The sequence below is a fragment of the Phoca vitulina genome, unplaced genomic scaffold (genome assembly GCF_004348235.1).
Source record: "Phoca vitulina isolate PV1807 unplaced genomic scaffold, GSC_HSeal_1.0 scaffold41, whole genome shotgun sequence".
Taxonomy (NCBI): Eukaryota; Metazoa; Chordata; class Mammalia; order Carnivora; family Phocidae; genus Phoca; species Phoca vitulina.
The window spans coordinates 4,214,066-4,284,995 of record NW_022589744.1 but is presented as its reverse complement, the minus strand read 5'-3'; the positions used below and the strand labels follow the sequence as shown (position 1 = coordinate 4,284,995).

General features: G+C 50.3%; 1 protein-coding gene across 3 annotated transcripts; it reads left to right on the top strand.

The window, feature by feature from the left end:
- Positions 1-24,737: 24,737 nt before the first annotated feature.
- CACNG5 (calcium voltage-gated channel auxiliary subunit gamma 5) lies at positions 24,738-65,655 on the top strand. Of its 3 annotated transcripts, XM_032429484.1 has the most exons (7): positions 24,738-24,887; positions 51,874-51,959; positions 55,772-56,011; positions 57,489-57,575; positions 59,319-59,459; positions 62,640-62,785; positions 63,022-65,655. In XM_032429484.1, the coding sequence occupies exons 3-7, from the start codon at positions 55,816-55,818 to the stop codon at positions 63,277-63,279; spliced, it is 828 nt and encodes a 275-aa protein (XP_032285375.1). In that variant the 5' UTR covers positions 24,738-24,887; positions 51,874-51,959; positions 55,772-55,815; the 3' UTR covers positions 63,280-65,655. The 3 variants fall into 3 exon arrangements, with proteins under 3 accessions (XP_032285375.1, XP_032285374.1, XP_032285373.1); XM_032429483.1 differs by lacking the exon at positions 51,874-51,959; XM_032429482.1 differs by lacking the exon at positions 24,738-24,887 and having other exon boundaries at positions 49,939-51,959.
- Positions 65,656-70,930: the final 5,275 nt, after the last annotated feature.

Below are 70,930 nucleotides of genomic sequence, written 5' to 3'. Positions count from 1 at the left end.
AATCCTCCTCAAAAAGCATCCCGTGAAGGCCAACCGCATCCTCAGCGGCCACCGGAAGCCCCCCTGCCCCTGCCTGCCTTGAGGTGGCTCACAGTTCTCTGGGCAGAGCCAAACCATCCAGCGCGCACCGGAAGTCGGTAGGTTCCCACCCGCCTTCCTCTGTGGCTTCCTGCCGGGAACGATGGCGGCCGGGGACGGATGGAGAAGTGGCAGAAGGAACTAACACTCCAGTCCCCACCTGATTGCCCTTAGTGGGAGAAATCTGGGTTTTTGCAGGGATTCATTTTCTCAGGACTGAAGAGGGAGAGAAAGTGAGAGTCTGATAAAATGCCTCAGAAAGGCAACACCAACTGACAGTCACTTTCTCACTCTGGTCTTACGAAGTCACCTATTTCTTGTGTGTGCATATCACACCATTTCCTGTCTCTTTAAGCCCAGCAAGGGCAGGAGTGCCTGGTCCCCCACTGAGCACACTAGTCATCATCAGGAAGGAGACACTGACCCGGGGACCCAAAGGATGATGGTCGTTAAGAGAGGAGCAGCGAGGCCAAGACAGTTCCAGTGAAGGAAAAGGGCACTCTGGTTCTTACTGACCACACGCTAAAGTGACAAGTGGGAAACTATTTTTTAAAACCTTTTCCTTGAGTTGCTTGGGTTACATCTTATGGAATATACCAGACTGTAAACATGTCTGTCATTTCCCATTTGGGCCGATGAGACAAAATCTAGGGAATGCTGTATATTTCTGCTGCGGAAGATACAGAAACTTGGGGAAGGTTACCTGAGTTATAGTGAGTGAAGGCATCTAGAAATGGTGTCAACCACAATCCTGTTCATTTTCTAATGTCAGGGACTCTCTGGGAGGGTTAAAATCATGTATGACTAGGGCCCCTGTGCCTCTGATCTGCGTGATCAGGTGTCAGTTGATAATTGTGTAGGTCAAACTCAGTCATCAAACAGCCTTACAATGACCCTACACTAAGGCCCATAAGTTCCAAAGACCTTTTTTTAAACCTTAAGGAAGAAATTAGTTAATTCCAATAGAACAACAGTATACTGGGCTATTTGTACTTTTTTATAGAGAACTTTAATAACTCAATTCTTTTTTTAAAATAAATCTACTGACAATTTGATAAGACTCCAATTCCATGGAGCCTGTAGGAGGACTCAGCTGGGGTCAGCTAGAGCGCCCCTGACCTGCACTCCCACTGCAGGATTTCCCCATGCCAGTGGTATATGAAGTCCACATCAGAACGGCTGGAAATTCAGGTGGAACGTGTTGGCAGACTGATGCCCTCCATGTTTTTGAGGCACACTGGGGACAACCGTCTAAGGTCTGGAAGCTTTTGGACCATAGGAAAGATAGCTTTATTTTCCCCTTCCAGATGCAGCCCTAGGATAGCATTCCCCTGGGGTCCCTGGGATCCCTTTCCTTGCTCTGTGAGGCTCTGTGACCACCTTTTGGCTTGGGAGGCATGGCACTTCCTCAGCTCTGTCTCCAGTCCCCACAGGTCCCCCAAGGCTCACACTCAGTGAAAATTCAGAGGTGCCCTGTAAGGATTTTGTCCACTGGGCAATTCAGATATGCTTCAATATCCCCAAGAAAGAAGAGGCAGCAGCAAACACTCCCAAGGGCATCTGTCTCCAAATTCTCTCTTATGTGAGTAGACAGAACCCTACTTTTCAGAAACTGTCAAGTCTATAAGAACCTTTTTTTTTTTTTCTAAAATAAGACAAAAGGTGGCTTTGCATTTTCTGATTAAATAACTGTGTCTTTGTCTCCTCTGCTTAACTTTAGGAGTATTTATTCCTGTGATTGTTCATAGATTTTTGTTGATATTCTTCCTGGAAGAATGGGATTCTTAAGGGGATCAGTGGACTATTCAAAATCATCCATGAAGGAAGTTATTCTTTTGAGTCTAAATGGTCTAAAAATTCACCTCCTATCCCTTCTATCAGGGTCTTTCAGAATATCTTTTCTAGATGGTCAGAGACATTTGAATTCGTTGCTTTTGCCCCATGAAAGAGAGAGAGAGAGAAAGTGTGTGTGTGTGTGTGTGTGTGTGTGTGTGTGTGTGTGTGTGTGTGTGTAGGACATGTCGTGTTTAAATCATTCATTGGAAAACATCATATAAGATCCCAAATCTGTACGGAGGAGGAAGATGAAGAGATGGAGGTTGAGGTTTTTCCTTCTGTATAATCACCTTCTGACAAAATGTAGAGGCCATTCAACTGTCCAGTAACATTTGGTTTAAAGCAGGCAAGATGGATGTATACATTACTGCGCTGCTTTCCTCAATTTGTATAACCTCTGATCTTTGTTTGCATGATATGCTTTGTTAGATACATTAATTGTAGTTTGGAAGCAAGTGTGTACGAATAAACATAATGATCATCCCTCGGTGTCCTCGGTCTCGTTTGCTTGGTCTCTTTGTGGCATCGCAATTATTCAGCAGCCGTGCCACCAGCATTCCACTCGGGATCTCCTGTCCACGCATGCCTCTCCGTTTAAGTTCACGCTGGTTTTTCTTAAAATACTTTGTGCTTTGATTTGAAATCCCAGCAGTTACCGGGATAAAGGAGCCTCAGCTCAATCCCTCGTTCCTGTATCAGCCCGTGACAGAGCACCTGCTGGGGGCCGGGAGGTGGGCACAGGTGCCAGGAATGTGCTGGAGAAGGGGGGCGGAACACCGGGGGCGGGGCTGCCTGCCGGGAGCTTCCGTTCTTCGCTCCCAAACGGTAGGGGACACAGCAACTGATGAGGACGCTGTCCATCCTGTTGGCCACGCTGTGCACCCGGCTCCGGGGCTGCCGCTGCTCCTGGCATCAACAGCCTTCAGCCTGGATTTATTTTATTCATAGGCGAAAAATTGGGGGTAATTTTTAAATGTGAAACAGGTAGGGAACATTCCAAAACATCCAGAGTCTTAACACTCAACACTCTTAGCCTCAAAAAAAAGTAAAAGCTCGGACGCCTGGGTGGCTCAGTTGGTTAAGCATCAAACTCTTGATTTCGGCTCAGGTCATGATCTCCCAGTGGTGAGATCGAGCCCCGCATCAGGCTCTGTGCTCAGCAGGGAGTCTGCTTGAGATTCTCTCCCTCTCCCTCGGCCCCTCCCCCTGCTCGCTCGCTCTCTCTCTCCCCTTCCCCCTTTAAAATAAATAAATATCCACAATAGCCAAAATATGGAAAGAACCCAGATGACCATCAACAGAAAAATGGATAAAGAAGAGGGGGTGTGTACACACACACACACACACACACACACACACACACTGGAGTATTACTCAGCCATCAAAAAGAATGAAACCTTGCCAATTGCAACAACGTGGATGAAACCAGAGGGTATTATGCTGAGTGAAATAAGTCAGAGAGACAAATATGTAATTTCACTCATGTGGAGTTTAAGAAACAAAACAGATGAACATAGGGGAAGGGAAGGAGAAATAAGACGAAATCAGAGAGGCAAACCATAAGAGACTCTTAATCATAGAAACAAACTGAGGGTTGCTGGAGGGGAGGGGGGTGGGGGGATGGGGTAACTGGTGGATGGGCACTAAGGAGGGCACCTGATGTGATGAGCACTGGGTGTTATATGCGACTGATGAATCACTGAATTCTACCTCTGACACTAATACACTATATGTTAATTAATTGATTTTAAAAACAAAACAAAAAAAGATGTTAGTTGAAAAATAAATAGATCTTAAAAAAAAAGAAAAAGCCAGTAACAATAATCCTACCTCTAAATGCTGAGGGTCAGCCTTGGCAAAGTTCGCCTTTGCTTGCTTCCTCGCCTTCTTTTGGGGGGCTGCTCTCCCTGCAGGCTCAGGGCTTTGTCCCACGGCTGCCTCTCTGTCCCCTCCCAGCGTATCCACACTTGCCTGTCCTGCGTTCTCTTTCCTCAAGGCCTTGCTCCCAGCCCACTGAGTGGGGTCCCGAGCACTCGTGTCCACTGGATTAAGGTCCCGTCCCCGGCCTGCCGTGCTCTCACCTGAACCTCCAGAAGTTAAGGGGCTTTCGGCTGCCAGTGGGAGCACTGGTGGGACAATTACTGAGGAAGAACGAGGGGTCCTCGGTGGCTGGCCCCTGGGCTGGCCTTGAACTTCCCTCTGGGCTGGTCACTTTTACACATCTCTGCGGCTCCTGCCTCGGGCGCACATTGCCTAGAACGGCAGGAGGCAGAAGGGCAGCCCTCAGCCCCCACTCTCCCCACCCCTGCCCCCCGGGGCTGGTTCAGCTTCCCCGCGTCTGGTTCCGCGCTGCGTTTTCTTGCCTTGCCTTGACCGCGACGCGGAATGGTGCCCGCTGGGTCGTCCTGCACCGAGCAGCATCCTCAGCAGCAGCCAGGGACCCGCAGGGTGCGAGCAGCCCCTCGTGATGTACCCGGCGGGGCGACCCCAGAGGCCCCGCGGGATCGAGGAGGAGGCCGAGGGGACGGCCTGAGCGAGCACCAGGCAGACCCGGCAGGACTGGATAACCCGCCCCGGAGGGTTGCTGCTCCCCTGCCTCTCCCCCCGCCCCGCCCCCCGCCCCTGACCCTTGGGACACAGCTGAGCCTCCGGCTGGGCTCGTGCCCGATCCTGGCCGCCCCTGCGAGTCAGGCCCCATTTGCGTCCACCTGCCCCGCACCCCGGCCTCTCACCCGCCCTGCACCCCTGCCCCCCGCACCCTGCGCCCCCGTGCATCTGGCTTTGGAGAGGCAACCTAGGGCGCCCTTAAGGGCAAAGTCTGCAGCCACGCTGCCTGGCGTCCCCCGGCGAGCAGGGTGAGTGACCTGGGCCTCCCGGTGCCTCCGTTTCCCCACCTGCATAAGGAAATGAGAAGAGCGCCTACGCCAGGGGGCCCCGGAGAGGAGTGAGTCCGAGTGAAGCGTTAGAGCGCCCCACGAAGGAAGTGTGAGCGCTCGGAGGGAGACCACAGCCCTGGGATCTGCTGAGACCCCGCCCGGGGTGGTCAAAAGGCAGGAGAAGGGCCTTGGGGCTGTTCTCTCTTCCAGTCCTTTTTGAGAAAGGGGCCGTGTGTCAGCGGATGAGGGGATTCCCGTGGGAAGAGAAGTATGGAGCCAGCTTCGGAGTCCGGGCACAGGGCTGACTGCCGGCGTGTGGGTCCCCCCGGCAGGCCTCGCGGGGCTGCTCTGTAAATAGGAACCGAGTATTCGGGGAGCGGAGCAGCTGAGCCGCGGAGGAGGGGGACGGGGGAGGAGGGAGATTGGGGGGGCTGCCAGGGCTCAGCTGCGGCCCCCACGGGTACAACTGTGCCCCCTGGCTGCGGCCCAGCCACCTGCCCCCCGACCCCGAGTCGCTTTGCCGGGCGAGAAGTCAAGGCCCCTGGAGTCCGAGCTCAGGGGACAGCGCGAGACGGCGCCCCGGTGGCCCTGAGCTCCGCGCCTGGCCCCAAGCTGCTGCGCCGTGAGCGTCTGTTGAAGGAGTGAGAGTCCGTGTCTGACACGTGGAGGAATTCAAGCCTGGGACCCTCCGGCTGGTAGAGACTCCTCTCTCTCTGTCCCGGCCCTGAAATTTTGGGCAGTGCCCCCCGGTGTGGGCGTGGGAGGGCTTTCTCAGTGTTGTGTTAAGTGGGAGCTCTCTGAGGGGCAGGCCGGTGGCTAGGACACGATGTAGGGAACGATGTAGGGAACGTAGGGAACGTAGGGAACACGGGGTCAGGCCTGGAATAGGCACCTCAGCCATAGAATCCCAGCTTCAGCAAGACCTGCCAGGTCCATCCTTCTGCACCTGCGCCTCCCCCACGCACCACACACTTACACCCACCCTCTTGGGTCCAAGCCCCTGCCGAGGGCTCACCCTGACTCCGGCAGGAGCCTCCTGTCCACTGCCTCACTCAGCCTCTCCTGTCTGCCCCCTCCCTGCAGGCAGAGTGAAGCCCTATGCTGCCACAACTTTTCTTCAAACACTCCAAGGACATCCCATTGCCCTTGAGAAAGACCAAGCCCCCTAACATGGCTGTGAAGCCCTGGGCAAACTCCCCACCCCTAACATCATCTTCCCCCATCTGGCCCCACATTCTCTTGACTCTCTGGCCTTCCTTCAATTCCTCAAATGTGCTGTGATGTTTCCAACCACAGGGCCTTTGCACCTGCTGTGCCCTCTGCCTGAAACATCCTTCTCCAAGCCTAGTTAATGCCACCTTACCCTGAATTATTCATTCTTGCAGAAGCCTTCTCTTTCCTCCCAGGCTGGCGCATCCTCCTCCCAACCCCTCATACACCTGCTTAGTACCTACATCCCTTCTTTGCTGTACTTACCGTGCTGCCATTTTACACTTCCTTGTGGGAATACTTGATTGCCAGCCTTACCAGTTTCCTTTTTGAAATCGGGTGTCATGCTGGGTTATGCTTGCATTTGCCCTTCCAGGGAGTAATATAGTGTGTAGCCCAGAGTGAGAGGTCAAAACCAGTCCTCCATCCACTACAACCCTCACCATCCCATGTCTATACCTGCCCACTTATCTCCAACCCATCAGCAAGTCTTGTCGGGTCTACTGGATAGCCATGGTTCTCCAGGGCGAGGGCGCCGTTTTGCAATATCCAAAGTCATTTTTGGTTGTCACAACTGGAGGGAGGTGCTACTGGCATCTAGAAAGTAAAGGTCAAAGGCCAGGAATGCTGCGATGCACGAGACAGCACCCCCCCCCAACAGAGAAAGATCAGCCCAAAATGTCAGTGGCGCTGCTACTGAAAGCCCTGTTCTAAAACGTACTCAATCCTCTCCCTTTGCTCCATGTGCACCACCCTCTCTGCCCATCTCCTTGAGTTCACCCTCGATCCCCCATGACCCTCTCTGCACAGCCGTCAGTGTGACCTGGTCCCAGCAAATACCTTCCCTGGTTCAAGCCCTCCAGTGGCTTCCCATCACCCTTAACATAAAACCCAAACCTTCCCACGACCTAGCGGCCTCACGCAATGTGGCTCAAGGCACACCGGCTGGATGCTTAGGAGGTGAGCTCGGAAAAGTGCCGGCCTGTTTATCAGTCTGTGTGTGTGCCCTGTCCCATCAGAATGTAAGCTCCGGGAGAGGAGCAAGCTTGTCCACCATGTTCACTGCCGGATCCCAGCACGAGAGCGGTGCTTGGCACGACGAGGGGCTCGGAACAGTGTGCGTTGAAGGAGTGAATGAATGAATGGACCCCAAGACTGCTCCGAGTCTAGCAAACCATTGCTGTGTTTGGCCCGTGGTATTCACAAACTAATTTAGGAGACGAGATGTACACACACACACACACACACACACACATGAATTAAAGATCAGCTTTCGAAAACTTTTCACGACCTCACACCAAGGAAACCCACGTTCTGAGTCTGTCCATCGGCCTGGCAGCTGGAGGCAAATGCTGCCTCCAGATGCACTGGAGTGAGTGTTTCAAGCCCTGAGCTTTTTCTCCCGCCTATCGGGTGCCCTGAGGGGTGAAATTACAGTTCAGCTAAAATGCTAATGCACACGGTCAAAGCAAAGGCCATCTATTTTCACAGTCTGTCCCCGTGCACATAACAGGGAGCAAGGTTCTGCCTGCAGGAAATGTGCGAGAAGTGCTTTTGGCTCCGAGAAAGCAGAACTGGATGTCTCTCCAAGATTCTTTTTTTAAAAAGCTAATTCAATAAATATATTGCAGAGAGGTCTATTCTAGGCATAAGAGGGGAAAGTACAATATGGCTCTAAAGAAATGGAAGAGCTGGTGGTGGGCTCGAGGACTCAACAGAAACAGGTGAAAATGGCAAAAAAAAATACAAGCATAACGCAGGTTATAAACACACGTGTGCACGCGCACACCAAGCATGCGCGCGCGCGCGCACACACACACACACACAGTCACGCACGCACTGAGCGAGCATCACAAGTATGCCGGGCACTCTTCTTGTTACTGTACATGCATTTATTTAAAGCCCACGGCGACCACACAGGGCAGGTCCTATTTGCTGTGCCCATTTTACAGAAGAGGGAAGGCAAGTCCAGAGAGGTTAAAGAACAGGGTGAGCAACACCAGATAAACCGAGCCAACGGCCAGAGCAGAGATGGGAGCAGTGCCAGGGCCTTCCTGGAGGAGGAGGGCAGGAAGGCTGCGGTCTGACAAAGAAAAGGAAGGAAAGGGGATGTCACAAACACAGAAACCAGCGAATAGGTAGGAGGGAAGGACTAACTCCTACCCGGCACCCCCCAACCCTGAGCAATGTCAACATAATCATGGCATGTAATCCTCGTGGCATCTCCGCAGAGAAGTCATTGTTCCCATCTTACAGATGGGGAAACTGAGGCCCAACTTAATAACTGGCTTCTGGTTACATAAGCCCTAAGCAGTGCCGGCAAGGCTGGGCACCAGGTCTCTGGCCTTGCCATGTTCAGGGGCCCAAAGAGGCAGCCTGGGTGGGGGGTGCAGAGCCTTCCTGGGGCTCGTCTCCCCCTAATGGCTTTCTTCAAAGCCCATCCCATCTTCAAGGGGGACTTTCTTTCTCTTGCCTTCCTCTGGGGCTTAGGAGACTAGATGCCCTTCTATAGCTGTTTCTAGAAGCCTCTTCCCCACTTTTCCCTCTTCCCGACTTTTTTCTTCCTTTTTTTTTTTTTTTTTTTTTTTTGAGCTGCCTGGTCGTGGGTGGAGAGAGAAAAATAGCACTGCGGTTCTCAGAACCTGGCAGATACCTTTGCAGCCGCCCCCACCTGGCTAACTCTCACCTGGAGAGGCCCCAGAAGAAGGAGCGAGCTGGAGGGAGGGCTGGCTGGGCATGGGGGAGGGACAGGGGGTGCGGGGGGCGGCTCACCCACCCACCACAGGACAGCCCTGGCATGGAGACCCACCCACCCCCCCCGAAGGCAAAAACAGTTGGAACTCTGTGAGTGCAGGGGAATCCCAGGGAGTCTGGGGAGGGAGGGGAGTTGAAGGCTGGCCAGGTGAGGGAAGCCGCACCTAGTGGCTAGTGAACGAACGTGTCCAAGTAACAGCTGATTTCTTTGGCAGTGGGCAGCCTGGGGAGGAAGAAGGCTCAGCTGGGCAGAATGCCATGGGAATGCCTTTACTTTTTAGAGAATTTATAAAAATAACACCTGATTCTTATAGCTAATAAAGATAAGGAAAAGAAACCCCCACGATCCCATGATAACCACTGTCATACTTAAACTGCTTGGTAACTTGCTCACTTCATTCAAATATTATTACTTCTTGTGTTGCCTTTTCAGGGCAGGACAGCGAAGCCCTCATCTCAGACTCCACTGGAACTCAAAACTGGCCATCCAGAGCCAGGGCCACAGACGCTGACATGCACACCCTTTAAACATGTTATTGTAACTTAAAGCTTATAAATGCACAACCATTCAGAAAAGATGACTTCTCTCTAAGTGTGGTGTTTCTTTCTTGCATAAACTACACCCATATGCTTGACTTAAAATTTCCAATTTGAGTTTATTTAAAGAAAAGCAAAATAGTCACAAAGCCACCCGACTGCAAAGTCCTAGATTTTTGCAATATTTTCTAGTCTTCTGGAGTTACCTTGCCCACAAGTAGCTCGAGAGCCATTTTTTAAAAACTCATTTTTATTATCTTTCTTAAACATTCTATTTTATGGTTATTGAAACAACTCTATTATTTGCACTTGTATTTTATCAGTTCATGTGGGATTTGTTTAAATTAACCACAAAACAATAGAACAGACATCAAAAGTTGACTCATGGCAAGTCACAGTGGGAGCAAAATTGCACGGAAATATGAGAAAATAGGAATTTGGGGAAAAGAAAATATTCAGCATGTCATGGGAATTAATTAGTATTTTGAAGAGGAATAAAATGTTGGTTAATCTAATAGGTCATTCAGGGGACATCGTGAAGAAAGATTCCACTACAAAATATAGGTCTTTCCACATATTCTTAAGGGCTACATAATATTCCATTTTGTACAGATGCATTATAGTTCATCCTAACTCATCATTTACTTTCAGTTTACATGTCCTAACATTTAAGTGGTTCTCAATTTTTTTTACTATCCTAAATGACACTGTGATAAATATTCTAATCTTTATATCTTCAAACACTTCACCAATTATTTCATTCATTCATTCATTCATTCATTCAAAAAATATGTTCTGAGCCCCTACTGCATACTGTGTACTGTCCTAAGTGTTGGGGACCCAGTGGTAAGTCAAGCCAACAAAACTCCCTGTGCTTGTGGATTGCGTCCTTATGGGAGATTTTCATGTCCCTAGAATAAATTCCAAAACGGATTCTTGGTCAGTGGCTATACACCATTTTAGGGTTTTTGATACACATTGTCAAGATGCACTCAGAAACAGAAGAAACAGTGACTGCTAATTTTTAATCCACTGAGTCACTTCCAAAGGTTTATACACACACATATATACACCCTTCACGCAGAGTTAATAGTTGCCATGTATTTTAGTTATCCGTTACTGCGTAACAAATTACTCCAAAACTTAGCAACTGAAAACAAATTATTATCTCACCGTGGATCAGGAATTCGGCAGTGGTTCAGCTCGGTGGACTGGCACAGGATTTCTCACGAGGCTGTAGTAAAGGGGTCGCCAGAGCTGTTGTCAGCTGGAGGCTCGACTGGGTCTGGAGCACTTCAAAGAAGTGCTTCAAAGAAGGCTCACTCTCATGGCCATTGCCACGAGAAATGCCTCGGTTCCTCCGCATTGGGGCATCTTTGTAGGGCTGTGGGAATGTCCTCACAACGTGGCAGCTGGCTCCCCCACAAAGGAAATGATCCAAGAGATAGCGAGGAAGAAGTGATGCCTTTTCCAATCTACTCCTGGAAGTCAGCACTGCCACCAGATTCTATCTGAAGCAAGTCACTGAGGACAGCACATACTCAAGGGGAGAGGGACTGAACTCAACCTTGAATTTGAGGACATATTTTTAAAACACCACACCATAGGCAGGTGAGCCTTCCAGGGCACTGATTGTTGTCAGGAAGAAAAGCAAAAAAAACAAACAAACAAACAAATATTTTTTGGTCCCAAAATGCATTTCAATGGGCCTTTCTGTTGCTTAGTATCTTTTTTTCTTTCCTATTTTAATGAAGCCTATTCTCTTCTTATAAAATGCATGCTTATTTTTGAAAACTTGGAAACTACAGGCAAGTCAAGATCAAATAATAAAATTCACCCACTGTCACACAAGTGGAGACAAGCACTGATAACATTTTCGTTTATTTCCTCTCTTCTATGCATATTTCCTTACATTGGGGGGAACATAAGGATTATATAATTCCTACTCTTGCGTTTAACACTGTTGCATTCATTTTTCTACAAGTCATTAAGAACGCTTTGTACTGAATATGTGAAAGAGCTACCACTTTCCATTACACAGATCAGCATAATTTTCTTACTAATTCCCTTATTATTTGACTTTTAGGTTGTCAATTGTTCAAAAATTTTTGATTGAACAATTCAATGATGAACATCTTTGTTCCTAAAATTTTGAAGGCATTTAGGATCATTTTCTCAGTTGGGTTCCCAGAAATATGACTGAGCATTTTTGAGACGATTGGTACTTCTTTCCTGCCAAGCTTCTTGAAGCCCTACTTTCCATGATAACATTTTCTTACTCTTGGATCAACTAGGAACTAGTATTTCTCTTCAATCACTGTCAGTGCTATTCTTAGTTGGTTTGTTATCAAGTGCTTTCATTCATTTGTTCATTTATTCATTCAGCAAATATTTATGCGAGCACTACGTTATATGCCAGAACCGGGCTACGCACCAGGGATGCAGTGCTTACCAGAGCTCATAATTGAGAAATTTTGGCTTTTGCCTCTTTCCACAAGATTTGGAGTGGCTTGAAACTAAAATACATTAAGTGAATAATAAAATAAACATAGAAGGTCAGGACTGAAGGCAATAAAAACATAAATAAATACATTTCCCACAAGTGTTAACAAAATTGCTGTCATTGATTCTTAAACTTGGTTCTGCATTTCCTAGCAGAAAAAAAAAAAAAAGTGAGGACCATGATCAGCTCTAGGGTTCTCATAGCTGGAAAAGCAGAAGCATGTGTGTTCCTCAGGGAATGAAAGCCTTTCCTAGCACTGAATTCTAAAGGAAATTTCTTAAGTCTGATTTTATTACATCAAAGACAGACGGAGCAATATAAGATATGAGATCCTCAACAACATTTGGGGTTTTTGAAAACTGTCAATGCAGCAGCAAATTTCACATGGCCTTTTCTGTACTGATCTTTATCAAGTCAGGGCATAAGGTTAAAATGCAACTTCATGATAGTGACCAAGTGAAAAGCCAAGCCAGAGTCTCCAGGTAAGTAGCCAATTATATGGTCCAACTTGGCCCAAGAAAATAATTTAGAATTCCTGGAAGAAAAGAACAATGAGATACAATGTTTTATCTATCAACTTGGCAAAGACTACACTTTCTTTAAAGATTAAAACCCAATTTTGGCAAGAGATGGGGAAGCCAGCCCTCTTATACACTGCAGGTGAGAATATCCATTAAGATTTTTCTGGAGGGCAATTTGGCGTGAAGTAACAAAAATCCTGAAAATGTACTTATCGTGAAGTAACAAAAGTCTTAAAAATGTACTTATTCACAGCAATTTTGCTGCGGGGGACTTTCTTTTCTTAAGGAAATAACAAAATATGCATACAAAGACTTATGTACTAGGAGCGTGTTCTGCTCAGGCTTCTTGCTTTGTAATAAACACAGATGGGCCGACCCACCCAGGGGCTAGAAATCTCTGGATTTGGGGCAGCTCTGGGAGCTGGAACTTTTTCTGTCACTCTTATTAATATTTCAGCTTTTTTTTCTTTTTAAGACTTTTCACTTCGAAATAATTTAAGACTCGAAAGAATCTGCAAAATAATGGAGAGAGTTGCCACATAGGCATCATCCAGCTTTCCCCAATGTAACCAGTACATTAGCAAAATCAAGGCTTGGATCTAGTAAAATACTATTCACTAAACTACAGACCTTATTCGGAGCTCAACAGGTTTTGAATGCTGCGCGCGTGCACGTAGTACTATGAAATCCTATCGTGTGCATAGGATTTCATACGTGTAACCACCACCATATTCAGATCAAGGACTATTTTATCGGGAAGACTCTCACTCGTGCTGCTCCTTTATAGTCACACCTTCCCCTCCATAGCCCGTGGCAACCTCTGATCTTCCTCCACTGCTATAATTTTGTCATTTCAAGAGTGTGATATAAATGGAAGCACACGTGATAGAACCTTCTGGATGTGCCTCCTCTTTCTCGGCTTGTCTGTTTTCACAAAACTTCGACTGACCCTACTTCCTCCTGGTCCCTTCACAGCCTAAGTGGTTCTCTATGGTATTTCCCCAGAGAGAGGGATTCCGATGGTCACGGAGTCAGCCCACGTCAGCCCATGTCATTGGTCACTGACAAGCCCGTGGATTGGCTGTCAGGGTGTCAGGTTCCCATTTCTGGTCCAGTCATCCATGGCCCAGGGCAGTGGCCATTTGACACAAAAGATGGCCACCTCGGCCCACCCCATCATCAAAGAGATGAGCAAAGGGTTCCCTCTGAGAAGAATGCAGATGCTTTAACTGGTGTATCTACCTCACAGTTCAATGGAAACAAGCCTAAATGTCTGTGGCCTACCTGATAGACACTCCTGTGTTCTACTTTGCGAACAGACCCCAATTTGGGATTTTTGGGGGTGAACACTTGCTCCCTGAGTCTTCTAAGGCCCCGGGGGATGGACGCTCATGGGCGCAAGCCAATCCCAGGGATTCCATTCTCCTTCGCAATGGCTGGTTCAGGCAAGAGCCTGTGACACAATGAGACCTGAGTGAGGACTCTTTCCATGAAGCGTCTCAGATAGCCTCCAAAAGGCCTGAAGGAGTCACCCGGCTGGGGGCAGACCCAGGAGAGAACAGCTCAGCATCAAAGAGCTCCCGAAGGTTTCTCAAGTAGGAGAGAGCATCTTTCTGGGTGGTTCTTCCAAAAGCCGTTTAACCAGGATTCCCTGGCCCTCAACCACTGCTGCACAAGAACGATCCATAACAGAAGAAAACCCAAGAAACTAACTTTGAAGAAAAGATTAAAGGCCAGAGAGGAGATGCCAGGAAATTTTATTAGCCTGAAAACAGAGTAATCATTTTGTGAGTTAGGAGGATCATTTTGTTCCAAAGGCCCAGAATGATTTCTGTGTCTCTGTGAAGGTTCCTGTCCCCACCCCAAGCACCTGATGCTCACTTGTCTCCAGGGTTTGCTGGGATTTGAAAGAAGCAGAATTCTGTCCCCTTGTCCAGGGAATTTTGTCTTCATAGGGAGAGGCTGTTGTTTGTGCCCAGTAATTGGGTGACTATATAGCTACTTGTCCAAACCAGGACATTCATGAGAGTAAAACAGAGACTTGTTAATTCTGCTGGGGCCGCAGGCATAAACCAGACCATCCAAAGCTAACTGGGCTGGAGGGTCACCCAGCAATCTGCCCAAATCTGATGAAAACTGCCACCTGCCCACCCCACCCCACCCTACCTCACCTTTTGGGAGCTGCACGTGAATTTGATAATTTACCTATTTCAGGATTTCTCACACTTGGCATAATGACATTTTAGGGCTTCATTATTTCTTCTTGTAGGGGACTGTCCTGTCATACACCCCTGGACTCTACCTACTAGATGCCAATAACTACCCCCTCCTTAAGTTGTGACAACCATAAATGTCTCCAGACATTGTCAAATGTCCTCTGAGGAACAAAACTGCCCCAGTTAAGAACCACTGTTCTAGGCCCATCTACTCACTGTTTTGAGGAAGGACTTCAGGTCCAGGGTATGCTTAGGGGTTAAAGTTTATCTATAGTTAAAAAGTCTCATAGTGTCAGGGCCTTCCAAACGTCCATCGACTGATGAATGGATAAAGAAGGTGTGATACACACACACACACACACACACACACACACACACACACGCTGGAATATTACTCAGCCATCAAAAAGAATGAAATCTTGCCGTTTGCAATGACATGGATGGAGCTAGAGTGTATTATCTAAGTGAAATAAGTCAGAGAGAGACAAATACCATATGATTTCATTCATATGTGGAATTTAAGAAATAAAAGAGATGAACATATGGGAAAGGGGAAGAGGGGGAAAAAAAGAGGGAAATAAGCTATAAGAGACTCTTAACAACAGAGAACAACCTGGGGGTTGATGGAGGGAGGTGGGTGGGGGATGGACTAGATGGGGGATGGGTATTAAGGAGGGCACTTGTGATGAGCACTGGTGTTTTAGGTAAGTGATGATGAATCACTGAATTCTACTCCAGAAACCAATATTGCACTGTATGTTAAGTACCTAAAGTTTAAATTTTTTAAAAAAGCAACAAAAGAAAAAAAAAATATCGGGACGTTGCTTGGGATTCTCTCTCTCCCTCTGCCCTTCCCCTCCTTCTAAAAAAAATAAAAAATAATATCAAACTCAAGAGAGTGAGTCACAGGACGGGGCAAGCAGCCGCTAATGGGGTGGGACAGTGGGGCACATGAAGGGCACCCCAGAGAGAAGGCGAAATATGTTCCTTCCTTTCCAGTGTTGTTTGGGAAACTGCTATGACACACAGAAGCTGGGGTTTGGGTGGGAGAATATCTGAGTCTCCCAACCAAAATGGCGCCTGTGCCTCTAGAGAGCCAGTCAGGGACAATCCATTGACCAAAATATGTTGCTCCCACAATGGGTAGCTCTGAAGCTAGATCACTCCCATCACTCCAGGAGGTGCCAGGCATGTTGAATGAATGAATGAATGAACCCTAGTTCCATCTTAAACTTACTGAGTGAGCATGGGCAAGAGCATTTAGTCCTTCTGAGCTTTAATTTGCTCATTTAAATAATAAAGAACACCTACCTGCCTTACAGTGGTCTGGTGGTGCCCGATGAACTGAGACCCTCTAGTCCGTTCTATCACAAATGGGGGTAGATTGCTACAGGCATCTAGTAGGGTAGAGCCCAGAGATGCTGCTCAACATCCTACAATGCTGAGGGCAGCTCCTGACCCTGCCAACCAAATATGAATAGTGCCAAGGTTCAGAAACCCTCATAAACCTGAGGTCCTGGGTTTCTCCTATGTTCCAGGGAACTTGGGGTTGTCTTCTCCTGGGGAAGGCTGGGGGTCTCTGCACTCCCCCATCCCATGGGAATAAAGGAATGAGTTAGGGATTGCATCTCTGTCCTCTGAGGTTGTCCTGATCTATCAGTGGGAAAATTGCTTACCCCCCTCCCCATAGACCAGCATTTATGAGGTTGATGAAAGGACCAGGTGGTCCTGACCTGAGTCAGGATTTTTCTGACTATGGCCATAGGTGGCTGGCACTGAGTGACGTCAAGAGACTCACAGAAGATACCCCAACCAGGAGAGATAGTAGCTAAACACTAGCTAGTATCCCCAGTCTTCCCTTCCGGGCAGAGTGGCATCCAACCTTCCCACCACCCATCCTCCTGGTGGGCCCTAGAGGGGTCCTGGCACATTCAGATTACTCACTGCCAGGAACACCAATGGTGCCCAGAAGACATTTTCCACTTTTGTCCCCTCCCTGCCTCTCCTTTGCTCTTCTGCTGTCAACACCTGCTCCCAGAAAGTGCCTGGCACTGTTTGGCCGAGGACTGTGAACCATCTAGAAACACTACCCTCCCATAGGGATTTATAATTGAACATGCATTAAGACCTATATAATGACAGTTACATTTGCTACTGTTTGCCAGATCCTGGCAATTTTGAATATATTATCTCCTTTATTCTCTCAACAAGCCCTCCAAGTGTGTGTTATGGACAGTATGCCATTTTTCAAATGATGAAATCAAAACTTGGAGGGATCAAGTAATTGACCCAAGTCACTTAGCTGGTCAGTGGCAGAGATGAGATCCGATCTCAGACACATCTCCCTGCAGAGGGCATGCTCGTAATCGACTGTGGATAGACAGGTATAGGGGGTACTGCCTCTGGAGTGGCTGGAGCCCCTGAGCCAGTCACCCCCAGCTGCAAGAAGATGGGTCCCTTTACCCCAGTGGGCCACCTGTAATTATCATGGTCTTGAAAAAGGGCAGGAAAGACAGATAGCCTGAACTAAACTTTTTCCTACAAATGGATAGGAGGTCCATCAGGAAATTTTAGACATTTACCAATAGATGGCAATGATCAAGGGAAACAGGGAGATCTTTTCTATCCCCCATGGGAACAGAATCCATGATCTTTACAAGTTTATGGGAGGAGATGTGTCATTCTTAAGATTTCCAGAAGCTAGAGGCTTCCAGAAAACCCGAGGCAGGTCTGTTTTTTGAGAGGCCAACTTGTTGTGCTGATGGGGGGGGTCCCACTTCCTGGAACCAAGCCCAGATAATCCTTTGCTTGCTCTGAAAGGATAGCTAGAGCCACAGGAAAAGCAACATTGCTCTGACTGGGGGGACCAGCTTTGCCCATTCCCCACCCCCATTCTCACTATTGCTAACCATCTCCTCAGACTCCTTGCCCTGCAAAATCAGTGCCGTACACTTCACACCCACTGGGAGGGCTGATTAAAAAAAGGAAAGTAGCAAGTGTTGGCAAGGACATGGAGAAATTGGAACTTGCTGGTGGGAATGTAACTGTGCTCAGCTGCCATGGAAAACTGTCAGTTCCTTAAAAAGTTAAATATAGAATTACCATATGATCTAGCAATTCCACTCCGAGATATATACCCAATAGAACTGAAAACGAGTGTTTGAAAAAATACAAGCACACACATGTTCATAATAAGCACTATTCCCAGTAACTAAAAGGTGGAACAACTCAAATGTCTATCAGCGGATGAATGAATAAATAAATTGCAGGATATACATACAATGGAATATTAATCATAAAAAGTAATGAAGTACTGATGTGTGCTACAATGTAGATGAGCCTTGAAAACATCATGCTAAGTGTAAGAAGCCAGACACAAAAGGCTATATATTGGATGGTTCCATTGGTATGAAATATATAGAAAAAGTAACTCCTTTGACACAGAAAGCAAATTGGTATTAGCCAGGGGTCGGAGAGAGGGCGAATGGGAAGCAGTTGCTTATGGGTACAGGGTTTTCTTTTAGGGAAATGAAAGTATTTTGGAACTAGATAGAGGTGGTAGTTGCACAATATTGTGAATGTACTAAATGCTACTTTAAAATGCTTAATTTCATCTTGTGTGAATTTCACTTCAATAAAAAGAATTCTTAATTAAAAAAAATTAGTGTCATAGTTATACCAGCCTGGGCAGGGAACCAGGCTGACGCATTATAAGAGTATTCTTCCTTAACCTCTATGTGGCAAAGCGTCTGATGATTTGGCAAACAATATCCGTCCCTTCTTCCAGTATCTGCTAGTTTTAACTCTGAGCACCTGTTTCCACCACACTCTCTCAGTCCAGATGCTAGTTACGTGAGTCAATTAATTCCCTCTCCTGGTTTTCTCTCATTTGTAACCAAAACAATCCTGAATGATACAGTCAGTTTCAAGGTTTCTGTGGGTCTGCTCCACACTGTACTCCTGCCCGCCCCGCCCCCACACTGGCTGCCTGGCTCCTCGGTGATATACTGCTTCCTTCCCAGATGCTGCCCGCTTAGAAAACCACCCTCACTCATATCTTTCAAAGCTTTTTCTGTTGTTGTTAACTTCAAAGCTAGGAAGTGGTTACTAAAGATGCTATTTTCTGTCCTCTCAGGAGCCAGGTAATTGAGGAGGTGGCTGGAGCCTGGCCCTGTTTTCTTTGTTCTGAAATACGGTGTTCTCATTTCCTGGCTTCCCTTTCTCCTCTCCCCCACCCCACCCTCCAGGGGTTTGGGCCCTTTGTTCTGGGTGCCCACCCCTACCAGGCCACCGCTTTCTACCCAGCCGTTTGTTTGCCCCAGGGAGGCGGCCAGTCACCTGAGCTGAGCTGCTTCCCTCCCACACACACACATACACACCACTTTGTCAACAAGCTTGCTGGGATTACAACCACCGCAGTCTCTCTTCTTCTCAGGGACCCAACCTCTGGAGGTTCTCCAACTGTGCATATGTCACCTGACCTAAGTAACACCTTAGCCCATGAGAATGCATGCTGTCGGAGACATGGATTAGCTTATCAGATGAAATTAGTGTCTCCCTGAGGCCTGACGGCATGAGTCAGGGCAGAGAGCTTTTATAGAGCTCAGCAGAGAACCAGAAAAAGTCTAGGACTCTAGGACTGTGAGGCTGCAAACCAGCTTGTTTCTCAGCCCTGCGGGGAGCTGTCCAGGTGCTGACCTGTTTGAGCGCCATCTTCGGGGGCCACCTACAGACCTCCCCTGCCCTCCTGGGTCTTTCTCTTCCCTACCCTGCTGCATTCAGCCCCATCTATGGCCTCCATTCCAGTGTCACTTCCTTTAACACCCTGCAACTTTCTCAGTGCTCAAAATGGAGAGGAGTCTTCATTCTGCTGATGGGCTCCCCTGCCCTTGGAACTGTTTTATAAGCAACAATCTAGTTGCCAAGGGGACAAGTTATGAGAGCAGAGGCTGAACAGCTGGTCTTAGGGGACAGGGAGAACAGCTTGGAGAAGGGCCAGAGGGAATACGAGCGGCTGCTCGGTCACCCGGCAGAGACATGAACGGCTGTGTGAACAGTCCCAGGTTTCACACTCTGCTGCATCAACAGGGAGAGAGAGCACATTCTAATGGAAGAAAAGAAATCCGTTTTCAGCAGGCCACATTTGGAGGCCTGACCAGGCACTTTAGTGGGCTATGGAGAGGAGAAGGGGCGTTCGCTGGGGGCATGGAAAACTGCTCAGGCAGAACTCAGAGACAACAGAAAAAGGAGGGGTGTGGTGAGGTTTGATTGGGGGAAGTGTGGGGTAGAGGCAATGTCCCCGTAGACACCTCTTTTGCCAGCAAAGTCAAGTCCAGGAGGAAAAAAGGGAAACTTAAGAATGAATCTATGAACAAGGAAGAGAGTGTGAGGAAGGAATCTCACCTGGAGGTTTAGCACAGACCCGCCTTCTAGGTTCCCCACCCAACCAGCTAGACGGAAAGCATCATTTCCTGACCCAGCTTCCCCCTTGAGGAAGAACAGGGAACCAGTCTCTTGCTTCTTGAAGTCTAGTGTTCCTTGGGCCCTGAAAATTCTCAGGGCCGGTGGTCCTGTCATCCCAGCCTTCCCCGTTTGCCCAGGCATCCAGAATGTGTGGCCCCCAAACAGCTCCCGGGTTCCCCTACTGAGACCAGATCCTGCATGCCTGGGCCCTGACAGCTGGCCTCAAGATTATGGCTGCCGTGCCCACTCACGGCATGGGTGATGCTGACATGGACAGAGCCTGAACATGCCATTCTCCCTTGGCACTATAATTTGGCCATTTCCAGGGCAAATTACTTCTTTAAACCTCTATTTCTTCATCTGGAAATAAGGGAGAGTAATGTCCTAGTTCATCGGATTGTTCTAAGAACCAAATGTGTTAACACATAGAAAGCACTTAGCAGAGTGTGGCATGTAATTGATATTAGTTGTAATAGGTACTATTATTATTAGCCAGCCCTCCATAGGGGCAACTCTACATCAGCCTCAGTTCTTGCCCTGGCTTTACCCAGTTCTGCCCCCTGCAGCCCTAACTTCTTCACTGGGCCCTTTTCCCCCACTTCCAACTCCCTTGACAAACACAAATACACTTCCCACATGTCTTGAGGTCATGCCCATTTTAAACTCCATCTGGCTCTGCTGAGAAACTCAGATCTCCTCCCTCCCAACACTATTGAAAGTGCCTTCATCTCTCTTACTGCTCAGCCCCCATCCTTATTGATGACCACTTAGACCTGGAGTTTAGGGCTCCCCAGCGCATCTCCCCACTACACCGATGGTATAGCCCATATGCTTCTGCATGAATGAGTCAGGTGTAGGTACTAGAAGGTGTAAGAAAGGGAAGAAGGGAAGGAGAGATGAATCAGGTTAGGTTACATTCTGCAGTAGTAATAAATAACTCTCCAAATCCAGTGGCTTCAAACAACAACTCTTTTTTCCCCTTGCTTGTGCGGTGTCTATCCGAGGTCAGCAAGGAAGTTCTACTCTTTGTAATCACTTCAGAGTGACATTCAGAGTGACAGAATCTTCATCTTGACTAGTGTCTCCACAATCCCAAAGGCAGGGAAAATAGGATGGCAAAACACTCAGGGGCCCCTAAAGCTTCCACCTGAAATGACACATGTCATTTCTGCTCATATTTCATTGGCCAAAGCAGGTCCTCCATCCAAGCATAAATTAAAAAGGGCAACGAAGGAAACTCTTTCCATGGGGTGGGACAGGGGGATAGGGCACTGAGCACGAAAATATATAGCCCCCTACTGGGGAGTGCACACCATGTGGGCCTCTTCCCAACCAGTCCATCCCTCCCAGAGCACCCAGCTCCCACCTCTACCTCCAAGGGACCTGGCTGACCTTTCCTCTTCTGAGACATAATTGGGCATTTTCCCTGACATGAATACAAGGCACATTTTACAAAACTGAATGTGCTCATGTGTATGTATATTTCTAATTAAGACCTAATGCATGAAGCCATCAGATTTGCTCAGATTGACCCAGGATTCAGAAAAAGCTGAGGTTTTATGAAACTCCTCAACCAATGGAGAATGCATGAATTATTGAAAGGATGGAAAAAGAGACCCAGGGAGGAAGGGCTGCTCCATTATTCATCAGGCCCAGAGTCCCCAGGTCCCCGAGCACTGCTGCTGGCTTTGACACCTACAGCATTTTCCCATTATGTCAACAGTGAGTGTTTCAAACACGCCGAATTGGCAGCCTCCAAGCAGGGCCCCCACCCACGCCATCCACTGCCTAGCTCATGATCTGAACCAGTCCGCAGCTGAACTGTGGGCTAAGAATGTTGATATGTAGAACCCACCTACCCTCCCTTCCCGGGGCTTTCTGCTCACAGGTCTCCAGGCCTGAGATCTAAAGTCCTTAAAAGAAGCAGGTCTTTCACTTGGACCCCAACATGTCTCTCCAGTTTTCTCTCCCTCCATTTACTCCCCCTACCCAACCCCAGACCATTCACCTTGCCCTGAATGTAATTTCATATTCTCATACCTTTGCCCACGCTGGCCCCTCTGCCTGAAACTGCCTTCCGGTGCCTTTGCCTCCCCAGTGAACTCCTATCCATCTTTAAGACCAAATCAGAGAAAGGGCAACTAAATTCTGTTGGGAGCCCACGTGTTAGACGTTTGTGCCAACACTATCTCAGTGACATGTCACAACAACCCAGGAAGGTGGGGGTTAACACCAGCGCCAGCTCCGTAATCTGTGGGGTCCAGTACAAAATGGAAATGCTGCCCCTTGTTCCCAACCGAATTCTGAGATGATAAAAGCAGATCACGAAACCAGGCACAGAGCATTTCAAAGAGTGAGCAGGTCTTTGTGACTGCATACATTACAAGCCCATGAAGTCAACCCTGGTTACTGAGGAGTAAACCAAAACCCAGAGGAGTCAAGTAACACGTACAAGGTCACACAGCTAGCTAGGGGCAGGAGGCTGAAGACCTCGTTCCGTCTAATGCAAATCCCTTTTCGCTCAACCACCCACCTCCCGAGGTCTCCTCACTTGCCTCAGGCAGAACGGTGAGGGAGGAGGCTGGGAGCACCCTGGAAATTGATTTTCATTTTAAAGGGTGCCTTCTGCAAACAATGGGTCTGTTCCTTCATCATGGGCATTGCAAGATGACCTAGAGAACAGCATTGCACAGATTAAAGAGGGAACTGATCTAGGAAGCAGGTGGCATTCCAGCATCCCTCAACTGACCCACAGGGGAGTCCATTCCCCCTGCCATACCCACCGTCACACTCTCATACCTTCCCTCTTCGGTTGCCTGAGGACTTGGCTGCTGCCCAGCTGAGGTGACCCTATAAAACGCAGATGCCAGGGCAGCGTCTCTGGCCTTTGCTGGGAATATTAAGTGCAGACCTTAAGAAAGGCGTATCTTCTGGCTGCTGTGTCCATTTTTCACCTTTTCACAGCACTGATCCAGCTCCACCAGTGTTTTTGTTTGGTGACTTTCCTCTTAACAGCTTGAGCCCTGGGGAAATGCATCTTACCGATATTCATTCATTCAGCGAATATTAACTATGCACCTACTGTATGCCGGGCCTTCTGCCTTCAAGGAGCTCACAAGCACAGCCGTGGAGACTGTCAGTAAACTCACCATTGCTAAAGTGGTGAGAGCTAGACGAGAGGCTCCTGGACCCACGTAGGGGAGAGAGAAATTAATTATTGGGTCAGAAAGAGCAAACTGAGTAAGGTCTTGGAGGATTTATAGGAGTTTTCCAAGTGGAGGAGAGGGCAAGTCAGGCAGAAGGGACTAGCACATCTGAAAGAGTTTGGGGCTGATGGGTATTGAGGGTTTGAGAGACATGAGCACTTGTCCAAGGGGTGAGAAGCCTCTCCTCCTTAGGGAATTCTAGGGGGTGGGAAGGAGCACTCTTGGGGAAGTAGGAGAAGAGAGAAAAAGCTGGGCATTTTTTAGGCCTAAAATGCCTCGAATAGAAACTTGGGGCATCCTTCCCCAAAACTTCCAGTTGTCCCAATTCCACAGGGCCCCACTCACATGTGACAATGTTCTCCCATGATGCCCAGGTCAGATCTCAGCAGCAAAAGGGCTCCCGTTGGGGCTCCTGCCTTATAGTCTTCCACAAATATGTTCATTGCCGATGTCTTGTTATTGGCAACCTACTTTTGCCCCCAAACATATATATACTCCATGTCTTCCGCCATTTCATGGTCTATAGGGATTTTACTGACCCTCTAGCAGAACCTCCCTATGGCCTGGCTGGCCAACCTTATATCCTGGAGACCTCTTGCAGGGAGGCGCCTCCTGCTTAGAGGAGAGGGCAGAAGCCGCTACTCTGTGAGCAAGCCACACACGTTGGACAAGGCTATTGGTCAGGCCGGGTTGCCATTACAGAGAAATGGGCAAGCATTCAGGCCAGAAAGGGTAACCCTTGGGTGCCAACATCCAATCTAACTGAACAGGGCCACCCTAGCTCCAGCTGCAGCTTTCAGATTAGTCATCGATGAACAAATATTTATTGAGCACCTACTGAGCGTCCAGGCCCCAGAGAATAAAGGAGACATATAGACTGAAGAAAGAAGAAATTTAAAAATGCTGGTTGCTACCATTTATTGTACATATATTTCCATTGAGTCGTTCGAAGAGGCAAACAATTTGCTTACTGCTACAGAAAGCAAGCATAGCGAAGCTTTAAAAGCACAGATCCTGGAGCCAGACTGAGCTGGGCTGCAATCCTGGCTCTGTCAAATTCCAGCTGTGCGTCCTGTCTCTGTGCCTCAGTTTTCTCCGCGGTAGAATGGGATTGTTGGGAAGGCGTTAAATGACTTCATACAGACAAAGCGCTCCGAACAGTCTACAGCGCACAGGAAGCGATCAATACACACTCTGGCCTTGTTGCCGTGGTTGTTATTGTTAGTAACTGCCAAGCGGGAGCCTCTGGAATTTGAAAGGAAGTCTGACCAAAGTCAGGGGGTCTCAGGCAACCCCTAGCGGCCCCGAAAGCGTCTCCTCCCCTACCCCAGGCCCCTACTACTTTCCACCTGCAGACCCCACGAAGGTGCTTCCCGCCGACGTGCTCCCCTGCCGCGGTGGGGCCCAGCGTCCGCAGCCCGCCGCACCCGGGGGGAGGGGCGGGGGCGGGGAGGGGAGGCCCCGCCCCCGGCCCCGCCCCCCGCCTGCCCCTCCCTCTCCGAGTTCGCGGCTCCCGCGGCGGCGGCAGCGGCGGCGGCGGCAGCGGCTGCTCGCTCTCCAGCGCGGAGCGGTTCGGCCGGACGCGACGGGGCGGGCGCCCGGGAAGCTGGCGCCGAACCTCCCGCCCGGCGCGCCGAGCAGGCGAGGGACCTCCGACCAGGGTCAGGGGCCGCGGCCGCTCGGGTGAGGTAGGAGCCGGAAAGCCGGCGGGGAGACCCGCTCTCCCATGCCGGGCGGTGGGGGGTGGGGTGGAGGGGGGTGTGGGGGGGGGCGGGAGGACCATCTCCCGCCGGCGCCTCGGCCGCGGCGCGGGGCTGCCCCCCATTACCGCGTCGCCAGGGGCAGAGGCCACCTTGTCCCCCCGCGGGCGCGCGTCCGGGTCCGGCGCTGAGAAGGAAGGGGCAGCGTGGCGGCGAGTGCGCGTGTACACGCCCGTGTGTGCGCGTGTGTCCGTGTGTGTGCGCGCGTGTGCGTGTCGGGAATGTGCGGGGGAGGAGATGCCGCCCCCTTTGCCGGCGCTGCTGGGCAGTCTGGTTGCCCACTCCAAAGCTGAGGGCACGCTCCCACGACGGGCTGGAGTGGGGCTGGCAGAAATCATCCGGATAATGCGGGAGCGAAAGCCCACCACCACCTGTTGAGCGGGGCTGTCCATCCATGCCTCGAATTCCCCGCTTCTCCCTCCTGACCGCGGGGGCAGCGAGGATGCCCAGGTCCGGCTGGGTGCAGGAAGGGTCGCGGCCAGATGCCGGGGAGCGGAGATGGACAGGCAGGGGAGAAGAAGCTGGCGGGGAGGGGGCCCCCCTCCCGGCGGGCTGAGGCTGAGGGTGAGATTCCCACCCACCAGGCACACACCAGCACATTTCCCCCATCACTCCAAAGCCTCCCTCCTCCCCATTTTAATTACTTGAGCTGTCTCTGCCCTCATCCTAATTTGGCAACCCGTGAAGATGCAGTTCGTTAAAATTTTCAAAGTGAAGTCAAATTATCACTTCTTGGGACTGAAAGGGCTTTAAGAGGTAATTCCTGGAACCTGGCTGGGGAGGAAAGAGGATCCTATTCTGAGCCCCTCCAGGGCTGGCCTGGGTGTCGGTTCCCCGGGGCCCTGGTGCAGCCTTGAGCTCTCATCTGCCCCCCCCCAGAACTTGCCAGCCACCTCCATGTCCCCTTTTAGGGTTGAGGAAGCTCTTGTTCGGGGATGGGAAGGGATTCACCTGATTTGTGGGATTATCAGTGACTGGACAAGAGCAGGACCCAGGACTGGGTCCCCAAGTGGGAGACAGACGTCAACCTCCAGCTGTCACGTGTGCTGGCTCCTACTCCGCACCATCCTAGGGAACAAAAGATGGGACTTCCTTCCTGGCCACCTCATGCCACTCCCTCATCGCTCTAAACCCCAAGGCTTGATGAATTCACAGCCCAGGTTGGGCAGGGAGGGTGCGGAGATTTTGGCTTCGATCTGATGTTCTGACTTCAGGACATCTCAGGACCACAGGCATCTTGGTGACATCTGCTGACTCCCCAGCCAGCCCCCCTCCCAGAGTCTCCTGCCTGCCTGAGAAGCCCTCGCTCTGCCCCAGTTCTCTGCTAACTTAGCAGCTGAGATGGCTGGGGGCATCCCGTCACGGGGCCAGGTCCCCAGGGCGGCTAGAAAAGATGCAGTTTGTCACCGTGTCTCAGATGTCCCTGTCCCAGACTTCTGCCTCCGTCTTACATGTGGAAGGCCGTGGACACCCTGAGGGGTGGGGTGGAGCCAGGACTGCCCTGTCCACACACATCCAGTTGGTGAGACGCCTGGCGTCCTGGCAGCAAGCCTGTGAGAGCTCAGCCATTCTCAGGCTGTGGGGTTCCAGGACTTGGGGCGGAGGAGGGGAATGCAGGGGGGAGGTTGACTGAGTGGTTCCCACTTGGCTGGAGGAGGCAGGCCCTATGTCGTCGTCGTGGAAAACATGGGCTCCAGTCCCAGCTGGGTCACTGACTATGTGACCTTGGCCGAGTGAAAGAACCATCTGGACTCAGTTTCCTCATCTGTGGAATGGGGCCAGGGCTGTTGTGTAAAGCAAGGACATAGATATCAGCGTCAGGCTCAGTGGAGGTGTTCAGGGCTGCTTGTCTCTGCTTCCTCCAGTCCCCATATGACTCTCAGCCCTCGGCTTTGAGGGAGGGGACTGAGTTGCTAGGGTCCCTCATACCATCCTCGGCACTGGGGCGAGTTGTGTGTTTTTGTATCAGGGCAGCTCAGAGATTCAACTCGGAGTCCCAGAAAGTGAGGATGCAAGGGTTGGAAGCCAGTCTCCACCAAGCCCTGCCTCTGGGGGAAGCCAGTGCTTTTGCCTCAGGCTTCCAGCCGTGGGTGTCCTGGGCCTGCCCCACGTAGCCTGCTGGCTCATTCCTAGGTGGTCCCTGGGCATGTGCCTCTCTTTCGTTCCATTCTGCATTGGGGTCAGCCTTCCTCCCTGGCAGAATTGGGGCCAGCTACATGTGACTTCAGTGGCACCAGGAAAACCCCTGCCTGCCAAATACCCTGTTTCCCCAGACCTAGCTGCCTGCTGTCTAATATTTCACCATTAGAGACTAGTTCCTTTGACTCCTGCCTTGTACCCATTTGTCAGCTATGAAACTTTATGACTCATTTAAAAGCGTTCATGGGGCACCTGGGTGGCTCCGTCATTAAGGGTCTGCCTTCAGCTCAGATCATGAACCCCAGGTCCTGGGATTGAGCCCCACGTCAGGCTCCCTGCTCCCTCCCCCTGCTTGTGCTCTCGAGCACTCCCACGCATGCTCTCTCTCAAATAAATAAATACAATCTTTAAAAAAAGAAAAAAAGCTTTCAGGACCTTTGTGCGAGGGGAGAGGGAGAAAGCAGAGGAAGAGAGAGAAGAAAAGAGAAGGTGGGGAGAACAGGGGAGGGAAAAAGGTACTTACTTTAACTGGCCCCAGAGTCTGCAGAGAAAGGGCCAGTTGTGAGCCCAAGGAGGCCCCAGAGAGAGAGGAAAACTAGGGGAGATGGGGCAGGGCAGGCAGCGGGCAGGGGAAGTTGTGAACCTCCAGTGGGAATTCTCAGTGGGAAGGGGGGAGGGTGGCCCACCGAGGGAGCTGGTTCAGGGTCTTGGCAGCCTGTTCCCGGGGTGAACTAGGCCCAAGGCAAAAGCATCCTTCCTTTTCTGCTGCTCCACCTTCCCGTTAGCGCATGGCCACGTGGCAGTTAATGTATTCTAGGGTGGTGTTCTCTGCGTTTGGAGAGCCTGGGCTCATCATGCTGGCTGTTTAAAGCTGTCAGTGGTGATTTGTTAGGTCAGCAAAAGGCCTGGGCTGAGCGGGGCCAGGGGAGCTTTCTACTCCTGTGATTCCCTGAACATCCCACGTCCTTCCTCAGAAAGAGCAAAAAGCACCTAATTCACTCAGACCCGCAAGTCTCCTGGGCTGCGAGAAACCTGGGGGCGCAGGCTCATCTGGGATCACCCTACAAGGCTTGTGGAGGTGGTTCCTTGCCCAGGTGGACACGTGGTCCTGAGTGTGGGGGCAGGGCTGAGAACTGAGTGTTCCTGCTGAGGGGGGCCCATGAGCAGGCTGGATTCGGGGAGAGGCCGGCCAGCATCACTCAGGCCCTCACAGAGCCTGAAATATGTTCTGGTCTTGACTCATGACGGTGTGACAGCGAGCCGTTGGCAGCCCATCTGGGCGCTGCTGAGAGCAGGGCTCAGACTAGAGAGAAGTTACTGGTCACCAGTATGAGCTTCTGGCCAGGAACTCCCAAATAACAACCGTTTTTTAAAAACTGAGATGTAGTTGACATTTAACGTTATATTAGTGCGATGAGCATTCTTGAAGATTATTTACAATGATACCTGTTCTTAGATAATGATGATGATGCAGCAGCTCTTCGTTCTTCTACATAATCATTTATTGAGCACCTACTGTGTACATGCTGGCGACTGTTCTGTGATGGGAATACAGCTGTGGCACTATGGACATTTGGGGCCAGATTATTCTTCTTGGGCTGTCCTGTGTGTTGCACGATGTTTAGCAGCATCCCTGGCCTCTACCCACTAAACGCCAGGAGCTCCCCTCCTCCCACCGTGACCACCACAAATGTCTCCAGACATTGCCAGATGTCCCCTGCGGGGCAGACTCGCCCGCTGTTGAGAACCACTGGGGGTACAGCTATGAACAGAACAGACAAAATTCAGTCCCGTTCCCTTAGGGGCAAGCATTCTAAAGAGGGAGACGAACAACAACTATGCTCACGAGGGGAAATAGAGAGTAGGCTGTCTGTGAAAATGCTCGAGAGAAAAACAAGGCAAGGGCTGGAGGTTTGGGGGGGTGTGGGGGTGCCATTTTCAAAGGGGGCACCCACCACGTGCGTGACCAGGGGCCAGAAGGAGGGGAGGGAGCGAGTGAAGCAGAGATCTGAGCAAAGAGCCTTCCAAGCGGCAGGAAGAGCAAGTCAGGGAGCAAGGACACGGGTGGCTGGGCGGGCAGCGGTGGGCCAGCTCCCGATGGGCCCTGATCCTGTTAGGGTCATGAGGGGGCTGTGAGGATTTCTGCTTTCTCCCCAGAGTAAAGGAGAGCCGCGTGCTCGCTACCCGCTGGGTGCAAACACCATCCCAAGTGTTCTCCCACACCTATTCATACTGGTCCCACAAGGTGCCTATGATTTCCTTGCCTCATGTTTCAAGGCCCAGAAGGGCCAAGCGACGTGGGTGGTACAGTTTGGGACACGAACTTGGGCTGTCCGTGCTCTACTATCTGACATTGACTTTGGAGCCACGCAGAGGTGAGTTCAGATCCCACCCAGCTCAGTCGCTTAGTAGCTGTGTGTGGCCTTGGACGAGTCCCAGAAGCTCTGTCAGCCTCGGCTTTTGCAGGGACTGGTGCATTGTCCCACGTCCCCGGTGGTGCGGCCCGTGCCAGCTCCCGGGCTCCCCCACTCTCCGTGCACGCACGCCGGCGGGAAGCCAGAGGGCAGGGAGCACCCTCCCCTGTCCCCCCGGCTCCTCCGGGCCCTTGTTCCGGACACGTGCATCTATTCACTGAGCTGCAGCGAGGCCATCTGGTGAGGTCAAGGCCGGTATCTCCCGAGGTCAAGGGGAGTTAAACCCTCCCGCTCCCTGTCCCCCTCCCTCTCCGAGGGCTGAGGAGGAGGAAGCAGAGATGTAGTCCCTGGCTGCTAAGTGGCAAAGCCCGCATGGAACGGAGGTCTCTCGGGTGCTCGGGGGGCGAGCGTTCACGGTGCCGCACGCTCAGCCAGCGGCCACGGAGGTGCCGGCGTGACACGGGGGGAGAGAAGCCTCGGAAGGGAAGGACAGACAGGACTTTTCAAGAACTGCAGTTTGGGAGGAGGTCTTGAAGTTTGGATGACCCTCCTTTATTTTCTTTCCTGTTACGGCAGAACAATTGGGAAATGAGACTCATTGTGTGTAATTCCAGACAATAGAATCTGAATCGGCGAGAAAAAGAAGTTACCAGGAGTCGCCCTGGTGAAGCCTCGGGCAGACTTCTGTGCACTTGGTGTTGCTGCCCAGCGTGGGGTTCCCCACCTCCCCAGAGTTCAAGGCCAGGCTGCCTGGATCACTGCCCAGCAAGGAGGCTGCAGGAAGCGTTCCTGCTCCAGGAGTCTGGACATGCATGAGCCCTTCATGGAGGGAGACAGCGTGCCATCGACTCAGACACCTGCCCAAGGGCAGAAACCGAGGCAGCTGACACGGGATGGGGGTGGGGTTGGGTAGAGGGGGCTGATCTTGCCTGGAAGCCTGGAAAGAAGCCAGCTGGCCTTGGGTGAGGGAGGCAAGAACCCCTGGAATAAGCCAGTATTCCAGGTGCCCTCCCAGTGGGGATTCTTGAGCAAAATGTGGCAGCTGCAGCAGCAGCTCGGCATGGGGGGCGTGCCTGGGCAGGAAAGAAGACCCTGGCTCGAGCAGGAGAGCCCGGGTCGGGGAGGGGGACATCCACACACTCTGGGGACCTGAGATGATGAGCCTCAGCAGATCTGTGCTGTCCGTCCCTTGGGAGCATGGGTCCCTGGGGAGTTCTCCCATTAAGAGGAGACAGCAGGGATGACAGAGTAATAGAAACTAGCATCTCCTGGGGGCTTATTATGTGCGAAGTCTTGTGTAAGCTTCCTGCTGTCCAGTCCTTACGAGATACACCTTCTGTCATGGCCGTTTTGCAGACCAGGAATCAGGCCTGGCTGGTAAGCATTGGCATGGGGACGGAAAGCTAGGCTCCCAATCAGGAGCATACTGGGCAGTGGGTGGATGGAGCTCCACCGCTCTGTGTGACCTTGGGCAAGTTCTTGTCTCTTTGAGCTTGAGTTTCCTGAGTTGTAAAGTGCAGGGGAGAGGAGTTACACCCAGGGTTGGTGTGATGATCAAATCAAAAGGGAGACAACAGACATCATACATCAAACAACAAAATATGCTGGATATGTGGGGGCTGCTCGCTTTGTCTTCCTGGCTCCGTGGACACGGACCCTGTCCCCCTCTCCATGATGTCCGAAAGAGGTTCTACTGAATTCTGAGGCCAATGGATCCTTATAGGCACCTTGTCAGTGACCCTGACCCCAAAGCCATGGTCAAGTGCAAAGGCAGTGGGTATAATGACGATTGCTCCCATACATATCCCCTACTCTGGGTCTCCCCAGCTTATCTAACTGTCAGGCAACTCTTTGAGGTCATTATCATTAACCATATTTTATAGGTGAAGAAACTAAGGCACAGAGAGGTCAGTTAACTTGCCCAAAGTCAGCCGGATCGTAAGTGGTAGAGCCAGGATTTAAACTCAGGGAGCCCAATGGCCTTTTTGAGACCCTTGGAATTTGTAAAAAGGAAAATGTAACCAAGTCGCCAGGCACAGGGTCTGACTCTTCCAGAATTCTCTTCTCCTTCCTTCATTTAAAGCATAAACTCCTCACCAGACAGGAACAAAGGACTCAGCTTAGATGGCACCTCTTCCAGGAAGCCTTCCCAGATGTTCCTTAGGGGCCCTTGTTTGTGCTTCTGTAGCATCCCCAGCACACCTCCATCAGCCAGCTTGCCCCCAGCACTGCCAGCATCCGTTCTTCTCCTCCCTCCCCACGAGGCCAGGGGCTTGCCCAGGGTGCCTGCCACCTGCTTGCTTAATAATGACATTTGCTCTCGCTGGTTACAGAAATCAGTCCCCAGTGTTTCCTTTGCACTTTACAGATCTGCCTTCGCCCACGAAGCTCGTGTTCACCAGTTGCAATCATGATACCTCCCAGAGGTCAGCTACTTCTGTCCCTAGACTCCAGGGCATGAGGTCTCTGCCTGCTCCTGGAGCCAGTGGAGCTCCTGGTTCTTGATGGGCAGCAACAAGATCTTAAAAACATGTCAGGTGGCCCAGTGGGTTGGGTGTCTGCCTTCGGCTCAGGTCATGATCTCGGGGTCCTGGGATCGAGCCCTACATCGGGCTCCCTGCTCAACAGGGAGTCTCCTTCTCCCTCTACCTTTCCTCCTACCCTGGCTTGTGCCCTCTCTCTCTCTTGCTCTCGCTCACGCTCTCGCTCTCCCTCTCTCTCAATAAATAAAATCTTAAAAAAACAAACAAAAACATGTCCCACCTGCCCCTCAGGTGCAGGGCCATGTGGTGTGTGAAAGGTGTGGCCCACAGAGGCGGAGTTCTCTGACATGGGAGGGAAAACTGGGAGGGAGGCTGGGGTTTCCTGAGCCGTTACCTCATGCCAGCTCCGTGCCCAGTGTTTTGTGTCTAGTCCTCCTCTAACCACTTGGCAATCCCCCTACACCCCCCAAAAAAATTGCTTGGATGGACACGTTTCAGTATGCCCTCCTTCAATTCTGATGAATCGTGGGCTTTGATATAAATAGATTCAATCTTTAGGGGGTTTGATTGTGGTAAAATACACATAACATAAAATCTACCCTTTTAACCATCTTCAAATGTACAATTTGGTGGCCCTTAGCATATTCAAGCATTGTGTAACCATCACCACCTTCTAATTCCAGAACAGTTCCGTCACCTTCAAGGGAAACCCACCCACTAAACAGTCACTCCCCGTTCCTGCCTCTGCCAAGTCCCCGGCAACCACTCATCTGCTTTCTGTCCCCATGCATTTACCTATTTTGGACATTTCATATAAATGGAATCATACAACATGTGGCCTTTTGTGTCTGGCTTCTTTCACTTACTACCATGTTTCCCAGGTTCATCCATGCTATCAATGCTTCATTCCTTTTTATGACTGAATAATATTCCATTGTGTGGATATACTACATTTTGTGCATCCTTTCATTCACTGATGGGCATTTGTCTACCCTTTGGCTCTTATGAATAATGCTGCTCTGAATATTCATGTACAAATATTTGTTTGAACACCTGTTTTCAACCCTTTTACGTATATCCCTAGGAGTGTAATTGCTGGGCCGGATGGTAAGTCTATGTTCAACTTTTTGAGGCCCCACCAAACTCTTTTCCACGTGATTGCACCATTTTATGTTTCTTTTCCTTTTTTCTTTTTTCTTTTCTTTTTTTGTTTGTTTAAGAGAGGGAGCATGCATGTGGCCAGGGGGAGGTGCAGAAGGAGAGGGAGAGAATCTTAAGCAGACTCCACACCCAGCGCAGAGCCCAGTGTGGGGCTCCATCTCATGACCCTGAGATCATGACCTCAGCCAAAATCAAGAGTGGGACGCTTAACCAACTGAGCCACCCAGGTGCCCCTCACCATTTTATGTTTCCACCAACAAGTGTATGAGGGTTCCAGTTCCCCCACATCCTCACTGAAACTTGTCATTTTCCTGAAAATCTTTTTTAAGTATGGTTACCCATATTTTATAAGCATGTGGGAGCTCAGAACAGTTAAGTTGTCCAAGGCCACACAGCTGTTTGCTGGCCGAGCCAGAGCTTGAGCTCAGGTACTCTGCACTCTTGACGGTCAACCTCTTCTCTTCCAGTGCTCATATGAGGCCGGGGTCCTAGGTTTAAGGTCCATAGGAATTTCACTCTGTTCCTGGCTCCGGCCTCTGCAGCTGGCATTCCCCCGCCTAGCACAGCTTGCCCTCCAGATAGAGGTCCCCCTGAGTACGGTGCTGGGAGCACGGTGCTGGGAGCACGGTGCTGCCAGCCAAGAGAAGGAAGCATTGGCATGCAGGAAGCAGAGCCTACCCCCACGGGATAATACATGCAGACACCACCCACCCCCAGCCATTGCCTTCAGAGGCAGGCGACTCCTTGCATAAATCTCACTTGGGCTCAAAATAGGTGACTGTTCCCTGGCGGGTGACCTTGGCTTGCACCTCTTCATCCTGGAGACCCAAGATACCTTGGTCAGCCTCTCCTTGCTCTTCCAAAGGAGCTCGGGGGCTGGCAGATGCATAGCACCAAGACCACCCTTCCAGGGCACGAGGCATCCCTGTGATGGAGCGCAGGGGGTGGGATGTGAGTGATATGGTCAGGAGGGCCTACACTATTTCCTGGAGAGGATGTTGTCTTCTGGAGAAGGTAGGCAGGATTCGCTCTGTGCATAGAAAATGCTTTTTTTTTTTTTTTTTCACTCGGCATCAGGATAGTCTGATCACTCTCCACACCCACCTTCAACTCCAGCCCTACTGTGAGACCACCTCTGGCCTTGCCCCTGCCCCATAGCAGTCATCTGGACCTTACTCCTCGATCTTAACCCTGATAACCTGGGCCCCGCAGCCTGACCCTCCGGAATACGACTCCTGTTTGGTACTGCGGAGTCACTGGGGCTCTGTGGTCTCAGAAGCCAGGCGCAGAGCCCACACCTACGTCTCAGGGTCTGGGTGACCTCAGGCCAGTGGGGTGTCATCTCTGAGCCTCAGTTCCCACATGAATGCGCAACGTCCGCGTGGCACTCCCAGAGTCATCACGAGGACTGAGTTCTGAGATCGTTGCGTAGAGAAATAGCTGGAATGCCGCCCGATCGAGATCAAGAGTTCACAAACGCTATGCTCCTGAGGCCCTAGTTCCCAGGAGAGCCCTGGTCAGCTGTAGAAGGGATGGGTGGGGTGGCCAGAGCCCTTTTGGACTTCAACAGTCCAGAGCATTTGCAGCCGGAATCCCTACGCACCTTCCGACGCAGACGTCGGCCCAGGGAGCCCTGCACCCCGCCCTAGCCACGGGAATGGTGCATGTCGGGAGAACCGCGATGTAATTACCACCCGAGCAAACCCGAACGGAGGGGCTCCTGTGTGCCGGGCACGATGCTGGCTGAGTGACCACACGTGACTCAGTCCTCATGCAGCTGCACGAAGGGGGTTCTGTTTTCATCCTCCCTATATAGATGCAGAAGCAGAGGCACAGAGCGGTGAGGCCACCTGCCCAAGGTCACAGAGCTGCTAAGTGATGTAGCAGGGATTTGAACCCAGAGCAAATTTGAATGAAGGACGCTTGACTTTTGTAACTTCTTGGGATACAGCCCCAGGTATGAACTTGCAGTGGGTAGGTCCTTCCACATCTCATGCTTCCTTTGCTCTGGGGGGTGTTGATTGCCCCCTGAGGACACAATGAAAAGGGCCCCAAGGTGGGGGCCCTCACTCAGCCGTCATGAGCTGCCCCTTTCTGGAAACTTCTGTGGGACGTTGCTCCAGATTTCCAGGCAGCCCCCCCATGCCTTTCCCTCATCCCACTCCCATAGGAAACTTCCAGAAGCTTGAGGGGGGAGCAGCTGCCAAGTACTAGGAGCTATGCCCAGCCCCACATACCCTACTGTATTTCATCCCCTTAGCACTTGTGTGAGGACGTATTATCTTACCTTCCTAGTTAAGAAGATGGAGGGCCTAAGAGGTTAACCGAAATGTCCAGATGAGAGCGCACAGTATGCCACACAAGTTGGGGGGCTGGAGGCTCACGGCCAGAGCTTGGCTGATGACAGTGCCAGGTGTGGGCTGGGCCCTGGGTGTGAGTCACTTCATGCACTCCTCGCTCTGTCCCTAAGATAGGTGCTGTGACTGCCTCCATTAAGAACAAGGCTCTGCAAATTCAGACTAAAGGATTACTGGCTGAAAATGCTATTTGCATAGTTGGATTTCAGCTCAGCTTTGAAGGTATTTGAGCCCAAGGCAGGTAGGAATTTTTCTCTGCAAGAGAGATGGGTTTGGGGCTATGGCAGAGGCCCTGCTTCCCTCCTTTAGCCTTCTCTCTCACCACCCCACCCAGCTGGTGACCAATTTCAGACCCTGCTGACAGTCCCCAGTGCTGGGAGCAGAGAAGAGCCAGGACATCCAAATCAGATAAGTAGGTGGCCCTTGTGCATTGATTGAGAATGGGTTGTCAACCGAAGTGCCAGCAGGCGACGGCTGGCCATTAAGGGAGCACGGCTGGGTTCACCTGGCTTCAAGATCAATTCATATCAAAACCACAGCCAACATTTGTTTTCCGTTGTGCTTCTGTGGAGGGAAATAAAAAATGGGAGGCACAATATAGAGACATCATTCTGCACTATTGATTTCTTCCACTCCCTCCTCCTTCCCTCTGGATCGGAACATCTGTCTCCCTCCTGATGAATGTGTTGTTGTGGGAAGGATGAGGAATACTCATCATGTGAGGGGCCCCGGAGTCACCACACCGGGCAGGAGGGGCTGTGGAGGGGAGAGAAGTCAACCAAGGGAGGGAGGCAGAAACAGCCCGCTGTGTCTGGTTACTACCCCGGGGAGGGGCAGATCCAGCACGGGTCAGCTCGGGGGCGGGGAGGGGGGCCTGATGCCAGAGTCCTGGAGGTTGCACTTCCTGGGGTCTACCTGGGAAAGCACCCTGCCCCTTTGTGGGGAGAATGGGGTGAACACAGGCAGAGGACTGTACCCCAGAGGATGCAACTTCACATCCTCCCTGGGCAGGACACCTCTCTCAACCTTGGTCTTCTTGCCTGCAGAATGAATCATGCCGTTCATAACTCCATGTTCCTAGACTTGATAAGAGGATCCAGGGAGGTCACAAACCCGTATGAAAGTATTTCATAATACATCATTGATGCCGAGGGTCAAGGTCAATGCAGTAGATCAACAAACCCTTCTGTGCCGTGTGGTTTCTCCCTGTTTGCCTGATGACTGACCCCAGGTCCCTGAGTGTATAACCTTTGTGGGATCAGAGAGTCAGATGACAAGGTTTAGAATACTATGAAGGTGTAGAATTCAATAACCGAGAAAGATGAGGTAGAGGAATTAAAACCCCTTCTTCCTCCAGGAGGTAGGTCCCAGGATAGCTCCCTGCTGGTCTGGCCAGGAGCTGAGCTCAGTCGATCATCAACAAGCCAGTGGAGGTGAGAAAGCAAGTCAGTAGTCATCCTGCCTCCAGCCCCGTGAGCTGCTCAGCTCCTGAGAGCAGGCTGCAAGCGAACACCATCCACAGGTCTGCGCGACTCCCCAGTACTCCCTTGCTGGTGTGGGCTGCTTGCTTCATTCCCTCCTTGTATGCCCCCCTCCTTCTCCGTGGTAGCCCCATTCGTGCGCTCTCAGCCATGGACTGAAATTGACAAGGGGAGGGGGCCTGAGGACCCCATTAACGGCTTGCAGAGTTCCACGTGACTTGGGCATTGCAGACGGAGGTCAGCTGTCCATTCAGCTATGGAACTGAGCACTCCACTTAGTGGTGTATATGGGACACAGTTAAATAATGAAAATAAAAATAGAACATTGCAAGAGCCTGGGGCAGGCTGGCTTATGCCCCGGGAAGAAGCAGAGAAGGCCATTCCAGGGAGAAGGGAGGGAATTCGCTGTCAGCCGCCCCCTGCCATGATGCTTCTCTGGTTTAAAATATGTGTTTTTCTTTATATATAGGTCATCTTTTGTTAATTTTTAACTTAAAGTTCATATATACGTATACACGCATGCGCCCCAAGTGGAGAAAATCTGTGCTTCTTCGATAGCACGTTGGGAAATTCAGAAAAGTAGAGAGAGGCAGTCTTCCCTCCTCTCCCCCACTCCATATTTCTGGGTGAGGGTGTTCGAGATCTCTGGTACCATGCCAGGAACGAAAGGGAATGAAAAGGGCACCCCAGAGCTCCAGGCTGCACCACCACAATCAGCCAGCAGGGGGCAAGTCAGCCACCTGCCTTCTTACCCAGTCTGGCATTGTCCCTTAGTTTCAGGAAGACAACTAATTAAAAAAAGGGAAAAAAAAGATCATTATGTCACTTTAAAAACGTGCTGCATATTTATTAAACAAAATTGGGGAAAATAAATAGTAAAGTAGGAAGAATAAACAAATGTATCCATCCTCTTACTATCAGAGCTGCACTCTTAATATTTTTCTATTCGTCATCCCAGATTCTTGATTTACAAATTAGCAAACAAATTATTGATATTTTGCATCCCACTTTTTTTTCATTTAACACTGTCTTACCAGCATTTCCTTCAATGACAACATTGTCACTGAGGACAGGAACTGTCCAGGAATTGTCCATTGAGTGGATAAAGCCCTAGTTCATATAACCCTTCCCTTTCAGAAAGGCATTTTGGTGGTTCCGAGCATTTTGCTACTACAAGCAACAGTGAATAAACACCTTTGTGTATTTTCGTACTTATATCTATTTCCGTATCAGCAATTCCCAGGAGCTGAATTTTTGGGACCAAGAGTAACGAACATACATAAGGCTGGATGCATGTTGCCAAGTGACTTTCCAAAAGGGAAACCCCACTTTACTCAGTCACCAGCAGAGTGTGAGTGTTACTCTTTCAGAGGTGAAGTTGTTGTTTCTAATTGAGCTTTTTCTTTTGAGATCATTATAGATTCACAGGCAATTGTAAGAAATCACACAGAGAGATCCCATGTACCCTTTACCCAGTTTCCCCCAGTGGTAACGTCTATAACATTACATCACAAAGCAGCACAACCAGAGTTTTGACTTGAATGCAGTCGAGATGCAGCACATTTCCACACCATGGGGACCCCTCCTGTTGACACTGACCTCCCCCCATCACCGCCCCCCACCCCTCCTCACTCTGGTCTCCGATCCCAGCAACCACTACTCTGTTCTTCCATTTCTTCATTTTTGTCATGTCAGGAATCTTACATAAATGGAATCCTGAGGCAAACTTTTAAAGAAAGTTATTGTCAAAAAACAGATGAAACAAGATTACAAGCAGAAGAACTAGAGAAAACACATTTTTGAATTGGTTAGTCTCCAGGCCAGCACTGTCCAACAGAAATAGAACACGAGCCATGTGATGTCATTTAAACTTTTCTACACCTGCATTAAAAGAGTATAAAGATATAGTAAAATGAATATATTGTATGTAGCTCAATATGCCATTTCAACATGTAATCGATGTTCTAAAAACCACCAATGAGATTTTTTTACATTCTTTCTCTGTAGTAAGTCTTAGAAACCTCGTGTGTGTTTTGTGCTTACCGCGCGTCTCAATTTGGACTGGCCACACGTCAAAGCATTCTAGAGCTACATGGCCGGTGGCTGCCATATTGAATAGCTCTGCTTTAGTCCAAACTGAACTGAAGACAAACCATGGGGTCGTACATCTCCAGGCTTGTGAGCGTCCCCATGTTGGCTCGTGGCTCTCAACCTTGGCCGCACCTTGGAATCATCTGGAATTTTTTTAATCTTAATGCCTTACCCCACCCCCACCCAAGCAGAGAGCCAGATATAATTGGTCTTGGGAACAACCCGGCATGGGGATTTCTTTTAAACTCCTCAAGTGACACTAACAGGCAGCAGGGATTGAGGGCGACTGGTATAAGTGTTTGAGGTTGTGTCCTGTCCGATCCTGTCTGGCCGTGGGATTCTGAGAGAGGCCCTGGAGATGACATTCTCTTTTCTCGTCTCAGTTCCTGACCTGGCTTCTTAGAGAGCAGGCCCTTTCCTCAGAAGCAGTCCCTGAAGGTTTCTGCGCCTCCCAGCCCGCAGAATCCTAACCGCAATCTCTGCCTTATTCACTGGAGACAGTTATCAAGGCTAGTTTTCAAGGGAGATGCACACAAGCTTCCTCACCCATTGCTCCCACCCCACTGGCGCCATCTTGTTACCCTGAGTATTTTTCCCACTGGGATCAGCCTCCTTGGTGGCCAGTCTTGCTTCCTTTCTGGATCAAGGAATGAAGATGGACACCGGCAGAGAGCCCACGACCTACTTTATGTCACGGAATCCTCGCAGCCGCTCTGTAAAGAAACGATCATCCCTGTATTATTGATGACACTCGGAGAGGCTCAGTGAGTTGCCTGAGGCCCCACGGCCCCCACTGCGCTTCTGGGCTGGCCTTGACCAAATGGGCCACTGGCAGTATGAACCGAGCAGCCAGAACAAGGCTGAGGTTCATGCTCATCCTGCCTTGCACCTCTTTTTCCAGACCAGGGCTCCTCCACGCCTGATGGCTCCCGGGCCTATGAGGTATGTCACTGACTGAGAGGAAGGGAGGGCAGCACTTGCCTGCCCCACCTTGTCGCCGACCATCGCAGGCCCGGTGAAAGGTGACATCCCCCCACCCCTTCTTGGCCCTCTATTCCCTCCCCAGGCTTTTACTTTGTCATGCAGTCAGGAAATAAGAAAATCTGTCTAAAAACTCTGTAAGCACTCTGACTTCATCTCTTGAAGGTCGTGAGGCATCTGCTGGGGCACTAGACCTCCAGGGACCCTCCAGGAACCACTGGCCCCCCTCCTGGGACTGAGGGAGCCCATGGACTTCCATTCCACACCCCACACAGCCATGGGCCTCCTGACTCACAGGGAGGGCCATGCTCCCAACCAGGCCATCAGGGGACCTCAGGTTGGCCTAGACGTCATTTCATCTCAGGTCACGGGGGCGGGGAGCAGAAAGCAACACGCTGAGAACAAACTGCTCAGAGAAACGCGTCATCCCCTTTTATGCTTCTCTCCTTGCCCATCTTGTTCCAGACTATCAGCCTGAGGTGGCTGACACGTCATCTTCCTTTCTGCACTAACGTTCAGGAGTGCTGGAAATCCGGGCTTGGGGCTGTCGTTCCTGGGCCCACAGCAACCTGGCTGGCTCTCTGTCTGACCTAGGGCTTGGCACTCAGTGGGCCAGGGCTGGGCCGCGTGGACAGGAGCAGGGGATAGGGTGGTGGAGCGAGGGGAGGCACGACTGTGCGGGCCACATGCCATTAGAATCTTGAGTTACGGTAAAATATGCCAGAGGCTGGGAAGCGGTGCTTGGCGGGAGGTATTTAGGGCAGAGCGTGCACGGGGTGCTTTGTAACCTGGCCAGGCCACATGGGTTATCTTGCAAGAGTCCTCAAGCAGCAGCGTGCCCCTCGGGGGGAGGCCTGCCCTTTGCCAGCCTCCCAGCTCGCCTCTGGGCCCCAGGGCGGTCCAGGCAGCTTCTCCAAAGCCAGACTTGTTTTCCTCCCCAGGCTGCCCCCACCCCTCCTTTCTGCCTTCTCCCAGAAGAAAGAATCAGCAGCAGAAGAAATATCTCTCCTGAAACCTAAACATGCTAAGCATGGAGGGGGGCTGGCCGTGGCCAAGAATAGCTCTGAGTGTCCAGCAGGAAACACTCAGTTGCTTTTTTCTGCTTTCCTCCTCTCTTCCTCCTCCTCCTCCGTGATCACTATTTATATCACTACTTTTTATAAGGAAAATGTCTGGCTTGTCCATCCACCTGAGTGATGCAAAGACCAAGGACCAAAGGACTTGAAACCTTCAGCCCTTTTATCTTCGGCAAGAGGCTGATCGTGTTGAGAAAAAAATCAGAACAAAGTTTGCACTTGACAGTCAGGAGTCTCCACTTTTTGGAAGCGAGTTTCCAAGGTGGTGAGCTAAGCACTCTGGAAACCTAAGCAGGGCACCCCTACGAGAACCTGTCTGAGGGATGAACAAGAGGCAGTCCAGCATAGCAGAGGGTAAGGCCAGGTACCTCGGTTCAAGTCCCAGCTCCCCTGCTTTCTGGCTGGGTGACCCCGACCCAAATGGAAACCCAAATCTTCTTTAGAAAAGACAGGGTTGCATACTTCACCAAACCCCCCAAATGGCTTAACCACCAACCCCCCACCTATAAAGTGGGGATAATGACCAGGGTTAAGATGAGCTGTGTGCACTTACTATGCGCCAGGCTACTGTTCTTATTTTAAACTAGGTGCATTTAAACTAGCTCATTTAATCCTCATTACCCTATGAAGATGTTTCTACTAGTATTATCCTTATTTTATTTTATTTTTATTTTTTTTATTTTTAAAGATTTTATTTATTCATTTGAGACACAGAGATAGAGAGAGCATGAGCAGTGGGGGAGGCAGAGAGAGAGGGAGAGGGAGAAGCAGGCTCCCCACTGAGCCAGGAGCCCAACGTGGGGCTCAATCCCAGGACCCTGGAATCATGACCTGAGCCAAAGGCAGACGCTTAACCATCTGAGCCACCCAGGCGCCCTTATCCTTATTTTAATAACTGTGCCTACCCCAAGGGGTTGTTGCAAGGATGAAGTGAATTAATCCGTGTAAATTGCTTAGAGCTGTGTCTGGGTCAGCCTGCAGGAATCGGGGAGCAGAAGCGTGCACAGGTGAGAGAAGCAAGCAGACCCCAAATCAGGGAAGCTGAGGACAGGAGAAAACTCCGGGCCCAGCTCCCTCTGCAAGCTCTTGCAGACTGGATCTGATAGATGGCCAGCGTCCCCAAAATTAGATCAGGCCTGAACATTTTTCCTGTCTACACATATTAAGACACGGGGCACGGAGTTGCTCTGGCTGGCTTGTACTGCGCCCAATAGCTGTGGGGGCAGTGATGGTACAGCTCGGCCCGCGCTGCCGGCCGTGAGTGGGAGGAGGTGGCCACACGAGTGGGCTTCTGTCAACAATTAAGACTTTGTGCCACTGAGGGGCGCCTGGGTGGCTCAGTCGTTAAGCGTCTGCCTTCGGCTCAGGTCATGATCCCAGGGTCCTGGGATCGAGCCCCGCGTCGGGCTCCCTGCTCCGCGGGGAGCCTGCTTCTCCCTCTGCCACTCCCCCTGCTTGTGTTCCCTCTCTCGCTGTTTCTCTCTCTGTCAAATAAATAAATAAAATCTTTAAAAAAAAAAAAAAAAAAAGACTTTGTGCCACTGAATGATGTAGTTTGCAGCTCTTGTCACTGCTCTATTTAAGTGGAATCTAAAAGAAGAAGGAGGGACGCCTGGGTGGCTCAGTTGGTTAAACGTCTGCCTTCGGCTCAGGTCATGATCCCAGGGTCCTGGGATCGAGCCCCGTGTCGGGCTCCGTGCTCTGCGGGGAGCCTGCTTCTCCCTCTGCCTCTGCTGCGCCCCTGGCTTGTGCTCTCTCTCTCTCTCTGACAAATAAATAAATAAAACCTTTAAAAAAATAAAAGAAGGAAGTATGCAACCCTGTCTTTTCTAAAGGGGATTTGGGTTTCCTGCAAAATAAGAATCCATGTCTGTTGGGGTGGAAGTTAGGGGAGCGGCTCCTTTCACGTGGGGCTGGCGGGAGGGCTGGCCAGGACTTCTGCTGGCGGGGTCCCTGATGTGCCACACGGTGAGGGTGTGGCTGGGCGGGGCGGAGGGGAGGGTGTGCCTATGGCTCGTGGGGACTGGCAGGGCTGGGAGCTCCAAGGTGCCCACATATTTACAAGAACCCACCTCTGTGTTGTTGAAGAGAGTAGAATTCTTTACATTCGTGGGTTAAATGGCAAAGAGGACTGGTCTCCATCACTGCATGGGGGAGAAATGCCCAGAGCCTGGGTTTGGGGGCCGGACACCCCTAAGTTTAAATCTAATCTCTGTCGGGGCGCCTGGGTGGCTCAGTCGTTAAGCGTCTGCCTTCGGCTCAGGTCATGATCCCAGGGTCCTGGGATCAAGCCCCGCATCAGGCTCCCTGCTCAGCGGGAAGCCTGCTTCTCCCTCTCCGATTCCCCTTGCTTGTGTTCCCTCTCTCGCTATGTCTCTCTCTGTCAAATAAATAAATAAAATCTTAAAAAAAAAAAAAATTAAATAAATAAATAAATAAATCTAATCTCTGTCACTTAATGAGCTGAGTGACCACTGTGTCTTCAACCTCGGGTTCCTCTAGGTAAAGAAAGAATAATAATGCGACTTGGCAAGGTAGATCTCAGGACGAGATTATGGATGCTCAGTAGATAAATGGGCCCCCCAAGTGGCAAACCGCCATCACCCTCTTCATCATCGTGGTCATTGTTTGTCCTGTTCTGATGCTCACATTCCATGGTCTTCAGTGCATGTTTGCGCCTGGCATGCATTCGTAATATGGGCATGTGGACTAAAAATAACTCTCCATTACCTGCAAAGCTCTTAAATCAGCCACGGTGATGAGTGCCCTACACACCCCTCCCTTTATTGAGAGCTTCCATTCTGAGCTCCTTAATATGTATCAATTCACTAGTCCCCCAAGCCCCCCTGTGAGGAAACATTGCTATAATCCCATTCTACAGGTGAGGAAGCCATCCGAGTAGGTCTTTATGGGAATCATTCAGTGAAATCCTCAGACAGTCCACCAAAGCGGGTATCTCTCCAGCCAGGAACTGAATCTGAAACTTTGATTCATTGAGCCACAGAAGGGATGGATGGCTAGAAAAAGGAGATAGAGGAAATGGAGCTCTTGTCCCACCCAAGTCCCTGTGGGGGGCAGGGGGGCTCAGCACATGGGCAGAGGTGGGGAGCCACCAAGAGGGAGTGGCGACACCCTGCCTTACAGGAGAGTCACAGCCCAGCCGTGTGCCCCCTGCACCTCTGCTGGACCCCTTGCTGGTGCAGGCACGGCATCCCCTCCCGACTGCTCAGTCTGGCTCCTCTTCTCTTCAGGCTGCACCGAAGATGGGACCTCAGCCTCCATACGACTCACACAGGGAGGCCATTGTCATGTTCTCATTTCTGCCCCATCAGGTGGTGAATCAACATGGGGGGACCTGCCCACAACGAGGGAGAGGAAAGGGCACTGATCTCGTTCTCCTCTTCCTCAAAACATTGCCTTAAGTGGGAGTTGCTGGTTTTTAACCTAAAGCGCCTGCACACATACCTGTGGGATGTAATCACAAGGCAGCCCTCCTCCCCTTTTTTTACATTGATTTAGGGGGACTGATTCTTCTCTTGGCTCCAGATGAACGCTGAGGCAACCTGCATGGCTCTTCTGGTCTCTCAGGAGTGCAAAGTTCCCCAGCCAGGAACTCGACTGTCCAGTCCCAAATGACAGCCAAACCTTCCAACTTTAGGCAAAATGACGGCAATTGTCCACCCTCAGCTCAGCTGTGTTGTGGTGGGAAGCCTTTCAAAGCCCTGCAGAGGGGTACAGCTGGCCTCTTTTCTTCTTTACTGCACCCCTCCCTCATGCTGCAGGCGTGGAGGGGGGACAGGAAGAGGAGGCAGGAGAGGTAGAATTCTTACCTGACGGGTATAGTCATGACATGGCATAGACTCTCTGGATTTGGGAGTGTTCAAGGCTGGGTCTTTTTACCACTGTCCTTTCCTTGGGTCCTTCAGAAACACACAAACACCCTCCCATCCCCAGTGCCTTCTAATTTGTAGTTCCCTTCATGTGGGTTTTGCATGCTCTCATGGTTCCTTCCTCAAACTCTTGGGAATCCAGTGGTTTCCCCCCCCACCCAGCTTCTCTCTGTGAAGCTCCTTCCCCCTTCCTGGCAGCCGTCTTGGATAGCAACCATCTTGGGGGGGACCCTAGTCACTTCCATGCTAGTGCTGCACTCTCAGGCTTGGCCCACTGGTCTATGGAAATGCTCCTACATCCCTTGCCCCCACAAACTCGGGCAGCGCAACCAACAACAGAGCAGCAGTGAACTCTCCCTCCCTCCTACCACCACAGCAAGTAGCCAACATCTCTCTCGTTTTAGATCTTCTAGGTCAGAGTCACCCACCAGGTCACTGGACTCCCAGCATACATTGAATCCTCTCACTAAACTTGAGGTTTGGGGCAGGGATTTCCCATCCTCCTGCCCTCTGTGGGATAAGGTATGTTTAACAACAAGGGGCACTGCTGTAACCCTTTCAAACATTCTTCACAAATCTCTCACTGTCTTCAATTCAGTTAACTGTTTCACCATCAGTGTGGATGAGAACTTTAAGAGTCACGAATCCAGTTCCTCATCACCCCGCTACTCTAAGTCTTCTAGGGTGCTCTGCTCACAATTTTGGAATATAGTACCTACTATCTTAGGGATTTCATGCACTCTCTCTTTTTTGGACTCTTTTTCTATATCTATATACATGTAATTTAGAGATAGATATACAGAAATATACATATATACTATATAAATATGTGTATATAAATATATACACATATTTAAAATATAAATAAATATTTATATTGGGCATGTGAACTACAAATATAAAAAAATATTTTGATATATATAAAATACTTACATAGTATATATGATTTTTTTTTTACCCAAGAGTATCATACTATACATGATTTCCTGGATTTTTTGCATTTAACACTTAATAATTAATCTTGGAGAGCTCTCCATGTTGAACATACAGAGCTTTCTCATACTTAATAGCTACAGAGTATTCATTCTCTTATATGGCTGAATCCCAGTTTATTTAACCAGCTCCCCCATTGGTCATTTAAGTTGCTTGCTGTGCATGTAGTGCTGTGGAGATATCCTTCCATATACATCTTTGTAGAGTGTTGTGAATATATCCGTAGAGTACATTCCTGGCAGAATTAGTAAGTCATGCAATAATTGCATTTTTAGTTTTCATGGGTTTCCTCAAATAGATCTGCATATTCACTTTCACCAAGTGTATATGAGAGTGTCTGTGGCTCACAACCTTGCTAGCCCTGGATATTCATTCATTTATTCATTCATTCATTCTTCCTTTCTCTTTGTCTCTATCTCTGTCTTGCTGGGGGTTTGCCAATTACACTAGAGGAATTTTTTTATTAGATGCTTGTTTTCATTAATTTCTGCTATCTTATTGTTTTCTTCCTCCTATTTGGAGAGGGTTTTTTTTTTTTTTTTGCTTTTTTTTTTTTTTTTTTTGGTTTGTTATTTTATTATTTTCTTTTTTTTTTTTTTTTTTTTTCTATTTTTGTTAAGGGTTTTTTTTTTTTTTTGGCATTTTTTTCTATCTTCTTGAGATAGATAATTGAATCATTTACTTTTTTCTCTTTTTTTCTAATACATGCTCTTAAGGCTGTAATTTTCCTTCTAGCCTAACTTTGCTTTATGCCACAAGTTTTGATGAGTCATGTTTTCATCATCATTCAGTTCAACGAAGAGAAAATCTTAAAATTAGAAGAAAAAAGGCACATTAGCTTCAGAGTAATTCTACATATATTTTAAACCCACAAGATAGTATTATTTTTCCTTTTTACACTCACTATTTTATTTAGCTTTACCCACATAATTACCCTTTTCATTCTTCTTCTTTCCTGTATTTCTGTGCTTTAGTACCAGATCATTCTGCTTGAAGAATCTCTTGAGTATTTTTTTAAATATTTATTTATTTGAGAGAGGGAGGGAGAGAGAGAGAGAGCATGAGCAGGGGGAGGGGCAGAGGGAGAGGGAAAGAGGAAGCAGACTCCTCACTGAGCAGCCCGACATGGGGCTCAGTCCCAGGACCCTGAGATCACAGCCCAAGCCAAAACCAAGGGTCAGATGCTTAACCAACTGAGCCACCCAGGTGCCCCAGTATTTATTCTGATGCAACTTTGCTGATGACAGATTTCCTCGGTTTTCATTTTTCTGAAATTATTTTTTTATTTTGCCTTCGATGTTGAAGGATATTTTTGCTGGGTATGAAATTCTAGGTTGATGATTGCTTTCTTAAAGCACTTTTAAAGTGTCATCATGTTATGTCATGACTTGCATCATTCCTGTTTCTGATGTCTCTCTTGTTTTGTCATAGTCTTGCCTCTTGATGTGTCTTGTAATTTTTTACTGAATGCTACACATTTTAATGGAAAATTGTAGAAGTTCTTAATGGTGTTATCTTCCCCCAAATAGGATTTACTTTTGTTTTTGGCAGTCTGTTAGATTAGAGAAGATTGCCTACGTCCAATCATGAATTTGAGCTGATTTGAAATAGGCTTCAGTCTTGTAGAAGCTGATCTCTTGTTCACCTGCATTGTAAGACTTCCCAGGTCCTCTGTTTGAAAGACTGGGCTGTTTATCAGACCTGCCCTTCTTGGTGAGGCCTGAACACTGATTATTGACTTTGTAGCATCATGAGTCTGCTGTAAGAGCCTCATAGCCTTTTTCTCAGCCTCTCAGACCCACACTCTGTATGAACTGGCACATGCTTCAAGTGGAAAAGTTGTGCAACATGTTGGGCTTATTTGTGTCAATGCCTTTCCTTTATCTTCAGATCTTGACCTCTAAAATCTTGGTTTCTTTGATTCCTCTACAATGTGTTCAAACAGATATTTTTCATTTTATAAAGCTGTTCTAGCTATGTTCACAGGAAGGTTGGTCTAATACAAGCTAGTTCATCATAGCCAGAAATGGAAGTCTAAAATCTCTTTTTAATTTCATTTAATGATTTGTTTTATTTTATTTTTTCATCAACATGAATCTGTTTTAATTGTTGTAGCTAACAGTAAGCATAAATATCTGGTAGGTCCCACTCATCTATCTTTATATTTAAAAGGAATTTTCAGGGGTGCCTGTGTGGCTCAGTCAGTTAAGCGTCTGACTCTTGATTTTGGCTCAGGTCATGATCTCAGGGTTTTGAGATCAAGCCCTGTGTCAGGCTCTGCACGGGGGGCATGGAGCCTCTTAAGGTTCTCTCTCTCGCTCTCTCTCTTTCTCTCTCTCTCCCCACTCCCTCCCTCTCTCCTTCTCTAAACAAACAAACAAAAAGAACAAAAACCTTAAAAGGATTTTTCAGGCTCCTCTCAAATGCTTTTTATTATTCTAACCCCAGATTCATATGTCATTTTTCTAAAGAGAACTCATTGCATTGAATTCATTGATTAATTTAGAGTGTTGACATTTTTATGACATTGTCTCCCTACCTAAAAACATGATATATTATTTTATTTATGAGTCTTCTTTTATGTTTATTGATAGTTTGAAGGGTTTCTTTATATAGCACTAGCACATAACTTGTTAAGTTTATTACCCTATAGTTTACCATTTTGTGGCTACATAGACAGCATTATATTTTCCAACTGTATTATAGCTGTAGGTTTTTATATGTTTTTATATGTTATTATGTGTCCACCCATTTATTTCAATGCCTAGAGGTTTCAAGTCTTGAGGTGACACACTTCCTTCTGATGCTGAGCCTCTAATGTACTTGACACTTAAATATTCAATACACATTTGCTAATGTTATATTTATTTATTTTTTTTTTTTTTAAGATTTTATTTATTTATTTGACAGAGAGAGACACAGCGAGAGAGGGAACACAAGCGGGGAGTGGGAGAGGGAGAAGCAGGCTTCCTGCGGAGCAGGGAGCCTGATGCGGGGCTCGATCCCAGGACCCCGGGATCATGACCTGAGCCGAAGGCAGACGCCTAACGACTGAGCCACCCAGGCGCCCCTAATGTTATATTTATTATCTGTGTCTACAGAAACACCACTGTGCCCACCATGAAGACACCTTTTACATGACCATTCAGAGTACTTTAGCTCCTTGAATGTGAAGAACGTAAAATCTCTCCAATCCAAATGCCTTAGATGATAGGGAGGTAAGAGAGGGTAGGAATTTGGCAGAGATAGAAATGAAGGCAATTCTGCAGGCAGCAGTTGCCATGCTAAGAGGGAAATTGGAGAACTGGATGGAGATGAGAAAGTCTGGGACATTTTGCCCCTTTTCAGGGACAGATGTACCCTATTAATTCTTCCTTGTTCACTGCTCTTTGGGTGTCAGGTGGTGGCACTTTCTGACTGCAGCATTGTACAGAGATGGCCTGAGGTGGCCCAGCCTTATTTGATTACACTTGTATAAATCCTCACAACAATTCTTCTGAAGCTTTCCCTGTTTTACAGATGAAGATACTGAGGTTCAGAGTGGTCATGTGACTTGCCCAGGATGTGACATGGGAGAACTGGCATTCCAGCTCAGATTTGCCTGGTCCCAAAGCCCATGTGCCATTCACTCCCCAACATAGCTGTAAAGTCTAGGATTAAACTATGACCCTCAGGCCACTTGGGATTTATGTCATACTTAGGCAGTGAGAAGGAGATGCTAATTAAGTGAATTATAGTTATTTTGGTAACTTCTGCCTTAGAACAAATTACCTCAGAACCCAATGGTATAAAACAACAATACCAGGGGTGCCTGGGTGGCTCCGTCGGTTAAGCGTCCAACTCTTGATCTCAGCTCAGATCTTGGTCTCAGGGTCGTTAGTTCAGGCCCCTGAAAAACAAAAGAAAACAAACCAAAAAACAACTACTATATTCTGCTCCTGATTTTGTGGGGCAGGAATCTGGGAAGTGCTCAGCTGGGCTGTTCTTGTTTGGAGTTTGTCCGGCAGATGCAGTCAGACCATTGGCTGGGGCTGCTGTGATCAGAAAGTTCCACCAGGCTGGGTGTGTCCAGGGTGGCCCAGTCCCATGGCTGGGAGCTCAGCTGAGGCTGCCAACCAGAACACCTACTTGTGGTCTCCAAGGCAATGGCTCTCCACCAGGGGTGATTTTGCCACCCAGGGGCATTTGTGTCTATTCACAGCAGGGTGCGTGCACTAGCATCTGGTGGATGGAGGCCAGGGATGCTGCTGACCATCCTGCCGTGCACATCCCAGCTCCCCACCACAAGGATGTGTCCATCCCAAAACGTCAATAGGGCCAAGGTTGAGAAACCCTGCTCCAAAGCTTGGTGATCTCGGGCGAGTCGGACTTCTCGCCTGGGCACTGGCTTCCCCCTGCAGGGGCTCCCCAGAGAACCAGGCAGAAACTACATCTCCTCCTGTGACCCAGCCTCAGAAGTCACATGGCATCACGTCCATGGACTGTTGGTCAAAGTCATCACAAACCTGCCTTGACTCAAGGGGAGGAGAGGGGTATGGATCCCACCTCTCAATGGGAGGAGTGTCAAAGAATCTGTGGTCACTTATTAACCACCATAGAATGTACTGGGGAGCAGCACGAGGGGAAGCAGGCAGAGCCACATGCCCACTGAGGGCTGTCCTCTGGTCACCAGCTCATTCTGCTGGGTGTTGGCCAAGCTGACGCCGAGTCACTTAGACCCGCTTACAGAAGCAGCTGCTGTAACTGGCTTGGAAGCCCTGTCAAGAACCCCCAAACCCCAAACCCTTCATCAAGTACTACAGGGTTTTCTCTGGGTTCATGGGAAACTGAGATCAGGATGTCTGCATCGGATTCTCCTTCCACTTCTTTTCTCCTCCCCAGTTGAACCCTGTCCACCCCGCCACACACACTCCCAGTTCTCCAACTGGGTGCTCACTCATGCCTGTAAGCTCACCTATCTCTGAGCACCTAAGCACTTCATTATTGGCTTGGGCAGAGAAATGTGCCATTAGTGATTTAATCTCCACAAGACATTTCTCCCTAATTGCTAGTCACAGATGATAATTAGCGACTGTTAATTCCTGATAATTAACAAGCTAATTCTTAGAGGTAATGGCCCCAGGGCGATCATCTTAAAAGGCTCAAAGCTGCCGTGCTTCTGGGCCCCAAGCTCCAAGGGATGACACTGCATTTTGGCATCTCTAGCCCAGAAATTAACTGGGGCCCTTCCATTTCTGTTTACAAGGGCAGCAATTGGACAATTGATGACTCTAATCTTTAGTTTTCCCCTCTGGGTATATGGGTTTGTTTTTTTTTTAAGAAGCTTTGTCGAGCACAGAACACTATAAAGAAAATCAAATACACGTAACCTTAAGACCCAGGAGTATCCACCATCAACATTTTGGTTTATTTCTTCCTAGTCTATGAATTTGTTTCATAGTTGAGGTCCTGGCAAACATGGGGTTTTACCTCCAGCTTTATTCACTTGATATTATAGAGTAAACATCTTGTCTGGTGGTAGCAACTTATAAAAAAAAAGGTCTGCCTCCCCCCTGAGAAGAATCAACTGGATGCTATAGCCGAGGGAGAGGATTCGTGAGAAGGAGAAACAACCATGGAAAAGCCAAGATCTGATTATGTGGGATCTGGGAATTCATTCCCGACCAGAGTGTCTTCAGGGGACCGCTGTCCCTGCCCCACCCACTGAAGATATTGGCTGGAAGAATCTGTGTGCAAGCACACAGCCACACAGGAGAAAGGCTGGGAACTAAGATGTGAACGGTGGTGTTGCTTTCAGAGTGGGCAAGTGCATGAATTTTCCTCCTCTGCCTTACGATTTTCTGTACAGCACAGAGAAAAAAGCACTGGATCAGCATTCAGAAGATTTCCAGTTCACACTCTTGTCCCTCCACAGAACTGGCCGTACGATCTCAGGTAAATCTCTCCTCTGGACCCTGGTTTTCTTAAATGTGCTTTGAGGGAAACGTTAGTCTTCCTGCCCTGAAAGGTGGTTTTGGGAATCAGAAATGCTGGGTTAGAGTTCGCCTCTCAATATGAGAGGACATGCTGGCCGACTCCCCCAAAGGAGACCCAGGAGGGTCAGGAGACAACCTTTATGTAACACTAAGCTATTTCCAAAGACAATCTTCCAAAATACTGTGTCCCATGCATTTCTAGATTCCTCAGTGACCTGCTCTGGATGTGCCTCTTCACCCCAAGTTTCTTGAACCTGTTTATTCCTTCAGCAGGGAGATGATGTAGCCATAGCATAAACTTGGGAATTAGACCTAAATTCAAATCAATCACAGGTCACGGGTGTCAGCCACCTGTGACGTCCTGTAGGCTATGGAACATGTCTGAGCCTCAGTTTCCCCATCCATGAAATGGGGGCATATACAACCTACTACTTACGGGGTTGTTGTCAGGTCCCAACGAGGTACTATACACAAAGGGCTTTTCCGTACTCAGCTCATGATATTTATTTGTACATAAATACGATTTCAGAACAGAAGCACAAATACAACTGTGTAATGGGTAAGAGGACCATTTCTCGCTCTGCGTAGCATCCCCCGGATTTGTTATGCACTCTGGAAGGGGACTTTTCCCTTTGCCCAAGCTCACCCCAGGCTTCGCGGGCTGCTCCTGCAGTGTGGTTGGTGGGTCCACTTCAGCCTCTTCCTTTCCCTCCTGCGTGTATAGCTTCAGATCCAATCTCCTCTCCCCCCTCACCTCCCCAGATCTCTCAGATCTGAGTCTTTTTTTGTCCCTCTGCCAAGCTTACTGTTAAAATTGGCCGTTCAGCCCTGATCTGTGCGCCCTGCAAGGCGGGGGGGGGGGGGCTGGTTACCCCATTGCTGTGTGATGCTAATTCCTTACAAAACACGCTGCATCCATGCTGCGTTTAATTCCCCAGCAAGTTCGTGGAGTGACCTGGTGAGAGCTTGGTATTCTGCACGCGGGGAGGGGGTGGGGGGGTGGCAGCAGCATTCGCAAAGTGGGTACCACGGAAACAGACACCGTTTTGTGGACACAGAAGTTCGGAAAACACTGCAATGAGCGAAACTGCACACGCTTTTCAGGCCTGTAACATTAATGTGCAACGTGATTCTTCGAGACCTAGATGCAGTGCTTCCCATGCTTTTTTCCCATCAGAGTCCTTTTTACTAGAATAGTGCTCCATGGAACCCGCTTTGGAAAACACTCGTAAAGGTGGCATGGGAAAGGTCTCGGGAATGGGGCAGGGTGAAGTTCAAAGGCAGGCACCACCACTTGCTAGCTGAGTGATCTCGGGCAAGTTTCTTAACCTCTCTGATCCTCAGTTTGTTCACCTATAAAGTGGGGACGGTAACAGGGCTGTAAGGATTAAAATAGAGAGTCAAGTGCTTAGCAGAATGCCTAACAGTTGAGAACATTCAATATACTTTGGCTTTTATTGTTATTCTCTTCGAGAAAAAAATGGCCCTCCGAAAGGTTACTGTTTCAACACGACACAGCTAGTTAGTGACCGGGTTGTGTCCTGGCGTCCCACCTCTCCCTTCAAGGCTCTTCGCAGCATACAGAGCTGTTGTTCTCATTGGGGATCGAATCCCTTTTTCTCCTCTCCTTCCCTTCCCCCCCCAACCACCTGTGGGCTTCTAATTCCCTTCCCTCTGGCAGATTCAGGGTTTTGCAAGCCTCAGAAGTGAGGGAAAGTACTGCAAACTGCTATAAAAGTCTTAGTTATCATTCCCTTGTCACTACCCATCCCAGCAGTCCAGGCGGCCACTTCCCTGGGGCTCCTGCAGGCGGCCTGCCCCACCCCCCTTCCCTCCCCCGGGGACCCCGGGGTTCTGCCCGTGATGATGGAGTCACAGAGCAGAGTAGGTGCTTTATTAGATGCGCGTAACCCAGTCGGGAGCCAAGCCGTCCCACCCCTCCTCCCACCCCACTGCGTGCAGAACGACTTGGCTTGTTGGTGGGGCTGGCTGGGGACTTTCTTTTTCCCTCCTTTGTCAAAGCCGGTACGGGAAGGATGGTGCTCTGCGGCCTGGTGGACAGGAGGCCTTTGCCCCCAGGCTCTCACGCACACCCCCAGGAAGCCAGCGTGGGGCTTGCTCCGTAGCTGAGTCAACTCTGCCGCGGTCAGCTGATAGGGCAGGGCCGGCGCTATGGAACTGGGGTCAGTTCATCCCCCTTGTTGCGCAGAGCACCCACTGTTCCTCCCCTTCGCCCACAACAAGCTCAGACTTCACAGACGAATCAAGCCTCCTGACCTGAGCGTGGCTTCTGTCCCTTCTCCGCGGACTCAGCCCAGACGTACCCGAGTCTCGGCTGGGATAGGGCCCTGAGGCGGGTGACCCCACCTCCCCATCATAGGCGCTGGGGCACTTGACTCTTTCCTGACCATTAACATTTCAGAATTCCTGACTTTGTAGGACTGACGGCAAAAGGGCCCGTGAGAGATGCTGACGGCCTGGCAACTTTGCAGGCATATGACTTGCTCTGCCGGCCCCCTCCCCTTCTAGAAATGGCTCTGCCTGCCCCCTACAGCCCCCTAGGTGACCCTCTTCTGGGCTCTCATCATATCCTGGCTTTCCCCATCATAGCACTTACTGCGTTGTAGCGTGGTTTCTTGTTTGCTGGCTCAGAGCCCCTCAGACTTCAGCAGATCCGCAGCTCACCTAGATCTTGTTAAAATACAGATTCTGGTTTAGAAAGTTGGAAGGTCCCGGGATTCTGCCTTTCCGACAAGCTCTGGGGTGAGGCCGATGCTGCTGGTCCATGGATCACACTCTGAGGAGCAAAGATCAATCGTTCTCCACTTGGGCCGCACGTTGGAATCGCCGAGAGCACCTGCAGGATACCCCTGCCCCCGTAGGAGGCCAGCTGCCCCAGAATCCCTCAGAGGGACACCCAGGCTGGACGGATTTTTAGATGCTCCCCGGATGTTTCTAGATTGCGGCCAGTGTCCAGAAGCCCTGAGCTGGGCTGTGGGCTCTGTAGAGGCTGGCCTCTGTCTGCCCTACTGTCAGTCTTTCCCTGCGCGAGCCCACACCTGGCCGTGGCAGGTATCAGTAGGGGGCTCACGGCTCCCCTTGCATAGACTCTCGGCCTCTGGCTGGTTCAGAGCTGGCTCCCGCCAATACCACCTGCCGAGCCCACAAGGTCAGATGGTTTTAGAGGCCCATTGGGTTTGGACTGTGGTGTGGCTTCTTGACTTGGGCTGACCCAGAACTACAACTCATTAGAGTCCGTGAGGAAGACACCTTCCCAAGAGGCCTTCTCTGCCCCTCTGCCTTTTCTTGAGGCCACTGCTGCTTCCCCCTCTGCATCCTGCTCAGAGTCCTTCTTAACACAGAGAAGTCCACCCCCACAGAGTTCATGCCTCCGTGGGAGATCTCAAGCTGCATTTTAATTGTGTTGGTGGTACCTTTGTTCTTCTAATGGGAACTCTTCGAGGGCAAGGAGAGTGTGCTGTTCATCTTGTCTTCCATGTGGGCACAGTGGGTTGCTGCAGATGAATGAATGAATGGTGTTATCCAGCAAGGGGGGCTCCCAGAGAGGAAAGGGGGACCCTTGTAGTAGCCTGTCCAGAAGGCTGTGAATTCCTCAGGGGGAGAGGAAGCACCCCCATAGTGGCCTGGCATCCAGGAGCTGGCCTATGGGCCTTTCTGCATCCGGTTAGCCAAGCGGGGTTGACTTGACTTACCTCCTCCGGGCCCTGCATCTTGGCCTCCTCAGAGGCTTACCCTCTCTCCTGCCTCCAGAGCCCACTTCCTTGGCCGCAGGCTGCCCAGCGACCTCTGGGAAGATGAGTGGCTGCGGGAGGAAGGCCCTGACCCTGCTGAGCAGCGTCTTTGCTGTCTGTGGCCTGGGTCTCCTGGGCATCGCGGTCAGCACCGACTACTGGCTCTACCTGGAGGAGGGCGTGGTCCTGCCCCAGAACCAGAGCATGGAGATCAAGATGTCCCTGCACTCGGGCCTGTGGCGTGTCTGCTTCCTCGCAGGTAAGGGCACCCCAGGTGGGGACAGCCGTCTCCCAGAGACAGGAGCAGCCCTTGCCCCGCCCCCCCGGAAAACCTGCCTGAGAGCCCCCGTTGGGAAGAGATGCCCCCACTGGGAGGGGGCAGTTCACCAGAGATGGCCCTCGTGAATTCTGGGTGGGGCTCCCTGCAGCAACCAGGGCCCATTCCAAACATAAGCCCTGAGTCACAGTGTCCAGGAGCAGGTCCTGTCATCCCTGGGACCTGTGTCCCTCCAACCTGAGAGATGAATGTAGCCACACCTTCCCCACACTTCCCCGTACTCTGCCTCCCAGGCTGAATGAGGCTGGCCTCCCACGGGTCTGGAACCGCCCTTGTGTGCCTTAGCCCGTGGAATTATTGATCTCAGTGCCTCCCCACAATACTCCAAGGCAGGACTTATTATTTCCACTTTACAAATAAGCAAATGAAGACCCAGGGAGGCAAAGTAAGTCTCCTTGACTCAACATTACAGGTCCACTCGTTTACAGAATGGGAAAGACTTGGCAGTTTTCCCTGTTCCAATTCCGTGAAATGGGAAAGAGAAAACCCAGGTGTACGTCCTTCCAAATTTGCAAGATGGTGCAGGCTTTGATCCCACCTATCTGGGCCTCCCTCCAGTTCTCGAGGACTTCTCTGGAACCCTTGAGCTGCTATTCCAAGCACTTTGTCTTTATCCCTTTATCATGGCCCAGAACCAACCTGCACAAGAAGAGCATCTCCATGCTCTGTGAGACTGGTCGCAAGCCTGAGCTGGCTGGAATCCCCACAGGGTGATCACTGAGCCTTTCTAGAAGGGCCCCTGGCATTTTACATGTACACAGGACAGAGGGAGCATGTGGTCCTCCCAGCTTTATAGTAGGGCTTTGGAAAATGAGGGTGGTGATTGGCGCCCAGCAGCATCCAGCATGGAGGACACCTCAAGGCCTGGCCTCCTGGTGACTTTGGAAATGGCATCTGACACTGACCTCACCTCCCACTTTCCAAAACTATGTGGCATCAGTCTCTACTTAAATCTGAAGGAGAATTTGAAGTCACTAGGGTCTGGCTTCCAAAATGATTGAGAAGGCTTTGGGGGTTCTGTTCCATGACATCCCTGCTGGGGAATCTAAGCCAGCCATGTGCCATCATCAGCTGAGTCTGCCCCAAAGCAACAAGATGGCCACCGGATGTGTCACTCAACCTCAAGTTTGTAGTGCGGACTTCTTTTCATGTGACTCTTGGTGCTTGGGTCCACATTCACAGTGCTGCTTCTCCAGGAAAGATGTGATGTCAGGAGGCACGCCCACCCCTACTGCGGGTCACTAGCCAGGGATGGGACCCCCGAGATTTAGATCCAGCCCAGGCGCAAACACAATGGGCCAAAGATCCCAGAAGCATTTGGGGATATCATTTGAATGTATGAACTTCACATCCAAGTTCAAGAATAACCTGGAGATGCAAATGATTCTTGTCTTCACAGGTGAGGAGCGGGGACGCTGCTTCACCATAGAGTATGTGATGCCCATGAACACTCAGTTGACATCAGAGTCCACAGTCAATGTTCTAAGTAGGTGCCTCAGACTTTCTGACCTGGGTCACTGGCTAGACAGAGCAGAGCAGGGCAGGGGGAAGAGGCAGGGTGACCAGCTTGCTTCTCAAGCACTAATGCCCTTCGAATCAGCTGGTGGGGTTGGCCTCAGCTCACCAGAGCTTTCTCTGCCGATTATTCTTCCAGTGGTGATGACAGCTTGCTGGAGTCTTCCAAGTCTTGTGGCCCAGGCAAGGGAGAGGGCATTCTGCCTCGTGTCTTAGTCTGTGTGGGGCTGCCGTAGCAAAATACCACAGACCAGGTAGTTTCTGACCCATAGAAATTTATTTCTCTCAGTCATGGAGGCTGGAAGTCCAAGATCAAGGGGCCGGCAGGATCACATTGTGGTGAGGGCCCTCTCCCGGCTCATAGCTGGTGCCTTATTGCTGTGTTCTCACACAGAGGAAGGGGCGAGGGAGCTCCGTGGGGGTCTCTTTTATAAAGGCATCGATCCCACTCACGAGGGCTCCACCCTACGCATCCAAACCACAGCACTCAGGGAACTGATGCAAACTCTCTGGCCCCCAAGAAGATTGACTTCATGGCGTTTGCCTTACCAGGGTCGATTTTGACCCCAGTGTGGGCTTGCAATACAGTTCTGATACAATCACCCCTTAGCCTTAGGCTAAGGACTCAGTCCCCCAACCAGACTTCCCTCATTTCCCACACCAGCTGGAAGTTCAGAAGACCCCCAAGGCCACCGGCATTTCTGACCAGCTCGCTGCAAGTCAGAGGTTCCTGTGACTCCCTCAGGTTCAAAACATTGCTAGAGCAAGTCATAGAACTCAGGAAAGCACTATACTTCCTATCACAGTTTTATTATAAAGGGTTCAGATCAAGACCAGCCAGATGAGGAGGCACATAGGGCCAGATCTGGGAAGGCACTGAATGCCGAGCCTCTATGTCTTCTCCCCATGGAATCAGGATGCCTCACCATCTTGACACGTGGATGTGTTCACTAACCAGGAAACCCAACCAGGCTTTGGTGCCGAGTATTTATTGGGTTTCATTATGGAGGCGTGTTTGAGTGAGCTGTCCACCACGTGACTGAACACAGTCTCCAGACCCCTCCCCCCTTCCCAGAGTCAGGCCTGGATCACGTGGCTCAAAACCCCAACCATCTAATCACATGGTTGGTCTTTCCAGCCCTGTCCTGAGTCAGCTGATTGGAAGAATCTCAGGGGTAGTCGAGGGGCCCACCATGAATATCAAGGACACTCTTCTCACTTGGGAAATTCCAGGGATTTGGAGGTTCTCGCTTGGGAACCAAGGGCAAAGACAAGATACATTCATTAGGCAGACCATCCCCCAAGTAATTATAAGTTGAAGACAACAGAGGCCAGGAACTGTCTATAGCACCCCTCAGAGATAGATGCCTGTGCCCGTGGAGAGGGTGCATGACCCCAGGAGAGGAAGTGAGGTGAGTGACAAGGCCCTTCCATGGCTGCCATACTGGCTGCCCAGGAGGGAGCAGTTTGTGCTGGAAGAGAAGACAGAAGCATGTTGGCAGTGTCAGCCCTCCCAGCCCTGCCTCAGAGACGCAAGCCCTGCCAGCACTGGGAGATCCCTGGGCCACCCAAGGAGGGGATGGAGCCCAGAGAACTCATGCAGGCCAGGGGGCTTTGGGCACCAGCTGGCAGACACTGCCAGGAACACCTGGGAGGGGAGGTAAGTAGGTAAGGCCACGGGAGGCTGACGGTGTCCTCTTGTCCCCTCAATTAGAAATGATTCGCTCGGCCACACCGTTCCCCCTGGTCAGCCTCTTCTTCATGTTCATTGGGTTTATCCTGAGCAACATCGGACACATCCGTCCCCACAGGACAATACTCGCCTTTGTCTCTGGCATCTTTTTTATTCTCTCAGGTAAGTTGTACTGTTTTCTTTCACACACTCTCGACTCTCGACATTTGACTCCTCCACGGCTCTGCTCTGGGAAGTGTGGTCACAGCTGTGGGTCAGCCCCTGGCATGGGAGCAGCTGAGTCTGTGCCCCAGGTAGAACCGAGTTGGAGTGAGGGAGGCCTCTGATGACCTCGAGCCCATCCATGACCCCCAGAGGAGGAAAGACCTGATAGGCTCACCTGGGGGAGAGCTGGGATTAGAACCCGGGGCTCTCTCCTCCCTCCCCATTGTCACCACCTCTGACTTCTTGGTTCTACCAATAATGAGCATTCTTATTTTTGAAGGGGCTATTTCTTCCTGATTTTGCATGAAAGGTAAGTACAATCTACCTTTGGAATCATGGCCCCTTCACTCCCAGCCCTCAGCTATCGTCAGGAGACTCCTATCGTCCCCTTGACTTTCCAGTCACACCCATACCCAGGTCCCTTAAACATGAATCTGTCTTCCTGGAGAGACACCAGGTTGAATTTCATTCATTCATTCATTCCTTCATGAATTATATCTACCAGGCCTTATTCTGGTGCTGGCATCACTGCCCACAAAAACGTCAGCAGCATGGGAGATATAAACAAGTAGATTTACTAATATGAACATAGCAGGACAAGCAAGGACTTCTATGGGGGCCAAGAGCAGTGATTGAAATTCAGACCAGGGGTTGGTCAGATAAGACTACCAGAAGGGGAGCTGAAGGATGAGTAGGAATTAGGTAAAGGAGTAAGGTTGAGAGTGGGGATGAAAAGGGAGCCTGGAGGAAAGAGAGAGGATAAAGCATTGGGGAGTTCATTGCGCTTTATGGCAGGAGTGTAAAGTGGAATGTGGCGGGAGCGGAGACGGGAAGGCATCTGAGGATTTGGGACATTGTGAGAAACCTCAGAAGGATTTTGCGCTAAGGGATGACGATACGATCATATTTGGGGATTTTTAAATGACCACTCTGGGGAATGGAGGGAAGGATGGAAGCAAGACAGGGGCAGAGAGAGCAGGTGAGGGGCTATTTCAGTAGCACAGGAGAGAGGTGATGGTGGCCCACACAAAGGGGATGATAGGAGAGAAGAGAGAAATGAGAGGATTCAGGTGACATTGGGAGATAAACTCAACAGGACAAGGACTAGGCTTTAAGGAAAGAGTCAAGGATGGTACCAAATTCTTGTTTAGGCAGTGGGTGAATGACGCATCCATGGTTGATCTAGAGACCACAGGAGAAGAAGCAAATTTGGGCCAAGTTCATGAGTTTAGTGTGGGAAATGCTGAGTTTGAGGTGTCCATGTAACATCTGGGAGGAGGTGTCCCAAAGACTTCTAAAGGTCAGAGGCTTGTGGAGGGGGCCTGGACCCAAAATAGAGATTAAGAGCTAACCTCTTAGGGAGTAGGAGAGGGAACCATGGGTAGAGATGAGGTTACTCACAGGGAGTGCACAGAGTGAGAAGGCAAGAGAATGTGGGAAATAAAGATAGGTTCTTTCTCCCCTTTAAGGTGACCTATACATTTTCAGGAGGACCTTTGCTTTTAGAGATAATACTTCAGACAGAAGAGTGACCCTCAGAGCATGTATTTTAGGTGCCCTGGAGCCCTGGACACATTGACAAGGGAGGGCCTAGGGAGGAGATGCTCAGATGGAAGATGGGTAGGTGGATGGCTTGGATAATGGATGGAAGGAAGGAAGGAAGGAAGGAAGGAAGGAAGGAAGGAAGGAAGAAGGAAGGAAGGAAGGGACAAAGGGGAGGGGAGGGCAGTAAGAATAGCTCTTGGGCACCAGGTATTCTGATTGCCACCTGATTCCCAAGCCAGTTTAGGTTCCTTTTCTCAACATTTTCTTATCAGTATAGCTCTCTTCCTCCCTCCCTCCTTCCCTCCCTCCTTCCTTCTTTCCTTCTTTCTTCCCTCCCTTCCTTCCTTCCTCTCTTCCTTCCTTCCCTCCTTCCCTTCCTTCTTTCTTCTTTCCTTCCTTCTTTCCTTCTTTCTCCTCCCATCCTTTCTTCCATTCATCTGTCCATCTTTTTTTCAACTGACACACCACTCTTCCATCCACCCTTCCATCCATCAATCCAACAAATATTTATTGGGCACCTGCGATGTCCTTGGCCTGCCTTCTGCATGGTGGTATTTCCACCTAGTCTAAGAGGTACAGACTCAGGGGTTAAACTTTTCCTTTATCTTTCTAACTTGACAAGAGTCAAGGCCGTAGAGTAGCTTCGAGGCACCGGAGGTTTTTCCAGCAGCGGGCAACGGGATCAGAAATCTCAGAATGAATGGGGCCACGCGAAGTTGTTTTAATGATAACAACAGAGAAGGTTCCCTTGGGCCAGCAATGATGGCAGCATGAATTAAGTGCCAAGGAAGGCTCGAATCACACCTCTTTTCCTCTAATGTTCCTCCTTCAAGATGCCCTAGTTTAATCATGTGAGTGGAATTAACCCTGAACAGCTCAAAACAGAGTAATTAATTATGTCCTAATTCAATGACAGTAACTAACCAAGGGACCGGTGCCTGAGGCAGTCACTTGCACAAGAGAGCAGGAGTTTGGGCCCCAATGGCCTCTTGAGTTATCGCTTTCCAGAATCTGGACAAACTCACTTTACCCCTCCTGCCTCAGGATTTCAGTATGCCTCCCCCATGGTCAGTGGCGCTGTGAAGACCGTGGGCCACTTAGTCTCCACAAGGATGTTAAGGAGATAGGGATCGGAGGTCCTGGCTGCCTCTGCCAAGGGAGCCTCTCTTATTCTTCAGTTTACCGAAGGCCACTTGCTAGCTCAGTGGTTCGCACCCTTAGTTGACCTTAGCATCAGCTGGGGAGCTTTTAAGACAACCCAGTGCCAGGGCCCCCGCCCAGGCCAAGTGACCCAGAAAGTCTGGGGACAGGGCTCAGGCAAGTACGTCTGACAGGTGATCCTCATGGGTGGGCAGGTGGGGTGACAGCCACAGGGCTTCCGTGGCTCAGAAGGTGGCTGGACAGGGAGCTTTCTTCCCTGCAACTATCTGCTTCCTAGAAGGTAATGGTCTGAACAAGGTCTTTAGGAGGAAAGCTCCTGCTCTCCTTCAAGCCCCAAATGAGGCTTTCTTCCTGAACCCCAAGGGGAGGTGGGTGCTCCATCAGCAAAGGCCCTGGGGCCTCTTCACCAAGCGGCCCCTTGCCTTGACGCAGGCCTCTCTCTGGTGGTGGGCCTCGTGCTCTACATCTCTGGCATCAATGATGAGATGCTCAACAGGACCAAGGACACCGAGACCTATTTCAACTACAAGTACGGGTGGTCCTTCGCCTTCGCTGCCATCTCGTTCCTTTTGACGGAGGTAAACCTCCCCCGACAGGCAGGGGGCCCCAGCCCCACCCTCTCTGCTGCCCTTCTTCCTCCCCAGAACGTGTCACTCTCCCACCTTCCCCGGGCCCGCTTGTCCGGGACATCCCTGCTCTGTCCCGGGGCTTCAGCTGCTCCGGTGGCCGCGTCCTGTGCAGACCCCGGCCCCCAGCCGGGGAGCAAGAGCAGGGCCCCAGCAGTGAGCGCCCCTCTGCTTCCTCCTCCCTGTAGAGCGCGGGGGTGATGTCCGTGTACCTGTTCATGAAGCGGTACACCGCCGAGGACTTGTACAGGCCCCACCCCGGCTTCTACCGGCCTCGCCTGAGCAACTGCTCGGATTACTCAGGCCAGTTCCTACACCCGGACGCCTGGGTCCGGGGCCGCAGCCCCTCCGACATCTCCAGTGACGCCTCCCTGCAGATGAACAGCAACTACCCAGCCTTGCTCAAGTGCCCCGACTATGACCAGATGTCATCTTCCCCCTGCTGAGCCTCGCCACCTTCCTCCCTGGACTGTGGACAGCCAGATAGCCCTTCCCGTGCTCCCCTGATGGCCTGTGAGCCCCAGGCCCTTGGTTGCCAGGCCCAGGCTGTCCTCGCGCTTCGCTGTTGTCACTTGACCCACGTTGTCTCCACAGCTTCCCCCAGAGTAGCTCTAACTGCCCCAGGGTGGGTGTCGGGGAGTCTGGAGCCAGCGGGCAAGCTGATTGGCTGAGAGCATGGGTGTGGCCCCGCCTCTTGAGTGCCAATCACTGGCTGTTCCAGCTGTGTATTTGTCCCTACACACCCAACTTCATGGCCCCAGGCCGAGTTCCTTACACAGACCCAACTGGACTTGTGTGCCTACCAACTAGCCTGGCCCTCCTACTCATGATCTGGGCCATCAGGCCAAAAAGGTGACTCTCCTGTGGAGGTCTGGCTGGTTCAGCATTGCCAAGCAGTGTTCCTTGTGAAATCCTTTATCCTTGTTGGTTGCCCACACCAGTCCGTAGAGCACACCTTCCTGGGCTCTCCCCTCCCCTCTGCCCCATAAGCTGTGAATCTTCCCTCCTCTCCTCCCACCAGGACTCAGCTGCCCCGGCCTTGGTCCCTAAGGGGTCCAGAGTGGGTCTGAGACCACACTGATGAAGTCACAAAGAGGTGTTAATGGCTGATGATGTCTTAATATGTATGGCCCCTATAACATATTCAACAGGGGTCTTTAATGCCTTAACCCAAGAAGTGACTCTCACAAGGAGAATTTCAGATTTTGGCTGGTCCGAGTTAGTATTATCAGGCACTGTTTCAGGCCCAGGGGATACTATCCCTGCTCACATGGGCAGTATTTCCTGTCCAAGGCCCTAAAATCTAACCATGTAGATACACGTCTATACCACCTAAGTAGAAGGCAGCTTTCAAAGAGGCTGCCTGGGATTTGGAGCTGGATTTGCCAACACTTGGTGCATTTTGAGTCAAAACAAGCCAGCCTTAGAATAATCTGGATGCCCGTGAATATATGGGGGTTGTCATTTAATCCTAATACAGGGCAGTATCTGCTTCCTGGACTGGGGACATATGTAGGCAGCCAGATGCTTCCAGAAGATGAGGCAGGGTGATGCCCATTTTCCTAGTAGCAAACCTGAGCTGGGAGGTACCAAGCACCTTCCATGAAGTCCACAGGATCGGTGGAAGGGCCACTGCAGGACGTGACCCCCCCCCCCCCAGTTCTCCAGGCAAGCTCTCAGTGTATGCATTTCCGGTTATGAGATTGTGAGCAGCAAAACAAGGCCGGGCTCTCCGCTGTGTGTTTTTGCCACGCCAGCTTTTCTCTCTTGCTCTCGCTCTCTAAGATAGCGTTAGGTTCCAGGGTCCCAGAGCCACCGCGGGCAACACTTGGGCTCTGGAAAGCTCTACAGAAGACCACACATCCACATGTACGGACTTGGACGAGACAGTCTCCTAGTTTTCTAGAGCTGCCATAACAAAATGCTCCAACAAGAGACATTTCTTTCCTCACGGTTCCGGAGACCAGAAGTCAGAGATCAAGATGGCCGCCGATTGGCTTTCTTCCAAGGCCTCTCCTTGGCTTGCAGATGGTGTGTCCTCACACGGTCTTTTCCGTGCTTGTGTGCATGCCCTGGGGTCCACGTTCCCTCTCACCAGGAAACCAGTCAGAGCAGATTAGAGCCCATTCTCAGAGCCTCATTCATCCCCTGTTTAAAGGCCCTGTCACATTCTGAGGTTCTGCAAGTGAGGGCCTCAACACAGGACTTTGGGAGGGAGGTGCACGCAGTTCAGCAGGTACAGTGGGTCACTTCCTAGCTGGGTTATTCCACGTGCTTCACAGCACAGTAGAGGGGAAGATGAGAGACGCCGATTGTGGTCCCAGTTTAGCCATCACCTGAAAGCATGGATCCTTGGGCAACCCCATCTGCTCTGAGGCGCTTGGCCCAAATTATCCCCAAGCCACTCCCTCCCACACACCCGCCTCCAACTCTAGTGATTCAGCCTTGTGTAGAAAGCTCCAGGTTGCCATCAAATGTGACTTTTCAATCCTTGCCTCGAAACTGATAGCGACCGTAAACCCAACCCAACGTCCCGGGCCATTGGCACCTTACAACGACTGCCGTACTCTGGTTACTGTTCACAGAATAAAACGGAAACCACGTTCTCCTCCACAGCAAAGGAATCGGTTAGTGTACGTGCAGACTCACTAGGCGGCATTTCCAAACTGGACGGTTGTTTAGATGTGCTTTTCTCTTGTTTTGGTCAATGTAATTACCCTCCCAAAATGCACTTTTCTGTCCCTTAAGCTACCTTTCTCTGTCACTATGCCAGGCTTAGTGTGTGTGTACAAGGAAAAAATAGAACCCACTCCTAAACACGAGCTGATTGTTGACTGTGACATCATTAGGATGAGCCTCTATTGGCCTGGAGGCTGGGCTGCTAAGTCAAGCACCTCGTGCCTTGGGAAGGTGCAGTTTATGCTTATCTTAAGTCATTATCTTCCCTCATGAGAGACAGGGGATAGATCAATCGTTGCACAGCTGTTACAGTTCCCTTTCGTCTATCCATTAATCTCAGAACTGGGGGCCTATTTGCAGCCTCTCTCCACAATCAAACGTTTTAATCAAATATTAAAGTGCATAAACTCAGAAAATATAATTAGGGTCCTTTCCCAATGCACTTGCTGATCCTTCGTTTCTTCAAGCACTTGAAGAAAACACCTTGAGATTTTTTTTTCTCACCTTCAAAAACTTGGAGAGGGAGGGTAATAAACTGAAATCTGATAAATTCTGGACTAGGAAAGCACTCAGGGTTACCAGTGGTTGGACAAGAATAATTCCGAAACTGCTGGTTCCCTCCCACGCGGAACTCACCAGCCTCCTCCTTGCCCCAGGGGGGACTCAATGACACCCCCTGCCCCACCAGATGGCCTTCAAAGGTCTGTTTTCAGGGCTGTGGACTGAGTTGATGGGGGCATTGGGGACAAATCCATAAGAGCCACCAGCTTCTCAGTGATGGGTCAGGGGAGCCCCTCCTTAACGTTTGGGTAATTCTCCTTTCTCCTGAATAAAAGTGGTGTATTAGGGTTCTCCAGAGATATACAATGGGATGTACATAGGGAGATTTATTTCAAAGAATTGGCTCCCATGGTGGTGGAGGCTTAGCAAATCCAAAATCAGATGGAGGAGACCAGCAGGCTGCAGACTCAAGGGAAAGTTGTAGTTTGAGTCTGAAGGCCCGCCTGCTGGTGTATTTCCTTCTTGCTCGGGGTAGGTCAGTCTTTGTTCTATTTAGGCCTTCAACCGATTGGACGAGGCCCAGCACGTTATAAAGAGTAATCTGCATTACTCAGAGTCCACTGATTTAAATGTCAATCTCATCTAAAGCACACCTTCACAGAAACTGCCAGAATAATATGTGGGCACCATGGCCCAGCCAAGCTGACACAGTAAATTAAACATCACAAGTGGATGAAGAGCAGAGGAGAGCGGGAGAAATGGCATTCCATCTTAAGAATTGCAGGGTAGGTTGGGGGGGTGGGGGGAGTCAGCCCAGCCAGGCCCAGCCGTGCACAGCCAGGCCCCGGGCTCTGTTCCTTTGCAGGCTGCCCCTCCAACTGAGCCCATCTTCCTGATGAGTGCATGGAGTTTGTTTGTGCTCCCCCCAGTCTTGACTGGTATCCCACACTCAGGGAATACATGCTCACATGCGAATACAACCCATGAGAGGTTTATTAACCTCTGGAACACAAACTCTCCACTTGGTGAGTGGGTACAGGTAAAAGACTGGATTCCACTGAATGTGCCAGACATGCCAGGACCCAGCGTGCACTGCAAGTGTGAGCTCGGCCCTGACAGCAAGGCTCGGTGGCTGCCATGTGCAGAGCAGACACTTCCCACAGGGGTGGAGGGTGGTGAGCCAGAGCTGGGCCATAGCCCCTCAGGACCCAGGACGGGCACTGGAGGCCTCGGGCCCTTCCTCTTGGCAGAACTATGGTCTCTGGATTCCCACCTACAACTGCACTGGGATCCTAGACCTCTGTTCTGTGACCTTGGACAGGTCACACTCTCCCAGGACCTGCCTCGGCTTTCTCGTGTGTACTAAAGCCTAATCTCCCCGTCCACTTCTGAGACAAAGTTTTCTGCCTGGGGAGACTGTCCTTGAGTATTTGCACACAGTGAGCCCCTCTGCTCTGCTGGTCCCAGGGAGGCAGTGGGCCTGAGTTCCCTGCCGGGCACTGTTCCTCCTTCTGTGGGTGGTCAGCAGCCTCGGGACCTACTTTTTTCATTCATATGAGGGGGTTGGATGAAATCATCTTCAGGCTCTGTCTCCAGCTCAAAAGATTCTAAGTTTTATAGGCAAAACCCAGCCGAGCTCAAATGATGGACCCCCAGCTTCTGCCCCCTGCCAGGGGCACCCAGATGACACCCAAAGAATGCAGAATTTATATAAGAGAGCAGATGTTTGGGGCGCCCCAAAGAAGAACAAGATTGTGTATAATGGAGCGCACATGGCAGGCCCCAGAGTAGCAGGAGGAGGAGGGGACGGAGGTCTCGAAGACAGAACTCAGCTGCCCCCTTCCTTTCTCTCAGCCAGAGGGAGAGAGATTGGATTCTCTCAATCCAATGTCTGCTTCCCTGGACAGCACTGTGGCAGGTGAGGCCCTGTTGAGCCAACTCTAGAGGTTCAAGAGCAGGTTCAAGGTCAAGAGGCACCACTTTCATGCAAAAGGAAAGGCAAGAAAGACCCTTCCCTGCTGAAAGGTGTCCGAAATGTGACTGTGTCTGTCAGGATATGAAAGTTTCCAGGTGGGAGTTGGGTGAGGGGAGGGAACTGACAGTTGCCTGGAAAAGCTCGTCCTAGAAATGGTGCCAGGAGCTCGGCCGTGGCCTTGATTGGCAGACGAGGTGGTGGCTGGTTACCCCAGTGGGCTGAGGGTTCAGGGATAAGACATGTAGCTTCCTTTGCTGAGTCCCAAGCCAGCCTTCCAAGGGCCAGAGGAAGAATCTCAGAGCTGAACCTCAAGCCTCCAGCTACTCCCTCTGGGCAAACCAGTGGCATATTTCGGGCCTCAGTTTCTCCACCCACAAGATGGACAGCCTCCTCAGCCTGTCTTCCCTGGGAGGGAGTGAGCTTGAGTGAGAACTTAGATGGGAATCCTGGTGGTGCCCAGCGATCAGATGTGCTGGCTCGGGGCTGAGCACTGGTTCAGAGTCACCATCTCTATGCCCCTGGCTGAGCTGACTTGCCGTGTCACCCCAGACCTGCCCCCCTCCAATCCCTCATCCTGTGCTTAGCCTAGGAAGGGCTTTCTTCCCACCCCTTTTGCTCTCTCCTCACCAGCAAGAAGCAGTTTTGGGAGCATATCTGATATTCCCCATTGCTCACTGACTTTGGCCTTGAGATCCCCCCTTTTCAAAGTTCGTGGAGATTGGATTCTGGCTTATGCAGCACCAACAAATAGGACATTCCAACAGCAAGTAACAATTTGATTCAAACTGCTCTAAACAATAGAAGTATTTTTTATTTTCACATCAGGAAGGCCAAGAGTAGGTGTGGGTTCAAGGACTGGCTAATTCAGAGGCTCAATGATGCCATCAAGAACCCAAATTCTTTTCATCTCTTGGTTGTGCTGTCCTTGGAGTTGACTTTATCCTCAGGTTGGTATCAAGATGGTGGCAGCAATCCCAAGGGTCATATCAAGATGCAACAACATCAGAAGGAAGAGAAGGACTATCTCTTCTGTGGCTTTCTTAGGAACAAAGACCCCTAAGTCTCCACCTCTGGGGTCATGTGCCCATTCCTAAACCACCATCTGGCAAGGGGAAGGGGTGACCACGTGCTCCAGTCATGACAAATCACCCCAAACCTCAGTAGCTTAATCACAATCACATCATTACTATTTCTGACAGTTGGGGGGTTGAGTGGGCTCAGCAAGATGGTTCTCACTCAGGATCTCCCAGGGGTCAGAGTCCGTGACTATCATCTCCAAGGCTTCTTTGCTCACTTGTCTGGCAATTATGTCCACTTGGGACCTCAGCCAGGGCTGAGTAGAGTCTCTTCACAAGGACTGGTCTTCCTCAGAGCAGGATAGCTGGGTGCTAAGAGCGAACATCCCAAGACACAGGTAGTCTTGCCTTTCTTTGAAGTAGCCTCAGATGTCACCTGGTGTCCCTTCCACCATAATCAGCAGACCACCCTGATGTAAGGGCAAGGAACATAGATCTTGCCAATCTGAGATGTGAGGAGTGTCAAAGTCCCATTGTGAAGAGAGGGACCTGTTGGGGCAACCATCTTTGGAAAACACAATCCGCTGTACCACTATTGGCTCTGACCAGTTGTTCTCCCAGTACAGAGATTCTGATTTTGTTCTGAGCTGGGCACTGTTTCTCTAACAGTTTCCAGGTGATGTCAAGACTGTGCCATGCTCTAGGCTCTCAGGACTGACTTCCAGGCACATGAACTTGTTAAAACTCCCTAGGCAGTTCTAGTGTGAAAGCAGGGTTGATAAGCACTGGGTTGGATCTACCAGGATTTGCCCTTCTCCTGAGTTGGGTTGGGGAGAACTGCTTCCCAAACAAAATATAGGAAAAGAAGGGGAAATGGTCCTGGGTGGGCACCCAAGGATGCTAAGGGCCCAGGCATCCTCCTTGCTCCCTCCCAACCTGCAGAGGCCCTGCCTCTTTAGACAAGGCTGTGCCGTGGGCAAGATGTCAAGTCCATGGGCTCATGTCCAGCCTCTCTGCCCCTGCGCCCTTTCTTTGTTGAGCTGGTATTCACTGGGATGCAGGAAGGGCCTGCCCTTGAGAAAGAAGACAGCAACACTCTGCATTCTGGAGCCAGTGTGCTCTCTGCCCCACTCTCAGGGCCAAAGGATGGACTTCTGGCCCTGAGTAGGCCTGATAGATGCTCAGAAATGGATGCCCTTATGGTCTCAGGGCTCTGACGCTAAGTTTAAACCAATCTTCATCACTGGCCTTTGAATAATTCATTTTACACTGAGAAATCATAAAAAGGACAAGGCCTGAGGGCTTTGGAGGTTTCTGATCAGGCAATGAAGAGACCATGTATCACAGTCTTCTCAGCAGAGTGGACATGGGTCCATTTTTATATTAAATCTGCCCACATGTGCACATCCACCTCCTACCCCATATCAAATACAATGGAATCCATGTGAAAATACTACAGAGTCTATTTTTAAAAAGACAACAACTATGTATTTAAAATGTAAAGTCCTCCTCAGATGATTTTTCTTCACAAAATGACAAAGAAATTAAACTAAACAAAGCCCACAAGAGGCTCCAGGTGGGTACCACATATTAAATCCAAAGCTGTTCTCAGTGCCCTAAATGATCCAGGCTGGATGGTGTCCCACAGGGTCCCTCGCAGGTTTGGGGAAAGTGGATTCTCCATCTTGAATTAAGACACAGTTTCTTGTGAATATCGGTCTAAGATACTATGACTTCAGCCAAGGGTCACCAGACATCATCATCAACAGTGAAGCATCCGGAGTGCCTGGCACATCATAGGTGTCTTTGACCCTCTCGATCCTGTACGTAGAAGAACACCGGGACTTATAGAGAGTTAGGGGCTGGCTCACAACCACACAGATGGTAATATTTGCAATGCTCTGCAAGTCCTGTCTCAAATGGTTG

Bases quoted from the DNA above. Each gene is read 5' to 3' on its own strand.
- CACNG5 (XM_032429482.1), top strand. From the start codon at position 51,836: ATGAATTTTCCTCCTCTGCCTTACGATTTTCTGTACAGCACAGAGAAA. The intron at 51,960-55,771 runs GTAAATCTCTCC...TCCTGCCTCCAG, and splicing joins AACTGGCCGTACGATCTCAG to AGCCCACTTCCTTGGCCGCA. The intron at 59,460-62,639 runs GTAAGTTGTACT...GCCTTGACGCAG, and splicing joins CATCTTTTTTATTCTCTCAG to GCCTCTCTCTGGTGGTGGGC.